The 71598-nt window shown below is 38.2% G+C and overlaps 6 protein-coding genes across 8 annotated transcripts; 2 read left to right on the top strand and 4 right to left on the bottom strand.

The window, feature by feature from the left end:
* Positions 1–578: 578 nt before the first annotated feature.
* LOC121808889 lies at positions 579–5671 on the bottom strand. The gene is made up of 3 exons (XM_042209451.1): positions 5588–5671; positions 825–944; positions 579–776 (listed from the first exon to the last, which is right to left on the bottom strand). The coding sequence occupies exons 1-3, from the start codon at positions 5669–5671 to the stop codon at positions 579–581; spliced, it is 402 nt and encodes a 133-aa protein (XP_042065385.1).
* Positions 5672–6847: 1176 nt separating this feature from the next.
* LOC121806939 (VQ motif-containing protein 4-like) lies at positions 6848–7852 on the top strand. The gene has a single exon (XM_042207116.1). It carries the CDS (start codon positions 7061–7063, stop codon positions 7658–7660), a length of 600 nt encoding a protein of 199 aa, XP_042063050.1. The 5' UTR covers positions 6848–7060; the 3' UTR covers positions 7661–7852.
* Positions 7853–11306: 3454 nt separating this feature from the next.
* Positions 11307–15819, bottom strand: LOC121806324 (probable bifunctional methylthioribulose-1-phosphate dehydratase/enolase-phosphatase E1 1). Its single transcript, XM_042206321.1, has 12 exons — positions 15453–15819; positions 15199–15335; positions 14482–14577; positions 14262–14381; positions 13871–13960; positions 13367–13549; positions 13146–13301; positions 12932–13078; positions 12337–12438; positions 12017–12126; positions 11824–11942; positions 11307–11655 (listed from the first exon to the last, which is right to left on the bottom strand). The coding sequence occupies exons 1-12, from the start codon at positions 15670–15672 to the stop codon at positions 11564–11566; spliced, it is 1572 nt and encodes a 523-aa protein (XP_042062255.1). The 5' UTR covers positions 15673–15819; the 3' UTR covers positions 11307–11563.
* Positions 15820–18039: 2220 nt separating this feature from the next.
* Positions 18040–23412, top strand: LOC121809768. 2 transcript variants are annotated; one of them, XM_042210564.1, is made up of 12 exons: positions 18040–18370; positions 18525–18589; positions 19152–19250; positions 19690–19819; positions 20091–20150; positions 20306–20365; positions 21610–21732; positions 22167–22238; positions 22325–22462; positions 22709–22864; positions 23016–23123; positions 23228–23412. In XM_042210564.1, the coding sequence occupies exons 1-12, from the start codon at positions 18146–18148 to the stop codon at positions 23261–23263; spliced, it is 1272 nt and encodes a 423-aa protein (XP_042066498.1). In that variant the 5' UTR covers positions 18040–18145; the 3' UTR covers positions 23264–23412. The 2 variants fall into 2 exon arrangements, with proteins under 2 accessions (XP_042066498.1, XP_042066499.1); XM_042210565.1 differs by lacking the exons at positions 18040–18370; positions 18525–18589 and adding an exon at positions 18718–18736.
* Positions 23413–26147: 2735 nt separating this feature from the next.
* LOC121807225 lies at positions 26148–27099 on the bottom strand. Its single transcript, XM_042207443.1, has 2 exons — positions 26717–27099; positions 26148–26549 (listed from the first exon to the last, which is right to left on the bottom strand). The coding sequence occupies exons 1-2, from the start codon at positions 27059–27061 to the stop codon at positions 26343–26345; spliced, it is 552 nt and encodes a 183-aa protein (XP_042063377.1). The 5' UTR covers positions 27062–27099; the 3' UTR covers positions 26148–26342.
* Positions 27100–39935: 12836 nt separating this feature from the next.
* On the bottom strand, positions 39936–48893 carry LOC121807292. 2 transcript variants are annotated; one of them, XM_042207508.1, is made up of 7 exons: positions 48645–48893; positions 47026–48489; positions 45910–46050; positions 44030–45785; positions 42596–42852; positions 41342–42156; positions 39936–41254 (listed from the first exon to the last, which is right to left on the bottom strand). In XM_042207508.1, exons 2-7 carry the CDS (start codon positions 48478–48480, stop codon positions 40123–40125), a joined length of 5556 nt encoding a protein of 1851 aa, XP_042063442.1. In that variant the 5' UTR covers positions 48481–48489; positions 48645–48893; the 3' UTR covers positions 39936–40122. The 2 variants fall into 2 exon arrangements, with proteins under 2 accessions (XP_042063442.1, XP_042063441.1); XM_042207507.1 differs by having other exon boundaries at positions 47026–48893.
* Between the last annotated feature and the right edge of the window lie 22705 nt (positions 48894–71598).

The raw sequence follows: 71598 nt of genomic DNA on the forward strand, positions 1-71598 counted from the left end.
GTTAACAAAACACATCACTATTAGCATGATTTTACTTCAATGTTGTTAACAAAACATATCACTATTAGCATGATTTTACTTCACTGTTGTTAACAAAACACATCACTATTAGAATGATTTTACTTCACTGTTGTTAACAAAACACATCACTATTAGAATGATTTTACTTCATTGTTGTTAACAAAACACATCACTATTAACATGATTTTACTTCATTGTTGTTAACAAATTACATCACTATTAGCATGATTTTACTTCACTTTTGTTAACAAAACATATCACTATTAGCATGATTTTACTTTACTTTTGTTAACAAAACACATCACTATTAGAATGATTTTACTTCAATGTTGTTAACAAAACACATCACTATTAGAACGATTTTACTTCACTGTTGTTAATAAAATACATCACTATTAGCATGATTTTACTTCCATGTTGTTAACAAAACACATCACTATTAGCATGATTTTACTTCACTGTTGTTAACAAAATACATCACCATTAGCATGATTTTACTTCATTGTTGTTAATAAAATACATCACTAGAACAAAATACATCACTAATATCCCTCAATTCACATAATCGTGCAGGAGTCGCTTGACGAGCTCTCGTAAATCGGGTAGCTGTTGTACCCGACGTAGTGCGGCGGGTACGACCAGACAACAGGCGTCGCATTCGCCGGCGTCACCACCGCGGCGGCGGGCTTATTAGTATCTTCTTTCTTATCCTCACCGACGCTCACGAGCTCCGCGTGGGCCACGCTCTTCCTCAGCTACCACGTGAGCTCAACCGCGTTGATGCTCTCTCCTACCACCACCACCTGATCCTTCTCCGCCCCCGACAACGCCGCCGATTCAACTCCCCATATCCCCACGCAGATTTTTAGGGCTTTGGAGCGGGATTTCTCGTCGCTCATCGACACACGCACCACAATCTTAACCTGCATCATCATCAAAATCAGAATTTAATTGGCTAGCGATTCAATTAAGCAGAAATTGGAGTGATTAGGAAAACGCAGCTTCGTTTCCTTAAAAATTATTTTTTTACTGAGTGAAGTCTGTTTATTTATTTGACAGATCAAGTCAGCTTCGAATTCTTCAACTTGGAGAGTATGAACGTGAAAGTAATCGTTATTTGATTCTGGGAATAAGAAAATTTCCACAATTGGAAGAGTTTCGCGTTACGCAGATGCCACCGCTTAGATTTTGAAAGCATTGGCATCTCTTGCTCCAGGTTAAAATGATTGTGATATCATTCAAAACTCAAAGCAAAGTTGAAGAACGTAATTTTGGATGCAATGACCATTATACCCCGCCTTGTTATTGTGGAGTAAATTTGTGATTGAGGAAACTAATTTCTCCTTAAATTCAAAAATCACATGTATTAATACTAGCCCTTGATTTTCTTGATCTTGTGGTTGTGATTTGTTCTCTAGTTATGTACTTAATGGACATTTGCCCTAGATCACTACTCTACAAAGTCATATATTTATATATATAAGGTGCCAAGCAAAAATATGCAATAATGGCAAAGAATTATTGTAAGATATAACTATAACAAAAAATTCATTTTCATATACCCTTCATTTTTTTAAAATAGCAACTATTTCTATTTTGGGTCATTCCTAAAAATAAAAACTTTAGAAGATTTCTATTTTAGGACATGTACCCCTTAATCCACTGACTCTAATTTCACTACTTTCTTTCTTCATGTCTCTTACTTTAGAGCATCCCCAATAAGAATAGTCCAGCCATAGCCCAACCACAAACTCCTCCTGCCACATCATCAGCACTAAAAATCCTCCTGCCACATCATCAAAACAAGCAAATAGCCCAGCAATAGCCTAGCCACATCATTCAAAATTATATAAAATAAATAATTAACAATCAAACAAAATACGGAATTAAATTTACGACACAGATACGGGAAAATTCAATTATATTATTAAAATTTAAAAAGTACATTAATTTAAAAAAATTACATTAATTTAAAAAAAGAAGGTACATTAAAAAAATTATAAAAAAAGAAGGTACATTAAAAAAATTACATAATTAAAAAAACTAACGTCGTGCAGTCATCCGAGCCCACAACTCTTCAATTAAATCCTTTTGTAGTCGAATATGAGCATTCACTTGGCGCAGGTCGGCATGTGCTTGGAGGCGGCCGACTTAATCGTGAGGTACCCCGCTTCGTACGTTGGGGGCGGCCACTCCGTGGCTTGGACCTGCTTTATTATCGTAGTTCACCCAACTAGTCAGTTGTACACCTTCATCTTCGACAATCATGTTGTGCATGATAATACATGCGTACATTATATCGGCAATGCAGTCGACATGCCACAAACGCGTTAGACCCTTAATTGCCGCCCATCGAGACTGGAGCACACCAAATGCGCGCTCCACGTCCTTACGCGCCGACTCCTGCCGTTCCGCAAAGTAGGCCTTCCTCTCATCGGATGCGTATCTGATCGTCTTCACAAAGACGGGCCACCTAGGGTATATCCCATCCGCCAAGTAGTAGCCCATATCATGTCGGTTGCCTTTAGCGACAAAACTGATGGCCGGACCGACGCCCTGACACTGCTCGTTGAAAAGGGGCGACGAGTTGAGAACGTTGAGGTAGTTGTTCGACCCAGCTACCCCAAAATATGCATGCCAAATCCACAGCCGATAATCAGCTACGGCCTCGAGGATCATCGTGGGATTCTTTCCCTTGTAGCCAGTAGTGTAGAACCCCTTCCAGGCAGCAGGATAGTTCTTCCATTCCCAATGCATACAATCTATGCTGCCTAACATACCCGGGAACCCATGCTTCTCCCCGTGCATCTACATCAACTCCTGGCAGTCTTCGGGGGTAGGGCTTCGAAGGTACTGATCACGGAATATTTCAATCACGCCCTGACAGAAATACTTCATACATTCAAGGGCAGTCGTCTCACCGATGTGGAGGTACTCGTCCCACATGTCTGCCGCGCCTCCGTAGGCCAACTGCCTGATTGCCGCAGTGCACTTTTGAATAGGTGTGTGGCCGGGTCTGCCAGCCGCATCGTGCCTGAAGCTGAAATACAAATATCGACGCTCCAAAACCTCAACAATACGCATAAACAGGGCCCTGCTCATCCTAAAACGCCGCCTGAAAAGGTTGGCGTTAAACCGCGGCTCCGGTGCGAAGTAGTCTTCATATAGCCGCTGATGTGCAGCTAAGTGATCCCGCTCAATCACTGCTCGGCGGTGGACAACGGGTCGAGGTCGAGGTACCGCCGGCTGCAAGGCCCTCTGTAACAACCGGTCTATCTCACGGGACGTATAGGCCTCCAACGCTTCGTTCATTCGCCGTTCGTACTCTCAGCATCCCCACCACTACCACCACTACTACCACCCGCGCTACTCATTTCGCGTTGTTGCTCTTGTACATAAATTAAGATAGAGAGAATACTCGTTAAAATAAGCGGTGCAAATGAAAATGACGTGCAAATCGCGTATATATAGTGTTTTGAAAATTTAAAAAAAATGCTCGCTGATCGCTCGCCGATCCGGAGCCTGCATTAGCGGCCAGCGGATCGGCGAGTGCATCGGCCAGTGCTCGAAAATCGGCGTGCGCTCGCCGATTTTTCCGCCGAAATTCGGCTAGCCGGTTACAATACTTCGACGAGCGGACCGGCTAGCCATTGTGGATGCTCTTACTCATTTTTCTTTTCATCTTTCTTACTTTATCAATCATTCTCACTTATTTTATCAAGTGTGCATTAAAATCCGTACCGTTTCAAATGTTTCTATTTTTTAATAGGGAGGAAGTAAAAATTTGAAAGAGAAATACTGTAGGATGTTCTATAAAGGAACCATGAAGTTGTTCAATTTCTAGAATACCCTATGTTATCAATTCACGGCCCTAAGTTTAAGTATATGCTATTGTGAAATTATAGTGTAAATATTTTAACAAAATTGTAATTTCAAAATTAAAATAATTTTTTATAAATTTTTTTTTGTGGAGGCAGCAAGAGGAGTAGTACTAGTAGTAATTTTTACTAGCAAGTGATATAAATAAATAAATAAAATAGAACATTGGTTGGAATTGGGAAAAGTCACGGACGGTGTCGCATTAGTATAGACATAATAAGAGCATCCATAATGGCGGATGTCCCGACAGTGCTCATAATGGCGGATGTCCCGGCAGATGTCGGATCGGCGTGCCGGACGTCTGCACGGGACGTCTGTCATTAGGCAACATGCATACGGATACGGACGTCTGCTGCGAACACCGGAGTTCCGCGGTTTTCCGGGACGTCCGCAATTGCGTTAACACGACTGACGTCCCGGCGGACGTTCCGATTTTTTATTATTTTTTGTGGATGTCCGTCGGGATGTCATTGGAGATGTCCGCCATTGTGTAGTGGGATGTCCTTATGACGTGACAGTGCAGTGGGATGTCCTTATGACGTGGCAGAAGGTGTTTTTGATAAGTCCATCGGGATGTCTGCCGGACATCCGTCCCATTGTGGATGCTCTAATGGGAAAAATAGGTGAAACGTAATCTATCATGTCCTCAATCCCAACCAATAATCATGGAATCTCTGGCTCTGAAGTCAATGCATATGTGTGTTTCTTTTCTTCCTTCACTAAATTCCCTCTTCCACTTTCTCCATGAATTCCCAATGCCCCACCTCCATTATACCTCTGTCTTTTTCAATATTAGTATCATGTGTTCAATTTACTTTTCAAGCCTCAATTATCACTCATATGCTCACCTATTCACATCCACATTCAAACTCTTAGCTGGTGTTATGGGCAACTCTCTGTTTTTTTCTCAACATATATCACTTACTATTTCCATTTTCATACTCTAGCTAAACAGGGATATAATTATATATTTTGTCCATCCACCATTAGGAGTCTCATTTCTTGGCGGCACGAGTTATAAGTAATATTAAGAAAAGTGGTGAAAAAAAGTTAGTGAAATATGAGGCTCATTCGTATATATTAGTTTTAAATGAAATGTGAGTTAAATGAGTTAGGTGAATGTGAGACCTTATTACCATTTATAGTAAAAGTTAAGCGAGACTCCTATTCGCGGATGGACTAAAATAGAAAAACGGGACTCCTATTCGCGGATGGAGGGAGTATTGTCCAAGGCTCTAAGCATCACAGTAGTACTATCTCGTCCCTAAAAAGTACGAATATTTGACTTTTAGGGTATTTTTGATGTCCAAATATAGTAAGTAGGAAGAGTGACTCTTAATTTAGGACGGGCCGAAATGGAAAATAGTGATTCTTAATCGGGGACGGAGGGAGTATTAACTTGGAATGTCTACAACAATTTGGAATTTTTGGTTATTGATGAGGTGGTTAAACGTAAGATTGATTCTAGACTTTAGGTGTACTCTTGCCGATTATAATTATGAGTCAAATTGTTGGTGATAACAAATGAAGTATGTCTTGACTTTGAAAATTGGAATGGGTAATAAACTATTCATCAAAAACGATACTCCATATATGTTTAGCGTTGAAGTTTGAATAATCAGTTTGAATAATACGTAATGCGTGAAGTGAAAGAATGGTTGCACAAAAGAGTGGGTTTTAAGAGTACCCATGCGGCGGACGACGAATAGGCGATGGGGGGCGAGGACGCGGCGGGTCTCCTTTGCGCCACGCCTATAGCCGCGGCTGCCATAGTGACCGGCGCTCGTCGCGCCGGCTTACATTTCACGATTTTTTTTTAGTTGGCGGAGTTTTTAGTTGTATTTTATTTTAATTATTCGTTGTATAGTTTTACCCATTTGCAATACAACGAATATTCGACCTCAATTACCCTCGTTTTCTAATTATTTACATTGCGATGATTTTAATTTTACCTGATTAAAACTAAAAATATTTTAAAATGAAAATTGATTATAAAATTTGGGGCTATTGGAAGTGTCCACCATAGTGGCGGAAATAAAATTTTGAGGCTATGAACAAAAACTGGGGCGGGGCTATTGGGGTGTCCGCCTTATTGTGGACACCCTAAAGCCAAAAGAAATTTGAGTTAGTTAAAAATCATACTTCTGCCGTCCATAAGATGTTGCCCACTTTCACCATTTCAGTCTGTCCAAATATTATCTATGGTCTTTCTTTCCCTTTTTTGGTTAATGTATTACTACCTCACACTCATATAATCATACTCTCTCCGTTCGCGAATAAGATTTCCATTTTTCCATTTTAATCTCGGTTCATTTTTACCATAAATAATAATAGGGTCTTACATTCCACTAACTCATTTCACTCATATTTCATTTAAAACTAATACTCCATCCGTTCCATAATAGTATAGTCATTTTGTCATTTTGGTACGTTCCATATTAGTGAAATCATTTTCATTTTTAGTAAAAGTCAACACATTTGTTCGCACTTAATTTTTTCTCAGTCTCACTTTATTCTCTTTATGTTTTCCTCTCTTTCTTTTCATTTAATACATTATACACATTTTTCTTAATCTTTGGGCCAGAAAAAAGTGTCTTCACTATTATGGAACGAAGAGAGTATATACATGTGAGATACATTTTTCACTAACTCTTTTCCACTCACTTTCTTAACACTTCTTAAAACACGTACCGCCAAGGAATTAGACTCCCAATAACGGATGAAATAAATATTATGGAATATAACAAAACTAATTTTATAAAAGTGAGACTCTCATTCTACTAACTTTTCCAAATCATTTATCTTCACATCTCTAAAAACTTATACCGATTCAAATATAGACAGCATTTGGGAACCGAGCAGAGTATATGAGCTCAGACTCATCATTCCCTTTCTTCCTTTATGAAGAAGACCGTTAGAATGGATGGAGGCTACCATTTTGTAGTTGGACTTATAGAGAGAGAGAGTGAAACAAGACACACTGAATAATAAATCCAGTCTACTCATAGAGAGAGAATACACACACAATTGAACAGCCATTCAAAACCAACACCAAAACCAAAAAACAAACCAAAACAGAAACCAAAACAGAAACCTTTCTTGTTTCTCACTTATTCACTCCTCCTCTCTCTCTCTCTCTCTCTCTCTCTCTCTCTAAACCATGGAAATCACCTCACCATCATCCCCAAGAGAGAAATCCTCCCCCACAAACAGCTCCAGCAGCACCACCAACACCTCCCTCCCCCTCCCCACCCCACCCCCCACCCCAAAACCCAGATCCCACGACCCCAACAACCCCTACCCAACCACCTTCGTCCAAGCCGACACCTCCACCTTCAAACAAGTCGTCCAAATGCTCACCGGCTCCACCAAACCCGATCCACCCTCCACCCCCCGCCCCGCCTCCGCCTCCGCCTCGGGCCTCGGCATCGGCATCCCTCCCATCAAGAAAAAGCAGGGCTTCAAGCTCTACGAACGCCGCAACAGCATCAAAAACGGCCTCATCATCAACACCTTTTCCCCCAATTCCAATTCCCCCAATTGTTCAATTTCGAATTCGAAATCGCCGGGGATTCTGTCGCCGAGCATCCTAGATTTTCCGGCGCTGATGCTGAGCCCGGTGACGCCGGCCATCAACGAGGAGGAGAGGGCGATCGCGGACAAGAAATTCTACTTCCATCCGTCGCCGCGGACCGCGCCGGAGCCGCCGCAGCTGCTGCCGCTGTTTCCGGTGACATCGCCGCGGGCGTCTACTTCGTGATCGGTCGTCTCTCCTCTTGTACAATTCATTTTTAATCTTCCGTCTTTAGCCATAAATGGATTAATTAACGAAAAAATTGGGGAGAAAGGGAAGGAATTTTTAACATTTTTTGTTTCGTTTTGTGTCTTGTTTGGCTTATTCAGCTTGTTCACAACATTTTTGTTCTAACAATCATATGTTTAGCGGTTGGAATTGTCATTTTTTTTCTCCTTTTTGCACATTTTTAAGGAGTTGTTATGAATGTAGTTAATTGAAAAAAAAGTTAGTGGAAGTACTAAACGAGAGAATGAGAGTTAATATTTAATTGGAGCGATGATTAAGTGTATTAGTTGGGAGGAAAAATTACTAAAAATAGAAATATATTATCTTAGTTGGGACAAAGTAAAAAAAAATTGTCGTTTTAGTTGTGACGGAGGGAGTAATAAAAAAGGAAGAAGGCGATAGTTAAACAACATCTTCATCATTTATTATTTTCTTTAAAGAAAAACAATGATGAAGTTTTAAATTTGTATTAGTAGGAGTTTCTTCTTAGTTTACGACTCTACTCCTACTAGTTTCATTATTGTTATAGTAATAATTATTAGTATAATTAGTCTCGTCAGAATAATTTACTAGTAATGAGAGCAATAGAGTTTTTCCAGATTTTTTAATTATTAAACCCTACATAATAAATAAAATATAGTATGTGCACTAGATGGAGGATTTGAATAAAAATGACTACTCTAGCAAAAGAATAATTCTTTATGGTATAGAATTTAAGAAACAAAGGTTAATGGGAGGATCCTCTCTAAAAAGAAAAAACAGAGGTTAATGGTCGCATCGGATCATATTCTCTGCATATATCCTGTACTTTCATAATTTCGTAATTTTGTAAATAAATGTTAAAAATACAATTTGATAATTTCTTGGCGAAAATAAATAATTTTGTCAAAATGGACAATAGAAAAAGTGGTTTACTTTTATCAAAAATAGAAAAAATAAAATGTACAATATTTTACGGACGGACCAAAATGGAAAAATTAGACAGTACGAGAGAGTATATTGTTAAAAAATTGAAATATAATTCCGATGGTTAATTACCTACCGTCATCAATAATTCCATTAATCACGTGTATAGATGGTATTGTCTAAAATGTCCCCGAGTTAAGAATATGTTACTCCTACTATTAATTAATTAAAAATTGATGAAGGTATGCAAGCTATTACTAGCGATAATGTTTTCAGTAAATTTTACTTCAAAAACATCTAAACGGGCTCCTATTCGCTGATTATGTTCGCGGAGAGGTTATATTAAAAAACGGGGCTCCTATTCGCTGATTAGGAAGTACTATTTGTGCCGGGCTTTTCAGACGAGTTCAATTTTAGGTAAAATTATTAATATGGAGTACGAATTATATACTCACGCTTTGCAGCTTTGACAAAAATATCATGATCTATGCATAATTATATTTAAAACATGAAAATTATCCAAAATCTAACAAAATGACCAAAAAAAATCAGTTTGCAGTCACATAATTTACATAAAGTTAGTGGCAGAGCCACATGTATAGTAGGAGTATATACATGTATAGAACGAGTATTAATTTTTTTTTCTTTAAATTAGTGAAGTGATTTAAATTTCCCCCTAAATATTGTTCTTTCTCAGTTCTATTAAATCCTCATAGTACAATTATTTCTCCCCAGAGTTTAATTCCGAGTAAAGTTTATAGACCTCTTCATAAATCATTACTGCTACTATAATTAAACTTTAGGCTATGAAACATTGTTTCTTTGGGCTAGCAAATTTATCACTTAGATTTATGAAATTTATGTTAGTGTTTGACGTATTGACTAATTAACTTTTCTCGACTTCAAACAACATTTTTGCTATGGTTTTGAATTTAATAAAACAGCCAACTAATTGTTTAGGCTATTAGACCCTCAAATTGTGTGGTGTGCTGGGATAGAGGTGTAGTAGTTGATGCTCGGACCAAAGGTCACGAGTTTGAACTACAGTAAAGCGCCTTTAAAATTTATGTTTATTTGCTAATAAAAAAAATATGATGGTCCCTTCACAAAATAGCGTGTGAATCAATTGTAGGGATTCCAATATCATATGAGTAGCCATTTATTTTTATATGTTTGTAACTATTCAAATTTCATAATCACACAATTTCATATATACCAAAATCGTCATATTTCTTTACTAGTATTTCATATAAATGAACTTTATTTTTCCAATTTTGTAAAGCTTTATGAGACACGGTGTTACTGTAACATAGGTTAAGATTTGGATTCAAACTCGCATTTTCTTTGGTAAACCACTTTTTATTATGGTACAACACGTTCAAACCAAAACGATAATAATATAAAATCAACGTATCAATAAGGCAATATGAAAAAAATGAGCAACACACATGTGGTCATTATCTGCCAATATTCATCCAATCGAGAGTGGTGATCATTTTTAATAAATTGATTAAACACTTAACTATAGTCTGAAATGAATAACTGTTAAGTTGGATTTTGCAATCACACAAAAAATTTATTATACTTATTGGACAGTGGATTCAAACCATAAATATAATGACATATTAGAAATACTTGGGGTTATGTTTTATTATTAATATCAATTATCAATCTAAGCCAGATATAATTCAACAAAATCGAATGTGGGAACATGTAAGATCATCTGTAACGAAACTACTGTTGTAATTTAAAATGATTAAATATACCAATTTACTGTATATTGTTTTTCTATGTGGCATAGGTAAAAAGCATTGCATGTGTGACCAGCTGTTGATGAAATACACAAAATGTCAAAAAAGGGACCAAATTGGATGAGTGGATCCTTTTTCCACATTATCTTTCCCAATTTCTCTATTTTTCAATCAATTAATAAAATGTTTAGACACAATTATTAAATTAGTTCAATATATTGGAAATTTCCCGAAGTGAGCATGAATAAAATCAAGGAAATCGGACTTATTTTCTATTTATTTATTTTAAAAATATCTCACACCGTAATCATATAAAGATAAATTTGCGATGATTGAATATCAAGCAAAAATTGGCATTATTATCTTGATTTGACTGATAAGCTGAAAATGCTAATAATCCTCTCTTTATGCATGAATAATTAAATATACGTATATGAGTGATTGGACTGATTATATAGGTTATAAAATAATAGTATGTCCCACTCAAAAAATCCATCGTTCCTTTTTAATTTGTCCAATAAAAAATGTCCACTTTCTATATTTGAAAATAAATCCTTCTTTCCTCTCTCCCCACTAAAATATTCAATACTCTTTTTCTCTTTGTCTATAACAACTCCTCTTAAAATCACGCGTCACTAAAAAATGTAGACATTTTGAGTGGGAAAGTAACAATTCTCTCTCTCTCTCTCTCAAAGAGTTCTGAATTCTCATGAAACACGGTATAAGCAATACCCCCTCCGTTCGCCGTTAAAAGTCTCATTTGAATTCGGCACGGATTTTTAGAAATACTCCATTATGAAAGAAAGTGATTGAAAAAAGATGCCGAAATGTGTGCCTCATTTTTATATATTAGTTTAATAAGTGGAATGTGTAGTCTAACACCATTTATATTAAAAGTTAATTAAAACTCCTAATGGCGGACGACCTAAAATAGTATACCGAAACTCTTAACTGCGGAAGGAGGAAGTATAAAATACACCGTTGCGTTTAAGATTTGGTTTGATGACACTATACAATCTGATACTGATGTTTAACAATACCACTACTTTAAAAACAAGCATAGAGTTAGGAGAAAGAGCAACATTAGATCCTTCCTTATATGGTTTTTATTTTCAGAAAGCACAATCACTAGAAACAGGAAAAGTCAGCAGAAGTTGGCCTCCAGCAAAAGAGTGTTGAATTTTACACATCGCAGCCTCTGCATTCAGACCTCCGAAAATGACTCCACTGTCCGAAAGCCATGACTCTCCGGAAGAGGCCCGTTTCCATCCCGAATGGAGATTATCACCTCCATACCTGCATTCACACGGCAACACCAGTCATAAAACCAGACGAAAAAAATGCTATATGGCACCACCTCAACTAGTCGGTAAATCTAAATTGTGATTAAGGAATCCAAATTGGAGATGTATACAAGGTTTTGACATTCAAGAAAATTTGTTTAGGGGAAGCTGGGAAAGTTACCTGCTGCTTTTGCAGCTGTAGCTTCTGCATAGACGTCAGTCAGGAACAAAATCTCTGATGGATTGTCGACTCCTAGAGTTTCGGTAATGTGCACGTAGGAACTAGTTTCTTTCTTGTTCCTTAGGTAGAACCAAGAGAAATGTCAGCCTAGGCAGAGGACGGGATGCAAGAATATGAAGCCGATATGCCTTACCCTATCGTGGTATCAAAAAACCCACACAAGTATTTCCTGAGATCCCCGTACTTGGTGTTGCCAAACAAGAGCTTCTGAGCCAGTCTGCTCCCACTCGAATATATATACACCTAAAGAAGAGCGAACGTGAGAAAGAGTAACCACAAATCCTGCCTATAAAAGTATCATCTCCACAATGGAGATTATGCGCCTATAAACATTGTCTACCACATAGGCTATCACAGGAATGTTTTTTCTGTTTGCGAGTTTAGCCAAACAAAAATTCCAACAAATTCATGGAGATGGATTCGCACAAGGTAATGCGGGATGAAAGTAATAACCTTTATTCCAAGAGAATGCCACTTCTCGAGAGCTTCAGGAACATCCTCGAATACAACTCCCTCTAACTCGTGATTCAGAAACCCAGTTCGCCATATATGACCCTGGATAAAAAGTAGGTATACAAAATTAAAGTGGATAATATGTCTGCGGAAATTTGCAATGTTCGAAGAAGTTTTCATTAAAAGAACTGACAAGATAGTTTATAGCAGTTAGAAAATGACAGCTTAGTTGTGTATTTAGTTAGCTTACGTGGCAGGAAGTTAAGAAATGAGCTGTGTAACATCCTTATAAGCATGAGTGAGAGCGAAGGGTTATCATGAATGAAACTATCCAGTTATAGTTCTAAATTTCTCCACCATTAAGCTTTAGCTCAGACTTCGACGAGACAATTTGTAATATTTATTACAGGTCAGTGACATTTTCATAATTCTTTTTTTGTTAAACAATTTTTCAGCAAGTATTTATAAACAAATAGTTCTATCCAATAACAGGACACGCTAATGGGACCAGCATTCGCTCATTGGACCACATTTCTAGTTGCCCGTTTTGTTTTCCTGTCTAATAATTCTGTATAGAAGAAGAAGTACTGCTTACTTGTAATTGTTTCAAGGCAGTAATTTTCCTGTCAGCTGTAATCATCGCCCTCACATTCGCAACTACAGCACCAGTTATCTCCTCTTTTCCTCCACCAACCCGAATGGGAACAGCACCAGCAACGCCATTCTTCAAGTCTTCATCTACCTGATTCCACAAACGCCGTAAGGCAATGGACAAGCAGAAACTACTAGTTGTCAAATGGTCAGCTTACTTGTGCGCAAAGTAGCTTAATATCATCTTGTGTTTCTGCAGTATCATACGTCAGCACCAAATGCTTTTCTATGTTTTCACGAGCATATGGAAAGAGGACATCTGCTACAAATGATATGGGAGTAGTAGTTCCTTCGATGTCCAGTACAATGCACTTCTGCAATGAAAATGCGTAATCAGCTGAATGTGTCGGTTCATGACAAAAATTCACTAAAAATATACCCTCAGTTGTCCACTGCCACCATTTGAAGAAAGGGTGCCCCTGTTTGCAGAGAGTTCAGCATTCCTGAGGCTCGACTGCCCTCCACCAGGATGATGAATGGGACCGTGAGACGGGGTTGACCAGTCCAAACCTAATTGATGCAGTTTAATAGCAGCATCAAATAGATAATGGTAGCATTCAGCCTGGAAATCAACATTTGTTGTGAGGTAAAACAATAATCTAACCAATTTCCAGCAGAAATCATAAACATAGTATAAGTAGTTCTATGATGATGACTCTCATATAAGATCAAGGCAAAATAGAGTACAGATTCAACTTTTGTTCTAAAGGAAAAAAAAACTTTAAACTGATACCTGAAAGAATTAAAATTCTTGAACAGAAGAAATAATTTTTCTACTTGGATAATTTATGATTACCATCTAATACGAAAATAAGAATAAACTCTAGGTACACTTTTCTTTGTTTTGTTATACTGATACAAGAATCATATCTAGCATACTCACCTGTGTTTTAGCACTGATCCATGAATCTCCCCAGACGTATATTCCATGGTTGCGAACTAGGACTGCTGTGGTCTTTGGGTATGCTTTTATCTGTAATATAAGGTAAACATATTTAAGTTAAGTTTTGACTATTACTACCAACTCCACAGAACAAGCTTTAGGTAATATTGTTCATTTGGTTTATTGGTTTCCGTAGAATCAGTACATAAATGAAATATCACAGCCATAACAGAGATATGCAGTAAAGATAAGCAGATCTTCTTGGTTTCCGTTCTTCAACAATAAAGATGAAAAAACACTCGTATTGGTCAAAAGACACTTATTAGCGTGTCCACACCTAGCGGGCATGCAGTAAGGTCGATATCAAGAAAAAAGAGAAAAGAAACCATACTGCTATTGCAAGAGATTCCGTAAGCTCTCTTTCATGAGCAGTATTTTCTATGATTGGAATTACAAGTTCATCATAGTAGCCATGCCCTTGAATTCCTTTGATCATTTCCATATGAGTTATCTGCAAATAGAAAGATAAAGAAGGACAGCATAAGCATATATAAGTATATCAGAAATTTCATCTTCGTTTTCATTTAGGATCGAACATCGAAGACTCATACATGAAATTCTTTTGCTGATGGATTGAGCATTGTTACAAGGCAAGATTCCATTCCATGGCTGTGGATGACAGAACCTGCATTACGCATTTCATATGTCTGCAAAATGCAACAATATTGCTTTTTCAAATTCATTGTTGATATCTTGTGATAAAACCTACGACTAAACTCAACCTTTATAGCATATTACCAGATCTCAAACCATACACGCATTTCCGCATATGTAAATTGTGCATATACATGATTTAACCGTTCACTTTCATGCTCGAACAATTCACAACGACTAATAGCCTAGTTAAAAAAGGCAAAAGGGAACATTCAAACTCAAATACATCATTAGTTTCAAAACATTTACCCCCATTTTTTCACATGATCACCAGCCCTAAATGGCTACACCTAAACAAAATCAAACATCCACTGATAATGATATCATATACTCACTCCGTCTCTGTAAAGTATGAACTATTTCCTTATTAGTCCGTTCATGAAAAGTATGAACTTTCTAATTTTGGAATAGTTAAACAACACATTATCCATACACATCATTTTATTTCCAACTTATATCATTACACTACACAACTAATGATGTGGAGCCCCCTCTCCACTAACACTATATACACTACCCTTTATTTACTTTAGAACTTTACCAATTATACATTAAAACTCGTGTCGAACCAAATGTTCATACTTTTCAGGGACGGAGGGAGTAATTCACATGACCTTCAAGAACAATGGACCACAATCAGAACATTTAGGAGGCTTATTCGGCCATGGCTTCGACAAGGGCTCAGACAACACAGTCCCATCTGTGGACAACACATACATGTCTTCCTCCATCATCCTCTCCTTCTGCACACCTACAAATCAAAACACCCAAATCAATTAAACAACCAAAGCAATCAAACACACAATCATCATTCCAACAATATCAATTAAGCATAAAGATCGAATCTTGGCACATAATAAGTATGCACCTGATGGTGACATGACGATGAGCTGTTGGGGTTTGGGAACAGCATCGTCGTGGACTTTGATTGTTATGCTGCCGCCGGTGCCGGAGACCCAGCCGAGGTGGTAGAAGTGGCGGCAGAGCTCAGCGATGAGGGCCTTGGTCTCTTTGACCTTGCTGCCCTCTAAATAGGCGTGCGATGTTGTTGTGGTGGCCGTTTTGGCAGCTCCGTTTATGGCATCCATGGTTCTATCTCAAGGCGTCTCGACAGTGTCCGCCGCCGGTTTTGCTTTCTGATTGTGTATTAAAGGTCGTATGTGACTAAGGTTGGACTCTTGATTAGAGTAACATTTTCTTTAAAATATCACTAAAGATTTGGAGAATATTTTACTTTGTAGGATTAGGCGAATTTCAGAATTATTGGACCTTATACTTCATCCAACTAAGCTCATTTGCGTCTTAGTATGTCCAAAAAAATTATTTCATTTTTAAAAATAAAAAGTCTTTCTCTCATACTTTAATCACTTTTTTATATACTTTACCTACATTTTTTCCCTATTTCTCTCCATACCTACTTTTTCTTATTCTCTATTACTTTACCAATTTCTCATTAAAACTCGTATCGTCCACAAATAAGACTATTTTTTGTTGATAGAGGGGTATTAGTATTACCTTTAACTCCATCTTTTAATTAAGTGACCGCATATGCAACCCTTCATCCCTTTGCCATCTCTTCCATTCACTATTCATGGGACCCGCGGTTTAATTTATATTCATTTTATATATTAATTTATTTTGTAAAACTTATTTAAATAGTAAAATTTTGATTTAATTAAAATATACAAGATTTATTAAAAATAAAATATTCACATACAAATTCAATAATAATTTTAAAATAATATTCGAATTAAATTCAAAATTCATAAGTCGTACTATTTAATTTATATTCATTTTATAATTTAATTAATTTATTATGAAACATAATTAAATAAAATTTTAATTTTGTTAAATTCACATTAAATCATAATTACAAATATTATTCAAATTAAATTCATTTTATCACAAAAATATAAATATACTATTAGAAAAAAAGGATCCAATAAAATGAGAAAAGTACTATTATAGTTAAAATTAAAAACAAAATGTTAAGATGTCCCCAAAATTTAAAACAAACAAAAGTCAAAATTAATAAAAGAATATGTGATACGAGACGTCCGCAATGCGTGGCGCTCTGTCTCGCCCACTTCCCCTCCATAGTGAGCCCCTTTGCGAGACGAGAGGTCTACAACGCTAACTCATCTCGGTGAGACATGTCTGTGCCCGCAACGAGTAGTGTTGCAGGTGCCCCAAACAACAAGGTGGATGCAAATTCTGTCCCTAACAACAAGGTGGATGCAACTTCTTTAGATGATCTCATTCTTGTTAGCAACATCCAAACCATCATAGTCTAGCGTCAACCTCACATATGCCTTCTTCCTACCATCGGGCCTGATGAGGGTGTTAACCTTCTTCATCTGAATGTCGTACATTTTCTTGATGACACTCTTGATCTTCATCTTGTCAGATGTCGACAATGAATACTAAGGTATTGTTATCGTCAATCTTTTTCATGGAAAATTACTCATTGAGTGGGTGCTTGAGAATCTAGTAGTGATCAAGCTTGCCGCGAGGGGCAGCTCTAATCCGAGGATACTTAGGGGTTCTTTTCTTCGTTAGTGTTTTGGATTGGTCGAAGTAATTTTCATGTACATCTTGTAGACCTTCCTCTTGAAGGTACTTGGGCCTTTGCATTAGAATTTTTCGAATCATCGGCTTTAGCTGAAGCGATGTCGAAATGAAGCAATCTCCGCTACTCGTGGAGGGGAGAGGAGTTCTAGGGTTTTTTTGGCGGGAGGGTTTGAGAAAGACATATATGTCTTGCCACCATGGAGCAATCAAGGAGTCCCCCACCCAAATGATACTTCCTCCGTTCCAAGATATTAGACTCATATACCACTTTGGGGTGTTTCAACATACTTAGCCATTTCTATTTATAGTAAAAATTTACTTTATTACTAACCTCACTTATACCACTAAACAACACCTCCTAAATTCTTGTGCCAAAAGAAATGAGTCTAATATGTTGGGGCGGAGGGAGTACTTCATTGAGAAGGAACACACAATCAAGGTACTCAATTGGAAATATCGCTAGAAAAATGCGGGGTTGCCGGTGATACGAAATTAGGTGGGAAAGAATCATAAGAGAAGGATAACATTTGAAAACATAAATAGTGGCCTACTTATTACTTGTGATGATAGGCAACAAATTGAATAGCTCACAAAGAACTTCACAATTAAAAAAAGAGATAAAGATTTGATTGTGAATAAACACCCATATCCATATATTTTTATTCTCCGTTTCATGTATTTTTTTGCTTTTGTAACATTAATTTTATGTTTTCACAAGTTGTTATTTTTGAATTACTATATTTTAAACAAATAATTTCATAGTCATATTTCTAAATAATTATACAATAAGATTAATCTTTAGATAGATCATTTTCTTCCACCAATATTAATTTTTAAATAAGTTTTAGCTATTCATACACATATTTTCTTACAAAACCCCAAATCCCAAAATACTCAAAAAATTTGATAATCTATTCTCTTTATCTATCAAGCACCACTCCATCCTCTTCATCTTCTTCTTCTTCCGCTCCTTCACTCTCTTATGCAAAAATGTCGCGCGGAACAGACAAGCTGATGCGGAGCATCCAGAGATTCATGGACTCGCAGTACAAGAACTTGTCGCGCCGCTACGGCCACCAATTCATGGACATCCTCGAATTCCCCGTCAAAGTCGTCCTCGCCCCCTTCACTCTCCCCTTCGACATCGCCGGCTCCGTCCCCCGCGGCTTCGGCATCCCCGAGTTCATCTCCAAGCTCTCTTACTCCGCCATTTTCGTATGCCTCTCCCCTCTTCCACTTCAATTCGAATCAACCTTATCTTAATTTTGGGTTATTTGCTTACTCAACATTTGTTCCTTTCTCTTTGGATTAAAGATAAGATTTTTAGCTTGTTACGTTTACTGCTCTGATGAATTCCAGTTGGTTTCAGGCAGTTGCTACTCTTGGGACTTATGATATTGCAATCGAATTGGGAAAGAAGGTTTTATGTCAGAGGTTGCCTTTTTAGCTCACTTGATAACTCCATTCCTTTTAATCTGGCTTGAGAAGGTTTCTACCATTTTACTATATCCCGACACATTTCTTAGTCGGCATGGGATTTTAGGAGGTGTTGGATAATGTGTTCAATTGGAGAGCAAGAAGGTAGATGTGAGTATTAAATGGAGAGAGAAATAATGTTGAATGTTTTAATTGGAAAGGGAAAAAGTGGCTGAATGTATTAATTTTAGTTGGGACGGAGGGAGTACTATAATTCTTTGATGTTACAAGTAGATGTATTTTTGTACATCTATCTATGCTTGTCTCACACTCACACTTCACAATCACCTCATCCAACATGTGTATCTGCTTTTGTTTTCAAATGTCACAAACTCACAGTTTCCATGTTAGTGAGATTAATGCTTGGTGTATTATGTGTTGTGTGTTTTCTATGGTGCTTTACTGTTCAACTTTAGGGAAAAACCACTAATACTAGTTCATATACTCCTTGTCAACTCGGTGTCTTATAGCTAGCTACACATGTTGATTAAAAACTAAACCCTCAATCTTTGAAATGCAGGAACTGTCGAACTTGCTGTGGTTGGCAGGCTATGCAGTGCACCATGTGCAGAGGCTCTGGAAGGGTGCAATACCAAGTAAAGAATTATACTTTGAGAAGGTAGCCCAACGCTTAAAAGCGTAATGAAGCTGAAAATGATGAAGTATACAGATTATAAGATTCTTTACCTGTTTAATGTTGGTCATGGCACTGGAAATTTTGTATTCGAACAGTCAGTTTCATCAAACATTTTCATATTTCAGTTTCTATGTATATCCATGTTTCCGTCTCTTTGCTTGTCATTTAATTATTTCATGATGAGTTCTTGTGCTCTGCCATATATAGTAATTAGTAAATAATAGGAGTAACTAGTAAGTAAAGTACAACTTGATGTTGAGCCATCACACAGATACAGAATTCAAAAGTTTTAATTGACTACTCGTCTTTGGTGATTCTCTCCATGTACTTGATTATTTGATGTTATTTATTATTTTTGTGAATTTTGCATCTCACTTTGTTAGCAGATACTTCAATACTGTGTTATTGATAACTTTTGCAGTGGTGAGAAGGCAACAGCTGAAAATATTGCTGATGCAGTCGCTGATAACCGAGCTGAGTTGGTTCACCTTCCTTCGAGTCTCAACCACTTACCCTTGCCATCTAAAGAATGTCCAGATTGTAATGGATCGGTATGACTTAAAATTATAGTAGTATATTGCAACTTTGCTCGTGAGTGTTTCCTTACTGTATCCTTTGAGACTGTAGGGAACTCTTTTAATTTTATATATGATCATATTTTTAATAGTATCATATCTTTGAACAGTTATATGATGATAAAATGATACATCTGGTTTTAGGTTCTTGCACCAATACACTTGCTTGGGCCTAAACTTTACAAGCTTTACAAGGGTTTTATCCTTGGTGTTTATCATTTTTTCGGTCCCAAATCTTTATTTGCAGGGGGTCATAAAATGTCCAGAATGCAAAGGCAAGTCACCAATAAGGATATCTGCAGATGATGTAAGATTTGCTGCCATTATGTTCTCATTTATGGAAAGATTTACTGATTTTGTGGTAGTTTAAATTTTAGTCGCCTGCACATGGTATTACTGATATATTTGTTGCTTTAGCTCATAGCTTTCTTTGTTATGTTATTCCACTTCCGACTTTTTCAGATAATGGAAACCCCATGGAAAGCTTATAGCATCATGCGTAAGATGGATTATCCTTACGAGGTCAGTGGAGTATTTAGTTTTCTTTTTCCACATTAGATGATTTCATTGCTTTTTTTTGTTGTTTCTGATGTTCTCACAGTCTAGAAACTTTGAGTTGTTGTGTTTTAAGAAAATGGAAGTTAGCCCTTGTGGTACATATGCCATGCAATGCATACAAAGCATTGTAAGGCAGATGTCTATCAAAATCTAACTTTACTACTCAAACCAAGCATATATTCCTATGGAAGGGTCCAAAAATCTAAAAGCCCAAAAGGCCAAAAGATATGATAATATAATACTCCATCCGTCCCACAATAGGAGTCCTATTTGGTTTCCGCCCGGGTTTTAAAATGTAAAGAAAAGTGGGTTGAATAAGTTAGTGGAATATGGGCATACTCCCTCCGTCCCATCACAAGTGATCAACTTTCCATTTTGAGTTGTCCCATCACAAGTGATCAATTTCCTTTTTTAGCTAAAAACAAAAGTTCAACCATCTCTTACTTTATTCTCTCTCTTACTTTGTTCACTCTTTCTTACTTTATTCTCTCTTTATCTGTCTTACTTTTTCCTCTCTCATACTTTACTCTCTCCACCTTAACTCAATATATATCATTTTCTTAATTCCCTTGTCCAAAAGAAATCCATCTCTTGTAATGGGACGGAGGGAGTATTAGTTTTATTATAAAATGTGAGTGGAATAAGTTGGTGTTATGTGGGGCCTACTTATCATTTATAGTAAAAGTGAAATATGACTCTTATTGTGGGACGGACGGAAATTGCAAAACAAGACTCTTATTGTGGGACGGAGGGAGTAAGAAAAAATAGAACTTAAAAAATAGCACTAATCACTAGCATCAGAAATCATGTAACTTATAAATTCATTATTTTCTTCCCACATTGTAATATTGTATTATGTTCATATGCTTATGACAGCGGAGCCATGTTCCTGGAAGAAAGAAGTTGGGATTTTGTGATTTTGCTTGATTTAATCTTTTACTTATGGTTCTTGCCACATAAGTTCTGGACAGTAGTGATGTAGATAGGTAAAAACTAAAACGCGAGATCTATAAATCAAATGTTTGATCCTTGGGATATCTTTGGATCCTCAACTAACCTCGCCACCCCGTCAACACCACACATAACCGTTCCTGTCCATGATATTGGATGCCGCACTGTAATTAAAGAAGTATTCTTAGTTGAACATGAAGCTTTGCTTAGAATCTACATGCTGCCAGCTGGCTTACCTGTTTTGTTTACTTGTGCAGCATATAATTCATAGTATGAAGGACCCAAGCATTGGTGCATTCTGGTTGATAACTTTGCCTCAGATTGTTGGAGGTTTTGAATATGATGAAGACGTCAAGCAGAAAATTTGGTGGGAATACAAGGTACCAGTTTTCTTTTTTGTTAAAACTTTGTTTAAATCAATTGAATATGCTCAAAAGGTTAGAAAGCATGTGAATAGTCTCGAGCTCCTCAAATTTCCCAAACAAAAATTTGTGGTTTTGTGTTCTTACCTATCAAACTCCATGAGAAAGACTACTCTTATGCATTGATAAAAAAATCATCATCTTACTTGGGGCTTAGACTTTAAGCAGCCTTGGTATGGACATATGCAGCCTGCCTTCTCCTGTTTCCTTGTGTATGTTACAAGTTGTTGCTTTTGCCTTGAAGATAAAACACAAACTGCTATCATACTGAGCTTCGACTTCAAATTGTCATGGTGATCTTTTTGGCTATGAGCTGTGGGATTTGGTCTTTCTGATTTGTTCTGTATATTTTTGTTTTGTATAGTTTTGTGATAATTTGTGTCATGGTTTAGGAATCTAGGCGGTATGACCAACTCCGAGATGAAGTAACCAAACGGAAGCCTGGGTGGGAATATTTGCAAGAGGTAGGATAATTTTCTACCTAGTCCACGACAACCTAGGAAAGTTGGTAGGCATTTTAGTCACCCTGCTAACTGTATCAACTTGGCAGGCATTAATCTCAATTGATCCCATCCGTGCCAAGGATGATCCCGTCATTGTGAGAAACATTCCATACTACAAGGCTAAGAAAGCTCTGGAGACAGAAGTGCTAAAGTTCAATCCACCCCCGAGACCTGACAACTGGGGGGTATGTATGTTTTTCTTGAGTTCTATGGTCACCATTGCACATAGAATCAGAACGTATAGTCACTATAGTGTAATTGTTGATGTCAATGTTTTTCTACTGTTACTCTTGAGAATGTTGCACAAATATTGTGTTTTTCTTAATGACTAAAGAGTAATTGGTGTTGTAATTTCTAGCAGAAGCATATGACACTCGCACGTTCATAGCCCTTTCCCCATCTCTCGCTCTCTCATGTAAGCATATTTGCAGGACTTGGACCTTCCACTAAATGCGTCTTCTTGGACTGATGAAGACCTGAAAGACCCGAAAAAGCTCTATGAGATGACCGTTCTTCTTAATGCACAGAGAGAAATTGCTGACAAGATATTGGATGCGCAGTGGGAAGCAAAGTGGCGTGAAGAGAAGGTATTTCGCTGATCCTATACCTCTTCATATCCATATTCGTTGAACATGACAGAACGGTTTGCTTCTTTTCATCCATGCTACTTGTTTTGGTTACTGATTGTAGAAGCCTATATCAGGCGCAACAATTTGGCTAACGAGACTCAATCTGCAGATAAACGAGATGCTGAAGGAGAGGATAGAACCATACTTGCAAAACATCAACAATAGTGTTCTTCCGAAGCCAATATTAGTGCAATCCCAGCAGAATCAAAACCAGAAGGTTTGGCAAACCTCCCTCCTTTGTTTATTGTAGCTCGTCATTCTTCCCTTCCCTCCGATCATGAGACCTGTAAACGAGCAGCTAATTTGCGTTGTTTGGTGCAGCAAAATCAGGATAGGCGATGGTGGCGGCTGTTTTGATTGGTGCTTCTCTCATTAATTAGCTTGCAAGAATGGATTTGAAATGAGTTGGCCAATTTGCTACTTCACCCCCACATTTTGTCCTAAACAATCTATATTTTGAGTTTATTTTTCAGATTTTGATGGCTAAATGGAAATAATTACCCCTATACTAATATTGTGAAAATCCTACTAAACATTATTTTTAGTTTTTAAAAAAATTATCTTTAAATGTAACATAGAAAAAACAGTTTCCTCCAAAAAAGATGGAAAAAGTACTTGAACAAAATATTGAAACAAATTAAATGACAAACAAATCCAGATAATTAAGCTCAAAGGGTAAGATGTCAATGGAAATATATGTTTCTGTGTACGTAATTTAAAGCCTTACAAACAGGAAAATTAACATGTGTAAATAAATACATAAATCCAACACTGGAAAAACAGATTTACCCAAAATACCATGCAAAGACTCAAATACGAAACATAAAACGAAATAAAACGCGAAAAATATCATTCAAACGGTACTTCTAGCGCAGCTAGTAACCCTAGTGCAACCGCGGTTGTAGGGGTTGGCGGCCTCGTGTTGGCGGCAATTGTAGTAGGATTGCCCTCTCTTATCGCATGGTACCTTGTTACGGGCAAGGGCGCCATAGCTAATGTATCCGGCCGAACCTAAGTGGCGCCTGATAGGATCATCCATCATCATTTCTTGGTCTAGGTGTTCCATCGAATCCGCCACCAGCCCCTGCCCCTGCCCCATACCGTAGTAGGAGCCCGAATGCGCCCCAGTGGCTAAGGCAGCCACCGCTGCCGCTACGAAAATTAGATGCACTTGCAAACTCATTATATTGCTAAAATAATTGGTCTCCTTTCTCTTGATGCTTTGCTCTAATGGTTGTATTTTTTTCTTTCTTTGTTGAGTCTGATTGAAGGGTGGGAGAAAGGCTTGGTTATATTAAGGCAAATTATGAGGAAAATTATTGTGGCTAACCGCAATTTTTTGGGGTTTGAAAATGGAGCGCTAGACATAACTTTAGGTCCCATTTGTTATGTTAGTTTTACATTTTATAATTTATTATAGTAGTTAGGAAAAACAGGAACTATGGAGGAAAATATTAGTGCTATTATTAGCATGGAATAAAACTTGAGATTTTAGGCCTTGGGGTTAATTCTATTAGTATTTAGAGCTCTTATTAGGTCCCAATAATACAGAGGAAACATAATTGTTGGTGTTACAATTGCAGTTCCCTACTTTTCTAACAATATTTCAAATAGGCCAATGAGTATCTTTATCAAAATATAAAGCTAGTTGAGCTCAATAAGAAAAATTAAGTTTGGATCAAAATCGACTTCAATTTAACACAAATTTGAATTCTTATTGAACAATGTTATGTGTGATTCGTCTAATTAAACTCAGCCATAGACATAATATGCAAGATCCAGATGAAAAGAGAGTGTTGATAGCAATTAAAAACCTCAAAGAGGAACAGTCACAAATTTATCATAGACATTAGAATGACAGAAGGTCATATATTAGTAGGTTTGTGTGTTACATGCCAATAATGTTAATTTTGATTTTTTGGAAGTTTATTTATATCTGCTTGATATGGAGCCTATAAGAAAATAATTGATGCTAATATATTTTCTATTATAATTTTAATTTATTTCTTTTATACTAATACATATTTTCTTTGAAATATGTTTTTAAGTATTATTCGAATTAGAGTTCTCTATTTTGCTTATAAATAAAAGTGTTGTCTCTTTATAAAAGCATTCTAAAAATTATATAGTGAAATCTCTAGTTTGACATCGCTCCCAGATGTAGATACACACCATATCGAACACGGTAAACATTTTTTTTGTGTTCGTCTAGTTTATATTTGTGATTAAGTGTGTTTATTTTCCAACAACTGATATCAAGAGCATAGAGTTAGGATACAAATATCACGATGAGGATCGATGAGGAGATTGTTGTGGAGAAGTTCAATGAATTTGATTTTGAATTTTGAAAGACGCCGATAGAGGATTACCTGTATGGTAAAGACCTGTATCGGCCCTTCAAATCCAAACCTGAAATGATGGAGCATGTCGAGTGGGAGCTGCTGGACAGACTAACTATGAGTGTGATCGGCTGTTGTTGCCCAAGGATGTGGTTTTCACATGACTACAACAATGTCAAAGAAGGAGATGATGAAGATCTGGGAGGAGATAGTATCAGGAACCATCAACGACGAACAAGGTACATCTAATAAGACGATTGTTTAATTTTAGAATGCAAGAGGGAAAACTGGTGCAACATCTCAACAAGTTCAATATGATTACCGTGGAATTGAACTAGGTTGATATAAAATTTGTTGATGAAATTCGTGCAATAATTTTTCTATCTTCCATGCTAGAAAGTTGGGCCAACATAGTGACAGCTATTGGCGTCGCAAAGGAAAAACTGATGTTTGGCAAAGTAAGGGATCTAATGATGATTGGTGAAGAAATTCATCGGAAAGAATCACGATCTTCTTCTTTAGGGTCAGTACGAAGTACAAAACATAGAGGCAAATAGAAGGAAATACAGAAACGTGGAATAGTTGGTATTGGCTTTTGGAGTATCATTCCATTCATGTAACAATGTTTAAATAATGAAAGACTACGTTTCTAGAGATTTTGGGAAGGTATATCGCAGAAAAGAAAACGTAATAGTAGTGACATCTAGTGGATCCGTGATAAAACTTAATGGAGTCGAACATATTCTAGTATCACAGTCAAACATACCCAAATGACATTTTCGGATTTTCCAACAATTTATTATATGTATTTCTTAATTTCTATACCCAAATGACATCTAGTATTAGTAATTGCATTTATCGGTTTAGTAAGAGTGTTGCATCTACAATAACAATGTCCACCATGGCCAACCAAATCATGACATGAATTTTATTGATAATTCAATTGAATTTCCAACAAATCTATATTACAAGAAAAAATTACAAAGAAAGAACGTTATTTGGTTTACAAAATTCGAAAAAGAATGATGTTGCGTTGGTGATGTTAAAAGCAATAGAGGACAAAATGATTGGAATTTAGGAATCCTATGGTGTTAAAATTAACACTCCTGGCGCACGTTAGAGGCCACCGCCCTTGCCCAAAACTTGATCTGCGCCTTCATCTCATCCGGCGCTCTCTTCCCGCCCCACCGCGGCACCGGCGGAGCTCTTCGATCAACCACATTAAACTCTTTCTCTATCAATCCCAAATCCTTAAAACCTTGCTGCACCTCTTCAATTTCCAAACAATTTAGACTCGGGCTTGCCTGCAAATTCAATCCAAGACATAAGCACTTTTAATTGATCACGAGTTTTAATGTACAATTAATAAAATAAAAAAATATTTAAAGTAGTTAATGAAAAATATATGTCAGAGTTTTCAAAATTAGAAAGCGTAATAACAAAAAGTGCTAATTAAGAGAGATGTTGATACCTTATTAGAAGGAATTTGTGAAGGAGGAGGAAAGCGAGTGTTGAGAGAAGCTTGTCTAATCAATTTTCCCATGGAAAATTCGACTTCTTCTTCTTCATTGTCCCGGCTCTCTAAGCTCGTTGGAAGGGAGGGGGCGCGGGCCAAGCCTCTCCTCTTCTTCGACGAGCTTTTTCTATTCGAACTCCTTCGTGATTCTAATTTCTTGATGGTTTCATAAGCCTCCTCGTACGATTTTCCCGACGACGACGAGCATGGATCCGACATGCTTCGAACCATTCTCGATTTTGATCTCGTCTCGAGAAGGTTGCCGAAGAACCAGCACTCCTCTAGATTGTTGGGATCCATTGCCAAAATGTAGCACAAAATTTATTTCTTGTGCTTCTTTGTGTGTACCAATATATATAGTGGCAAGAGGTGCCAAAAAGAAAAGAAAAAGAAAAGAGAAAGAGGAAAAAAGTGTGGTTAATTAATTAGTGTTTTGATTGAGAGAGCATGTGGATGTCAATGTCATGTTAAATTGGTGGACACAATACTATTACTATAAGGTGTGTTTCATGCTATCAGTTATGTGAAGTGTTTCAATCAATAGGTTTTTTTATGACAAAATAATTCAAAAGATTGCCCTGGTTTTTTTTGGGATAATCTTATTTTTGCTTTCTGAATTTTGGCATTTTTGGAGATGTCAATCGAGATTGGCATTTTTTCCTAATTGAGAAAGTAAAAATTGAATTTCCACCCCTTTTTTAGGGAAGTAAATTTTTTTATGAGCAATAACACTTTCTTGAAACATAATGTATCATTTGCCAGCTAATGTACATGTTATTTATTCCAAACTAGAGAGATATAGAATGCAAATTAGAGTCACTTAATCAATTGCTTAACACTATGGTTTTGTGGGTTTAAATTATTACTCCTACTACATTAATATTTCAAGAATATATAGTGGTTAGAGAGTAATACAAGTCATTGCTTAAAAATAGCAATAGTGTAAAAAGACTCGTAACAATAAACTCATCATCATCTAGCTTAATCATAACCACCAATCGGAAGCATTATTTATTTATTTCGATGAATTCTTATTCATTTACTCATCACTTCCACAAAATAAAAAATACGGTAAATAGTAACTTTTTAATTACTACTATTACTATAACATGTTCAAATTTAATACGGAGTATATAGAGAGCGAGTAGGAGTGGATCAATTTTTTTTATTAAAAAAAAACAACTACGAATTTAGTTTATAATAAATTGGAAAACTTATTCCATAATTTGTGTATTCTAATAAATTTATACAACGCATAAAAATAGTAAAGATTCGCAAACAACTAAGGATTATGGGGAAGATTAATTAAAAAATAATAGGCTAGTAAGAGCATCCGCAGCGGTGAGCAGGACGTTGTCCGTCCGTCCGTGCCAGTGGCACGGCACCGCTGTCCGCCGCTGCGTTCTTGTCGCTGGCGCGGCGCTGCTAGATGCATCGAATACGTTCGTGCCAGCGAGCAGCTGACGTGGCGCGTTCTGATTGGCCAACGACATTTCCGTTGAAAATTAATTTTTTTTAAATCGAAAATTATACCAAAAATTTAAAAAAATCCCAAATATCTAGCCGTTTTTACCGTTTTTCTAGATTTTTTTGATTTTTTTATTATCCCCAAAATCATCTATAAATACACACATTCATCATCCATTTTTCACATCAAATCATCTCTCATTCAGATTTTTTCATACAACTTATATCTACATCTTCCTCTCTCACTCAAACTTTCAAATGGATTTCACCCAACTCACTGCGGAAGCGGAGCGCGAAGAACAAGAATACTATGTACAACATCGTGCCGCCTATGAAGCATATGTCGCAGCGAATACCCCCACCCCTCCTCCTCAACCAACTAGATCAACTCGCTGATACATCCATCGTGACCGGGAGGGAGCCAACGAAAGGCTCGTTGCCGACTATTTTTCCGACCAGCCGCGGTTTCCGAAAGATTACTTTCGGCGCCATTTTCGCATGTCAAAACGCTTGTTTGTGCGTATTGTCAACACATTGTCCGCCCGTGTTGAATACTTTCAAACAAGTATAGACGCAGTCGGTCGGCAAAGTCTCTCGGCGTTGCAGAAGTGTACGTTTGCCATCCGACAACTTGCTACTGGGCAAACGGCTGACCTCTTCGACGAGTATTTGCATGTCGGTGAGTCCACTGGAATCCTTTGCCTTGAAATTTTTTGCGAGGGCGTTCGTTCAGCTTTCGGGGATGAATTCCTTCGGGCACCCACCACCTATGATTGCCAACGATTGCTTCGTCTTCACGAAACAGTCCATGGTTTTCCTGGTATGCTTGGCAGCATTGACTGCATGCATTGGAGGTGGAAGAATTGCTGGACTGCTTGGAGGGGGCAACACTTGAGCGGCCACAAAGGCGGCGGCCCAACACTTATCCTTGAAGCGGTCGCCGACTACTGCCTATGGATTTGGCATGCATATTTCGGTGTTGCCGGATCCAACAACGAGTTGAACGTGCTCTATTCTTCACCACTCTTCAATGATGTGTTGAATGGTGTAGCACCGGCGATCGAGTGCACCGTCAACGGAAATACATACCACATGTGTTACTATCTCGCCGATGGTATCTACCCAAGGTGGTCGACTTTCGTGAAGACGCTCAACAACCCGCAAGACCCGAGACGGGTTCTTTTTGCGCAGCGTCAAGAGTTCGCTCGTAAAGACATCGAAAGAGCTTTTGAGATTCTTCAAGCCCGATTCAACATTGTGAAGGCCCCCGTCTCGGCTGTGGTACGTGAAAAAGATCGCCGACATCATGTACACGTGTATTATCTTGCACAACATGATTATAACCGACGAAGGACCGAGGGCGGCTAGCTTTTACGACGAGGATGAAGCCGGAAGCTAAACTGCGAGGTCTCCCCCACGCCGAGGTGTTCATACGACGGTGGGTGAGAGGAACGAAACAAGGCACACAATGCGCGATACCCGAACCCACATTGAGCTACAAGAAGACCTAATCAAACACATTTGGGTGAAATTTGGCCACGAGTAGTTGGACTTTTTAATTTTATGAATTTAATTATGTAATTTTTAATTTTTAGGATTTAAATTATGTAATTTTTAATTTTTAAGACTTTAATTATGAAAATTTTAATTTTTAGGATTTTTATTATGTATTTTTTAATTTTTTTGTAATTTGTAATATTAGTCTGGTTATTTTTAATGCATTTTAATATTGTGGAAATGTTTTTATTTAAATTGAATAATAGAATGGTGGGACCCTTGAGCTTGTCCTTGCGGAAGAGCACGGATGTGAGTGTTGTGCCCTTGCCCAAGAGCAGGGAGCAAAAGTGGGTCCGGGCCCATATCCGTGATCGTTGGCAAGAGCACGGATGTGGATGCTCTAATAAATATGACAGCACAGCCCATGTGCTTGTTATTATATGTGTATATTTCAATTTTGTGACAGCTACAAGATACGATGTATATAAATGTATATTTGGATAATAGTTGGGACAAATCCAATCCAATCCCATGTTTGTCTGACTGTAATTTAATAAAACAATGTTTTTTAACATAGGAAAAAAAAATTTAACATTGAGATGAATAGTTTGTTTAGGTGGATTGCTAAATCCAGAAGTAAGAATTTTGGAATTTTGTGGAATTTAGGATCCATACGGCGTTACATGCGACTTTGTTTGGTATTTGAAAGTGATAAGAGCCACATCTTATTCTCAATTTTATCACTATATAATAGTATATAATATATGTATCACAATCACATGCCTCTATTTTATGTGATCCTACAATCTACATCAGAGTTAATTGGAGTGATATTTTTCAAATATTTTATAAATGTTGATTTAATTAGAGAAGGTCCAGATGTAAGTGTAATGGGTGATGATTTTGATGGTTCTGGTATAGATATTTAACCTAGTATAGTAGTACAGTATTGTGTCTGCTTAATTGGTTGATTAGTGGAGTTTATTTATTTTAGAGTAAAGGCCAAAATAGGTCCTGAACATATGGTCATTTTACGTTTTTGGTCATAAACATGATCTTTTGGATTTTTTGGTCCTGAACATATGAAAATTTGATCATTTTGGTTCTGGACTAACTGTTCCGTTAAAAACTAACGGTCAACGTAAAATGACCATATGTTCAAGACCAATTTTGGCCTTTACTCTTAAATCCTAACTGATTAGTTGAAGTAATGTATGTATTTTGGCATAAATGTAGAGTGGAATCATGATGTAAAAGCTTTATTTGGCATCAATGGATTTAGTAATGTTTGAATTTCTTGGCAGTAAGGTATGTATTTTGAATGCGGAGTGAAGTAATGTATGGATTTTTTAACGGAACAATTAGTCTAGGACCAAATTGATCAAATTTTCGTATGTTCAGGACCAAAAAATCCAAAATATAATGTTTAGGACAAAAAACGTAAAATGGCTATATGTGGAGGATCAATTTTGGCCTTTACTCTTTATTTTATAAATAAAAAGTACTGTTTGGCTTTTAATTAGCTGTCATACCGTCATTTGGTTTCATATAATCATCAAATCTGTGGCGTGTCAAAAGTTCCAAATGTTACTATTGTATACTTTATTTTATAGCATTTAAATCTGGATTACAGAATAATAAAATCTGGAATACGGTTGAAAATTAGATGATGGGAGTTGAGTTATTATTCGGGTGATTTGGATAACAATTCAATCTAATAAACTCAAATTCGAATCGAATTTATTAAGAAAATTCAAAATCCAAACATGAATGTGACATGCTATCTTCGAACTCAAATTTATTAACGTTACAAGATAATAGGGGTTGACACAAGCTTTACACGTCCGGAAAACAACTTGATAGGGATCCATACTTAATTTATATAATTAAAACCTGATATTACATTATTTGAAATAGATATTGAATGATTAAATCTAATTTTTAAACTTGATTTACATGAACTAAGAGAATAAAATTAATTTATACACATATATAGGAGAATATTAGGATGCCATCATATTTGAAGTGACAACATGTTTTAAAAATAAAAATAAAAAATGAAAAGCTCAATCACCAACCGCAATGAGCAACAAGTTTCAGTCCAACAAAAAAATGAACAATAAAAACACCAAACAAGATCAAACGCCAAGCCAAAAAACAAAGAAACAAAATAAACGACCACCAATACCCCAACCAACACAACTCCCCCCAACAAAGAAAGCAACAACGAGGCAAAAGCAACACCACTACCAAAAGCCTAGAACTATCCCAACCGTAAGCAAAAAGAGGCGAGATGAAGTTCACCTTTGTAACATTTGACAAGTGGTATTGATTCTTTGATAACTTCCAGTCCATCTTCTAGCTTTGACTAGCTCGTCACACATTTCTCCGGTAGGAAAGGAAAGTTCGGGCACCACCCTTTAATCCATGAGCCGAGTCACCACAAAATGAGTCTTTTTTCAACATCCCAATTTGGTTCAAAGTTTTGGAAAACCACTTTGTTTCTAATCTACCATATGGACCACGAAATCACATAGAAAAAGGATGTCCACATCTTCTTATCAAACTTGTAGAAAGGTGCATCCATCCAAGTGAGAAAGCACAAGATCGGGTCTTCGGGCAAGCTAAAGGCGATATTCCATTGGTTACAGCAAAAATACCACAGGCTGCTAGAGTACCTACACCCAAACATGATGTGATTGATAGTCTCTCGCTCCTCCTTGTAAAAAAACACACCGATCATCTGCAACTCTGGAACTCCGAATCTTATTCCATGCCCTTAGATTTATAAGATGAACGCCTAGGATTGAATTAATGAAATAGGGTTTGGATTGCAGCCTTACGCCTAGGATATTGCAGTATTTTAATCAATTACCAAAAATTTAAATCAGTAACGGATTTTGTAATATGTAAACTGCAAATGCTACTTGATAATACTACATTATTCATAGAGTAACACTGCAATCTGATATGGTAAAAAATTATTACGAATTATGTAGAAGCGTAATATTGCAATATTCATAGAGTGACACTGCAATATGGTAACATATTGAAAATAGAGAATATCGATTTTCCCCTTTAGCGTTTTTTTATATTCCAATTTAATTAAAATAGACTACCACATGACAGCTTGATAATCACACGATCTTCAGACCTAAGGGCCTAAAATAGTGGTATGGTGTTACAATAAAGATTAAGGAGGGTTGTCATATTAAGATAAATAGGGAGTACTAAACATTATACTCCCTCCAAAGTCAACTAAATTGGGTTACTTCTTTTGGACGTCGAGATTAAGAAATTGTGTTGAATGAGTTAAATGAAAATAAAATAAAATATGAGAGCGGTAAAAAGCAGGAGAGATACATACGAGAGAGTAAAGTATGAGTGATTAAATTTTATGTTTTTCTTGTTAAAAAATGAAATTACTCAACTTTGTTGAGACGCCCCAAAAAAGAATACGACTCAACTTAATTGGAACGGAGAAATATTATATTATCTTTTAGTGGATCACCCAAACTAACATAATCCAATTCAAATCCAACTCAATCCAAAAATAATCGGTTTGCTAATATGTCGTTTGTTCGTGTTCAGGTCAAATTTTTATATCATGTCAAAATTGACTATCCTAAATAGAAATTTAGGGTGTGCAGTACATCCTGATATAGGTAAGTTTTTGCTAAAAGAATAATTCAAATACTAATTACACAACCATAAATATTACGACTAGTAAAAATTACTAGAAAACAAAAGGTAAAAACTAGAGTAAAATTAAACACAAAACACGAATAAGAATTCCAATCAAACGACACTTGGGTGCATAAACATGTGCACTTTACAGTAGTCAGTGAATTATCCATATCCATTTCCATATCCATATCCATATCCATATCCATATATCCATATCATATCCATATCATATCCATTTTCATTTCTATTTTCTTTTTCTTGAAAGGGAATTCATTCTCTACATGATTTGAAGCTAAAAACAAATACTACTACTACTATTTACTAAACAACACTATTTTGAAAATCATTGTTAGAACTCTATTTCTCACAAACTTTTTTGCAATTGTCCGAGTTTAGTTAAGCATACGTGCAAGATATGTCTTGTGTAAGCACATGATTAACGTGTGTGAGAGAACTTGTATAATAAAGTAAAGTGAAATGAAACTTCTTACTCAATTTTTTAGATTGGTTTTTGTCAATTTATGAAATAGATTTGTTAGCTAGGTTCATCCGAACTCATCTATTATGACTATTTTCATTTTAGTTATGTTCATATAAAAAATTAAATGTCTATTCTTAAGTGGATCAATCGGTGGAGTTTAATTGTTTCATATTGTTTAAAAGGGTCCTTGGCATTATTCTAATCCCATACTAGACATCTTGAGAAGTTCATGATTGTTGTGAACTTGATGAATTAGTCTTTTTTGCCTTTTACTTCTAGTTTCATGTTTAAATATGTGTACATGGTTGTATGATCATATGTTAACTGTAGTTTAAAATAATAATAATGTGACGCCCCGGAATTTCGTTCCTTTCTTTCGAGATAAAACGAATTTATTAGCTTAATTAATTTTCGTCTAGAAGGCGTGTGGACGTAGAATTTCCGTTGTAATTTCCGACTTTAGAATAAACTAAGTATTGTTGTTGGGAGAAACAAAGTGCAAAGAAATTATTTCAAGGAAAAAAGTAAATGAGATAGAGAAATGTGGTTATACTTTGAGGAAAATCAAGAAGTATCATTGCAAGGAAATAAGGATGTTATAGTACATGCTTACATAAGAAGATTCCCTACAAACATTACACTCTAGTCTACTCTTAAAGAGGCTACACTACACTAGGAAAAAAAACACGAAGAAGAGAAACACTAGCTACATTTCTGCAGTACAAGGACCCAAATCAAGGCTGTAAGATTCAGCCAAACTGTTCTATTTCAACTTTCAACATCTGAGAATCAAAACAAAACTGCTACAAGTAGGGAGGGTCAACCACAAGCTCAAAATAGAAGGGTAGAGTTCCCCTTTATCGAGGCTCAAGGAGCCAGCCAAGAGAGGGAATCTATTTCCCTAGAATTTCAACAAATAGGTAACAACATTTGGATTAACACATAGTAGAGGTAGAGCTGGCAGCCCCGAAATAGGAGGCTTTGTCCCCAAGTTTCAGGCACAAGCTGCCAATAGTGAGAGCTATATAAGGAGCCACAACCCTCCTCTTCTCCCCCACTTTTCGATCACCATAAGCTTCACAATATATCATAGAAGAGAGCAGCAAGGGGGTGGAGCAAAGAGTGAGGGCGGGCAAGGATCAGTCCACAAACAAGAGGAAATCACCAAAGCTGAGGTAATTCCCTCATCACCACACTACCCTTGCATAATGTGTAGAATAGGCATAGTCCAAGAACTTAGTAAATTAAGTGCTTTTCAAAGATAAGTAGCAGGCTGAGTGTTCAATGAGTGTTCAAGAACATGGAATCATAGGATTTTGCCACCAGACCTTAGCATAATTTCTGCCCAGAATCACAACATAAAGCTTCTCCCACAAACCCAATAAATGGACACAGTAATCAAACTCTCACAAGATCAAAGCTTGAACATCACTGATAAGGCTCATCTGTTTTGGATCTAAATTCTGTGTTTTCTATGGTGCTAACGTGTAATTGTAAGTCCAGATGCTTAAATTATCTATCGGACCTAGGAACGTGTATCAATTACCAGGGCAGAGGAAAAAGGAGCAAAAAAGAGTGAAGAAAAGGAGCGAAATCCTCAGGGGCACAAACGTCAAATCGCAAAGACCGTTGCCCTAGGGATTGGAGTCACGCCTATAAATACGAGGAAAAATATTGAAGTCGCAAGCTCTCTTTTTAGTTAGAAAATTCCTTAGCCGTTTCGGCTCTCTCTTCATCTTCGCTCACTTAGCTCACGCATTTGGTTTCATAGGCGATTCGGGGTAGTGTAGCGTGGTGTGCTTGCTCAGTTGGAAGTGTAACCCCGTCCTGATAAGGGCGAAGAAACAATTTTAATTTTCTACACGTACTTATTCTCACCGACTTCCTTGCCGGAAGTTCGGCTACTGTTTTGAGGCTACATTTGCAGTTTGATGCTTAATCTAGTTTCTATTTTCTGTTTCCGCTCTGATTCTGATGCTTTACTGTTTATTTACTGATCTGGATGCTTTTCGCAACTGTTGATTGTTTGAAGTTGAGTCGGAGTTGAATCGGGAGTTGTAGGTTATGGATCTGAGTTTTGTTGGTGTTGAATCTGATGGATCTAGTGTAGATTTCTTTTTTTAATGTTTAAATCTGAGTACGTACTTTTGGATCTGCATGGAATTGTCTGTTATTGTTGATTTGTTTGACCTGGTAGATTAGATCTGGTGATATTTAACTTAATCGTTTTGTTTAACGTTCGATTTGAAGTATGCTATGTTTCTATGCTCTGTTTCATTTTAGTTCATGTTTGTTTGATGAAGAAGATGATGATAATTGGTAGTTAGAATCAAATCCGCCGTTTGTTTGTTAGTTGCAATTTTTTTTGTCGGTAGCTATTTAGGAAAATCTGTTCTGTTACTTTTTTTCTTATGCTTTGTTGTCTAGCTGTTTTAGGAAACTTATGTTGCTTGACCCAGGAAATTTGGTGAATGATTTAAAGTTAATTTTCAGTTTCAAATCATGATTGCAATTACATTTGAAGCACCTTCAGTTCCCTGGATCCCGTAGATAGAATAGATTAGTTTTAATGTCCAAAGTCTAGAAGTTAAAACTCAACTCTTGTTGCGTGGCAGCAGCCAAATCCTCCCAAGTTCTCTTAATGCATTCCAAACCTTTCCGTCCTCGTGGATTCGATCCCGACTTCCCTATACTAGCCAATAGTATAGAGGGGGTTGAGGTTTTGAAGCGGGATTGTTGTGACAACGACTGAATTCTGAGAGTTCATGATCTCCTAGACCTCGTGCTCTAGTGAATCCTCTGGATCTAAGAGTTTACTTTTACACTGAGCAACGATCATGCACCTTCAATCACCAATAGTCATGAATCGATTTTACATAGCTTTGCCAAATAAACCCACGAATTGAGCTAAGCAATAGAATGCAGAAAACTTAGCTTAGAGAGAGATTGTCCGGCGGTGGCGCGACGGGAGGTGGAGAGTTCCTCCGTGACGTCGATGGAAGGCGACGAGTAGCAGCGGAGTTTTGCCGCAGGCGATGCTGCAACTCGACGGAGAGCTGGACGGCGAGACGGGCAGCGATCTGCGAGCCGGCAGAGACCGAGAAAGAGGCTGCCTCGCACGATAACACCTCCAACCCCGGAATACAACCACGGCGGTGACCGTTTCCTCCGGAGACGGCGACGATTTGGCCGAGAGAGAGAGGAACAGGAATGGTTGAGGCGCCGCTGCTTCTCCGATTTCCAACTTAGGAATTTTGAAAATTTGGGGAAAATATATATAAAGTAAACTTAAGGAAGAATGAGAAGAAATCGGAGGTGAGAAGGGGAGGTGAAGCCGGCGATGCTCCGGCATCGCAGTAGAGTCCACCTTATTATTTAATTTGGGCTACTCTAATTTGTTGGACTCTAGTAAATTGAGTGAATTGAAATGGACTCAATGGAATTTGAGAAATAGTGGCCGATCTTTACATAGTGAGCCAAGATCTTTTTACTTGTTGGACCACTTTAATTACATAGACTTGTTTGGGCCGAAATGGTTTTAAGGAAATGGACTACTTTGTTAGTTAATTAAAGTTGGGACATTTTAATCAGTGGACCAATTTTGGTAAAGAAATAAGTTGAGAATTAAATTGTTGGACTATGTTGAGATGAGATTAATTTTAAGGGTTGAGTTTGAGCTCAATTAATTAATTCCCGAATAAGTTACTAAGTTTCCAAAGATGGAAAAAATGTTAAAGTAAGAAGCGAATGGGCTGACCGGCGTCACCCCGCGACGTCATGGGCGCCCTTAAGAAGAATTCAAAGAAAGGAAATAGAAGGGATCTTTCAAGAATCCATAGTTTATTTAAATAAGAGCACAAATAATTGTGTTAGAGAAAATAGAATTTTCCGGAATTAGTAAAGTGAATAATTAAACTCTGCAGAGCAGTGAGGCCCGAGGTAGGATTAAGAAAATATATCCCACCTAATATCCTAGTTGGAAAATATGAACATAAATAAATAAAATAAAATAAAAAACTAAAGAATTCCAAATCGTTAAAAGAAATTCATTGTTTGATTATTTGAAGTTCGAATATTATTTTATAGTACTTTTATAGACTTGATGGTATTGTGTTGTTGGATTCATATATTGTTATTTTGTGTTGATGATAATATGCATAGAAGTGAAAATATTGTGACATGAGGTTGATAATGTTGCACCGTTGGGTTGATGATATTGTGACATAGAGTTGATGTTGTTGCAATGTTAGATTGATGATATTGTGACATAGGGTTGACGATAATGGTTTGTTCTGGTGATGATATTGCGATGTTATTTGAGGATGTTGTGTTGTTTTGTTAATGATACTGCAATAACGTGTTGATAATATTGTGTTATTATGTCGATTATATTGTGATAGAGGGTTGATGATATTGTGATCTTATATTGATGATATTATGACATATGGGGTGATAATATTGTGTAGTTGTGTTGATGGTATATTGCATTGTTATGTCGACGATATTGTTACATATAACAAATGATATAGTGATGTTGTGGTGATGATATTATGTTGCTTTGTTAATGATATTGTGAAAAATATATTGTAAAATTTTTTCAAGTAAATATATACAATTAGGACAATCCTCGTAAAATTGAAGTTAATTTGATTATGTGATGTGGAGAAATAATTTAAATTGAGAGAGTCGTATACTTGAGATAATTTTAGGAGAGAAAAATTAGTTAGCTTTAATTTATTATAATATAATTAACTGCCTAACATTGTTTTTATCTGAACAAAACGCCCTCATAATAATATTGACATTCAAAACCATTAATTTTCAAATGAGATAAATTAGTAGTTGTGTTTTCAAGGGAATATTTTTAACATAATGCAACACTATATTTATAAATCATTTTTAACGATAATATCGATCGTTTAGATGTACTTAGCAAACTTTTATAACATAAAGAATTAAAATTATACCTATTTGTAGTGTAGGTTAAGTTGCGTGTCAAATTACGTCAATCATGCTATGATATTCCAAGTGTGAAATATTGAAATAAGAAGAGGCATAACAATCAACAAATGTATCTCAAGGAATAAAACTGAATCTCAACATAAGCATTATTCATATGACAACTCTCACCAATACCACAAGTTGATTGGCAAGGTTGGTGTATGTGTGTGGAAACATCCCATGTGCCCCCAATAATCAACTTTTTTTTTATTTATGTACCAACTCAATTTTAAATGCTCAAAAACAAAAATAGAAAAGAACTATACCATACCATACTTATAAAACAAAACATAAGAATGCATTATGAATTTAAGAATATGCTACAGCTACAAAAATAATAATTCAAAAGAAGGTACTATAAGCTAATAATGCATTATATTGTAATTGGCTCACAAATAACAATATACTAAATTTTAAAGAACAATTCTCTGATATATGCAAGGTGGACTAAAAATTAGAATTTATTAACAGTTGAACATTTATAGAATTCAACCAAGACTTCTTCCACTGGATATATTAGTAAAAGTTTTCTGCTATGTTCTTCTTAAGATTTTCGTCAATAATCAAAATTCAAGAACTCGGATCATATTACTTGATTTCATTAGTCAGATTTCGATCAAAGTGACTTCTTTCCATTTATGGAAATTTAGAAGTTTTATTATTTTAAAAAAATGTTTGTTGTATTTCTTGAATTTTATTTAAAAAAGAACTTTTTTTTTATCTTTTTATTGTAAATTTTATGTTTTATTATTAAAAAAATCATTTTATCGTATCGAGTTTTATTATAAAAAAAAACTTTTATTATAAGCCTCTTATTTGGATGCGATCTTTCTACTCCAAAGAAATGAGAATACATAACACACACATAAACTACATGAACCCAATATAAACAAATAATGTAACACATGTACAATCACAACTGTTGATTTGTGGTTGTGCAAATGTTACATTTATTTCTTCATCTCAAATTCATGGATTTTATGTGTTTGTGAATACAGAATTCTCAACGAAAGCTCCAGATAAAAATAGCAATGCCTTGGATAGGGAAAACGTAGCTTCATTTCAAGTAAATAAATCAATAATTTGAACTGTGTAAGCAATATAGTTCAGAACACAAAATTTGAGCGTTGCGTTTACAGACGAACGTCGTTTCCACCACAATTATATATCCCGCAAGTGTGTCAAAATTTGCAGAAGCAACAACTGATGAAGCTATAATATGAAGATGTTAATGTGAACCCTTGCTAGCTACCAACCACTCGATAAGAAAACAAAGGCATAATTTCTCATATTTACAGTGAAAAGAAACATCAGTACCTGTGTCTAAATTAGCCAGCACTCCATCCTTGAAAACAAATCTACAATCGATCCCTTTAGAAATCTTCTCCTCCTCCCTGCTCGTGCCATTGCACGTTGCGTGACTGTTATTACAATCCACCATCAAGAGTTTGTCTGACTTGTTGAGATCTGGTATGCCTTCAGCCTGCGATGTCCGGCACATAGATTGTTTTCTACATTCTTTGCCATTCAAGCCACAAGAGATTTCACCTTGGCTTAATATTTTGCTTAGCGATAAATGAAGATTTGCAGATAAAGAGGCAACAAAATCGTGAACATCCTCTACGGTTGATTGACTTCCTCTACTTTTCCACTCGACATTGATAACCCTCAGTAGTAAGTTACTTAGGGTGGCAAAGCACTCCAGACAGCACTGGTAAAAGCATATAGCAACCGAACCACTTCCAGAACTTCTAGGCACTGGTGAATGGTTATCGTTGATATTACTTTGACCTAAGTTTTCACTGGTATCTCTGGACAGAATGCAATTATCATTTGGGAGGCAATTCGGCTGGTTGCCAATTCCTGCAAGAGTAGAATGCTTATCGCCTAAAACGGAGGGACCAGCTTGAAATTCTGAACTAATCTCCATGAAACCATTGGAAGGTTTGATAGATGGAACGTGCTCTAGTTCTGCATGATCATCTCCAGCAATTTCTGTCTTAGAAGACTCTGAATTAACTCCATTCGGTGCTAAGACTTCTGCCTTAGAAGACTGTAAGTTAACTTCGGTTGGCTCTAAGATGTGTTCATGAGAGCAAGTATTATCTGTGGCAACTATAGGGGAAGGCTCTTGAGCAGTGACAGCGACTCCGTCACCTGCATCTGCACATTCATTGCCAAAATCAGTTGGACTACAATGTCCAGTGTCTGTGGGACTAACTTCCTGGGAGCCTTCCTCGAACACTTCTGAACTGTGTGCATTATTTGCTTTCAGATCACCTATCTTGCAGCCGTCACCTTCAGATGGTCCCACAAAAACTTTGGCATTTGCCTCCTGAATATGAGCATCAACCTCTAGACTGAAAGTAATTCTTATTTTAGTGAAGATAAAGAGTAAAATGAGACACTAGGGATAATTGCAAAAGCAGTAAACGAAAGGGGAATACCTATGTAATGCGTTTGCCCAACTGCAAACCATGTCCTCAAGATAAGCCACTTGTGATAGAAGACGAATGAACTGGGTTCTGTCTTTCCCAGCTTGAATTTTGTCATCAATTATTCGAACTAGAGCTTCCAAAACCTTTCGAACCTCAGAGAAAACTTCCCTTAGTGATTTGTATTCACCTCTATATGCTGATAACCCTACAGCAACTAGTCCTCGAACTAAACTAAACTCTTTGCTCCTAATATTACTAGAACTAGAAGCAGCAGCGACATCCTCCGTGAAGTTGACAGGACGAACAATACAGGTGTTGAAGGGCCAGCCTTTCCAGGGTCCAATGGCATTGGCAAAAGGACCTTCTTTCAACTTGGATGTATACCAGCAAAGTTCAGCAAAATGAGGATAATAGAGAATCTGATAGCCGAATGTTGATATTGCCAAATGCAAGCTTGATTTTCCTTTCAAAGTTTTATTTGTCAAACCACCTGGAAAGGAGGAACTCACATGGCATGGTTTGCTATGACGAACTTGACCAGTACCACCATCAGTTATCTTATGATAAGCTTCCACATCAACTGAATTCATGTGTATATGATTTTCACCATGATGTGATTGAATAAAATACTGTGCCAAATCCTTGGTCAACTCAGCGGCAAATAAGCTAATCACCTTATCATGGTCAAATTTCCCATCAAGCTGCACAGAGAACTGTGGCACCTTATGCCCCAATGGACTCGATTGGATGCAATTCAATATCTCATTCCCAAAGAAATGCCTTATTCTATCAGGAAGCAAAGAAAATGGTACTTCTGCTGTAGCCTGTTTAATGAGAAATAGCAATAAGCATTTCCAAAAGAATGTAGCATCTTCTATAAGAGATAGATAGAGGAAGGAAGTAAAAAAGATTCTTGCCAAAAATCCAACTTATAGTGTCATACTTTATTACATCGTGTCCAAATTGTCCAGTCCAGACTACCATGCCCTCAAAAAATATGTTTGTGCTTTTATAAGAGAAGAATGAAAGAAATAGAACTTTCTGTAAATGCTGATCAAGTTCAGGAAGGCCCAATAAGAGTAGTATGCATGTGTGTCTAGTGTCTACATATATATACAATCATTAGCTCTCTGGGACTAGATGCACAAACCCTTGATATTGTAAAAGGATCACACTGAACAGGCATTGGTAGTTTGATATTAAAATTAGATGAAAAGCAACTAGTCGCAACTTTAAAAATATAATCAGATGATGCCAACTTACGAGTATTATCAAGGAGCTATTTACGCGTATAGACTCCACTTGCTCGACGAAAGAGGTCCAAAGGTATGAGGCCTTCCTCGCAGCAGTTTGAGACTCGATACCCTCTGGATGAGCACTTGGGCAGAATTCATATTCCATGCCATTGCCAACCTCAGATGTTTCACGCTCATCTTCAGAAGCTTCATGACTTGTCTCAATACCCCACAAATCGATCATTGGCATATAAAGCATGCTAACATGTGCCCCGGTAGATCTCACTGCAACATGTAATATTCATCATCCAGTGCACAAAGAGAAACATAGTAAAAGATTAATTACAATAATGACGAATATATTAGTTTTATAGGCATTTAAGCAATTAGATAGAACTTTGAGGCTAAAGCTGCAGATAATAGTCTTCAGATGGATTGAACTACTAGCCAAAATTTGGCGACCAACCTCAGCAGAAAAACAAGTAATTATAGCATATTCTCATAAATCACTTAATTCCATCCCTCCCAAACATGTTGCTCCAAACCATTTTCCATATATCCAAATGCATACATATAGCTGATGTCAATGCTACAAACTGGCATACAAACAATATTTGTATTCAAAATTCCATTAGAATCATGTTAATGAAGCATAAGAAGAACTAAAGCAAATACAATCTACAAGCAAAACGAAATTAAATACTTATTAATTACTAAAACTAAAAAACAAGGCACCGTGCATCAAAAGACAATATAAGGCAACTGCTGTAGACTTTAACAGGGGACTCTATCTCTCAAGGAACTAAAATCAACCTATTGCATTCATCAAATGCTTACAGTGAGGCAGATGAAAATACGTTGACAGATGAAATGAAGAACTCTCTTATATGTTTGTATTCTTATAGAAATATATAGCCAGGCAGATTTATAGACGAACCAAGTTTGAGTCACCAACAATATTAAAAAGAACAAAAATGTTTGTATGTGTAGAAGAAAATAAGAAGGTTAGGATGAGTAATATTTAACAATAAATGATGAGGTTCTTCCCAGACATATTTTATTGTGGGCAATTTTTATGATAATATCACCAAAACTGATTTGAAATCTTGTGCAGAATTTACTAATTGACTATGACATCATCCTCAATGGTAGTAAGTCACTTCAATTACCACAACCACATTTGACCAGGCCCGGCATAACTTAATACACTCATTATAAGCCTTAATGTAAAATCTTGTACTTGAAACTTGTCTGAAACCAAGACAAACATGGCATACATATCAAGATGAATAAAGGTCATGGAAGGTAATTTCTCACTTCTATAGGTATGGCAGAGAAATGTAGGTGTCCCAAAGAATTTTGCAGTTCGGAAATTAAAATTAGCATATATCATAAACGCACTACTTTTTCTCCTGGAAGAGAAAATTAATATCACTTAATGAAAAGGGAGACGTTGACATACTCAGTATATGTGTTAGCCCATGAACCATGTCTCCACGTCCTTCATGTGAGATACTAGCCAAATCAAGTTTCCATACATCAACATTGCCAACAAAACAGTGGAGAAGACATGAAGCAAGATGCCTCTGACCAGAACTAGGATCCCCACAAATCAAAACTTGGAATCCTGATTTACTGGATGGTACACAAGATATATTTTGAGACAAAGCTGTGTGGGCACCCATACACAGAGATTTGGATGGGAACATTTCAGAACGTTCGTCAGTGTTTTCATCATCCCCATTAGAACTGTGTAAGTTGTTCTCTCCAACCAGGTTAGCAAGCAAAAGGTTCTTCTCAATCTCATTTCTAACATCCACATCCTGAAGCAAACCATCAACTTGCAACCACCAATTATGACTCTGCACGTGCCGCTCATCTAAGATTGAAACAATTACATTTTTAATCAATTTGCAAGCCTTTTTAAGGTGAGACGGCAACCAGACACGCTCATCCAGACACAGGCAAACCAGTAGCCTTGTCAGAGGCAGGAGAAGGCATGGAACAAGATGAGATTTAAGAGGTGAAGAAACCACATCATTAAGAGCAAATGCACTTTCTCTTCGAGAACATGGTGGCGATGCACATGAGAGAGCCTTTAACCAATCTTTTTCCTCCACAGTAAAAGTGGGAATAACAGGGCATCTTCTGTCAGAGCTATTAGTTCCAGCTGCAGCTAGAACATTTTGCAATGGGAAGCTCCTTCTTAGACCAAATATAGCTGCTTGAGTACAAAGAGCCTGCAGATCAGCACCAGCAAATCCTACAGTTTGCTTTGCCACCCACTTCAATAAGGATCCAGATATTGGTTTAGGCCACTTCTGTGTGTGCAATGAAAGAATTGCTTCTCTATCCTCAGAAGAAGGCAGCGGAAAATAAATCTCCCGGTCAAATCTCCCAGGCCTTCTTAAAGCTGGATCAACTGAATCAGGACGATTAGTTGCACCAATTACGATAACCGAACCTCGAGATTTCAGGCCATCCATCAAGGCAAGCAATGTGGACACAACTGAATTATGTGTTTGATCTTGCTGCTTAGTACGAGAAGGTGCTAAACCGTCTATCTCATCGAAGAAAATTATAGATGGTTGAGATTTCTCAGCTACTTGAAACAATAGTCGTAGCTGGCGCTCAGCATCACCAACATATTTTCCAAGACAGTCTGCACCTTTGCGTGCAAAGTATGCTATGCGCCTGTCACCCCGGGCACAGCAACCAACTAGTGCACGCACAACTAATGTCTTACCGGTTCCAGGATATCCATGCAACAGAACTCCCCTAGGAGGTGCAAGTCCTAGATTATTAAAAAATTCAGGGTACAAGAGAGGTAAAATAACAACCTCTTTCATGCATTGAATCACATCTTGCAACCCAGCAACAGATTCCCAACCTGCAAATTGTCTGTCTTGTTCAGAGTTTGCACCACCAATATATGTAGGTGCTATTCTCCATAAATCCCTTTGAAGCCTCTTGCTCTCACGCTTCAGGAATTCTTCATCCTCCCCACGGTTCTCTAACCATTTTTCTTCAGCTTCAATATCATTACGGTGTGAATCATTGGCAACCTTCCGCAATTCAAACTTCAGCTTTTTGGCCTTCAGTTTCTTCATTCGCTGAGCATTATGTGCTCCATATGGTTGAAATAGATGGCGATGATCAGTGCAGGCAATGAGAAATTTACGATGATCAAAGATGCAACTTTTGGCCCGTGCGCATGGCTGCAAAAGCACACAAATCAATCTAACAGTCGATACCAAAAAAACATGCAGAAAGAAAATTGATCAAGAAATGAATCCTGAAGTGGTGAAAGAGATGCTAGAACAAAATAGGCTAGCCACTCACTAGGTGGTAAGTTTTGGGACATCTATCAACACGACACCCTATGGTTGCTCCAGGTCTCCTACAGCGGCTGCATTTGAGTACCCTACCTCTGTAAAGTGCAGCTCTCACATTTTTCAAGCATCCAAGTCCAGCAAAATAAACCTGTAAAAAAAGTTATCAGACTAGCAGATTAAAACTTGCTTACAGGAATTAATAAAAAATAAGAACATGTCGTTAAATGTTTCAACATAATGAAATATAGCAGCAAAAACATGTGATGCATAAAAAGAAGCCCACAATATTATTGCACATATGATGAAGGAAATGAAAGAAGATATATTTTGAACTTGCAATGTCAGCGGCTTCAGCATTGGTAGTCGCAGAAGACAAATGATGTAGAGCCTGAAACTTTTTGCAGTTTAATTCACGGATCAAAGATTGTATTTAACCATATAATAAAAACAATAAAGGATGTGCCAAATTTGTCTTGCCTAGTGTCTAGGAAAGCATATTAGCCGTAAGTCAGGCAACCAATATGTTTTACAAAATGAAAACAAACATAGAAAAGCTTAAGAAGTCAGGCAACCAATATGACATAACAATCAAAGGCACGCACTCATTGAAATTTATTCAAGCCAATAAATTGCATATCCCCTGTGAAATGAAAGGCAAGACAATGCCTCGGGAATGTTCCTGGCAATGGCTATTGCCTACTGTCCAAGCGACATACTACAAATTAATGTGCAATTAGATCTCCAATGCATCCAGAACACAAGACACCAGGCATACTAACTGCAATTATAAACAAAAGATAAAAGAAAATCCAAAAAACCAATGATCAGATAAGCAAACAAAAAAAGATAAAAGATAAAAGATAAACCGAAAACCAAGCTTCTATCCAGCTCTCACACGTTCATTCATACTGGTAAGAAAAGGGGAAGCATTCTTTCGTTCCTAATCAACTTTGTGCATTTAAGAATTTTCCATGAGTAGTAAAACAGTATTAATACAAAATAATGACACCAAAATGCATGGCATAAACCAATAGTCTAAACATGCAGTCAATATTCCACTGCCTGTTAAGTGAGATATAAGTTATAACTGAAGTAAATATGTAACTCAGAATGTAAAACACACCTCCGGACTCCATACAGCACATTGCTGATGAACCCAAATTCCTGCTATACCAAACCTATCATTAATAGGACCTAGGAGTTTTCCAAGCCATCCAAATTGATCACCAAATCCATCGCAAACATCATAATTAGGTTCTTCTGATGCAGATGATCCACTGTAGACCTCGTTATCACTGCCAGCACCTTCAAGTAAGAGTATTTTTGGAGGCTTTCCATTCGTCCCACCCCCACATAAACCACAGCGCCTTCCTAGTTTTATTTTAGGTTTTCTGTTGGTAACAGCTGGAGGATTGTATCGGCCTTCTGATTTAATATCAATATCATTTTCAAGAGGCTTTTCAGGATTCTCATCATCCTTTGTTTGGTCAGCAGAGCCACAATCAAACTCGGTAGCATTTACTTGGCCAGGTACAATATCACATGCTAATTTTTCCATCTCCACTTGTTCAACCCTTGTCTCGACGTTCCCATTGCTGTTGCATTCTTCTATTGTCTTCTCTTCAATTACAGTCTCCTCTCCCTGGGCTAACTGTGAAGCCATATTGCAATCTATTTCAATTTCAGTAGTACACTCCAACCTACACTCCAAAGATAACCCTTCAGCCACTTCTGCCTCATTTATCACTTCTAAAATCTTGTCTCTGTTCTTTGGTTTCCCATCCTCCGACTCACTTGATGACCTTTCAGCCCCTTCAGCCTCATTTATCACTTCTAAAATCTTGTCTCTGTTCTTTGGTTTCCCATCCTCCGACTCACCTGATGACCCTTCAGCACCTTCTGCCTTATTTATCACTTCTAAAGTCTTGACTCTGTTCTTTGGCTTCCCATCCTCCGACTCACCTTCCAGATCATCATCCTGGTTGTCATTTTCCAAAACATTTGATGCTTTAATTCTGCCTGGCCTCTTTGATTTAACAACCGTTGATTTCTCACCTACCAAGGGCTCTTTCTTCATTAAAAACTGAGGTTCCTGTTCATCCCGTAACCGATCAAGATCCTGAAACAGCTTTCTTTTACCCTTCAATGACGAATGCCCCCTTCCTCTTCCAGGAGAACATCCACTCTCTTGCCTGGATCTCAACCTTGGCGTCCAACCATCCCTTTCCCCATCACTCGAACTTGAGCATGGCATTTCACATTGCGCCCTATCTACTCTCCTAACTCTCTCAACACTGCTACCCACACCATTATCAACCTTCCTCCGCTTTGTAGGCGGAAGAGGTGATGAATCAAGCAGCACAGGCGCTTTACGAACCCTAGTGCTCCTCCGGAGTTCATGTTCATTCTCTTCATTAATAAACTCACTTGACTCCACCTTATGGACCCCTCTGTGGCTCTTATTATAACCTTTTTCATAAATTGCATCTAATTTCTTGTGCTTCTTCTTCCCCTTATACTTATTCCTAATCTTCTGATCTTTCCTCTTCACAACTGAGTCAAACCGCGATAATCGCATAGCAAAAACCTCCAACACCAAATATATAACAAAAAATCAATACAAATCCGTCGCACACCTCACACGTTTAATTCAACAATTCCTTTCCCCTTTTCTTAAAAAACGAGCTTCAGATAATCTGAAAATAACAAAATCTAAGATAATGAGGCCGATGAGAGACTGACCTTGGATAACGGATCATGCACAATAAACACAACAATCAAAAGGAGCCCTGTATATACATCAGATTTCAGCCGATTTCAATCGCACACACCAAACTTTCTCCGATTGTGACTCCGATTTTCCACTTGTAAAGCAAAATCCACCAAATTAATTTCAATTTTCTTTTCCTCGGCTGCTAATTTGGTTTAGGGCTTTTTGTCTACTGTTTAAGAAGAGACTGCTTTGGGGCGGAGGTATTAAGAAATGAGATTTCGGAATTCACACTGGAAAAACAATATACAAGATACCTGAAAATTTAAAGCACTCGCGTCAGGAGCGCGTCTGTTGCACGAGTCAGTGAGGGGATAGGAGCCGGGCCCACAAGGTTTTTATTGGTAAAAGTGGCTGCTGTGTAGTTGACTAGTTGGGATGTTTGTTGCCACGCGCTGACTTCTGAGAATGGGGTATGTCGCGTAACCTGAATTTCTCAAATATTGTTGATTTTTGCCACCAAAGATTACCGCCAAAATGGAATATATGATTTTATTTGGGAGTTATTGGTACGAGTATCTATAATCTATAACTATATAAAGTGGCAATTGTGGAGATATTAACAGAAATGCCACTGAAAGCAGATTGGGTGGGAAAACAAGAGTCTATTAATTAGTAGTACAATATTCATCATCTCGAGAAATGGATTGACGGCAAATCTGCTGTCATAGAGCAAAAGTGGTCTCTCTCTTCGTGCTCTCCGTGTGTTTGCTCTTCCCAAAAAGAGTTCACTTACCAGAAAAGTTTGGTAGAATTATTTATGAAAATGAACACTTATTAAAACCAAACCTGTCTCCCTCACCCTAAAAAATAATCCGCCGCTGCAGTTCGTCTGCCTCGAGACCTCGCCTCCTCCGCTCTCCTTACTTTCTCCGTCCAGAGGCAGCACGCAGCGCCTGACCGCCTCCATTGATGGCACTCTGTCGCTGCCCCGCGGACTCTGATGCTGCACCGTCGTTGCGTGGGTCACTGCGGCTTGCTGTTGTCAGCGTCATCGTCCGGATCGTCGTGCGGCTGCTCGCCGACAGTCCCACCCAACAAAGCTAAGCATTTTATTTTAAAATCTTGCTTAAAGTTTGACTTTTGAAAATTCAAACATTTGGTTATTGATTTGAAACTTTAGTTTGGAAGATTTAGATGGTATTGTTAGTTGTGTGGGGTTTCCCATGAGTTACATATTTTAACATGCTCATGCTCATAATTTGAAAATAGAGAACTTTTACCTCAATTGAAAAAAAAGTGGAGAACTTTTTTGACTGTGGTTATCTTGATTTGTGCTAAAATTATATGAGCTTGATTGTAAGAGATTGGAGATATAAGGAGATAAATTTGGAATGTAATCTACCTTGAACATGATTCAGACTGATATAGGAAGTGTCGTGCTCCTTCCTCTGCACTCTCTCCTTTTCTTACTGTAGACATTTTTTTTAATTGTGAAATGTGAAATTTGGGATAAAATCTATACATATATAAAAGGGGAGTTTTGGGGTATTTATGGAAATGTCATTTTAGTTGAAATACTATTACAATTTTGTTGATGCATTTCAACATTGTTTTGGATTCTGTCGATGTATGAATATTAAATACAAAACATGAATTCTCATTATTATTGTGCATTATTAAAAACTGAACCCAAACATTTACAAGCGACTCTTAATATTCATTACTGAAACACGTTTACAAATAACAAATAATAAACCCAGCCCTTTCATTTCATTTTCTCCATTAAAAGTGGTAGTCAACCCTAAACATTCCTAAATGATTTTAGTATAAAAGTGAAAAGTTTTTTAGCCCTTACAGAAAAGTTCTTAACAAGTAGTAATTCACTTGCTAGAGAATCCTTCCGAATTCTCTTTTTCTTAGAGCTCTGTTACGGGGAGCACAATAAGAAAGACAACTCCTCAATATTTATAAAAATATAAAATATCATATGGAAACAAAAACACATTAAAAAAGTTTAGAAACGGTTGATTAGTCCCTCCAAGAAGTGAAAAAGTTTTTTTTTTTGTCATAATTGAGGAAGTGAATGGTTTTAAAGGAGGGAAAGTGAAAAGGTTTTTGGAAAACAATTTATAATGAAAGTTTCATTGATCGACTCAGTACATGCGAGGTGATCAGGTGGATGCTCAAAATGGAGAGTTCACGATGTCGAATTTGATAGATTGTGAGGTGAGTGGATTGGTTGTTTGAGGGCATCGTTTGTGGATAATGTGGTGAATTGTAAGGTTTATGTTGGGGAGGAAGTGACAGGTTCGTTTTTGTATCGAGGGAGCGGAAGGGTGTGTGTTCGTGCTAGCCTCACATCAGATTAGGATATAACGCTTCTATCTTCGGGTGAGGAGCAGACCTATAATTGATGACAACAATGGCGTTTGGTTTGTGCATTTGTTTGCTTCCAGAAACCCTTCCATGTTTGTTGTAAGAGTTGAATTTCAAAATTACAATTTATTACTATTACTATTACTATTACTATTACTAGAAGTACACTTTGAAGTAAACATCTTTCTCTATGTATGAGTTCTACACTTTTAAAGAATATGTTTTTCCTAAAGTAGTTCAACATCTCATTGTCCCAACATGATCTGTTTTACTGTTTAGGAGTCGAAAGCTTGAAGTGGAAGATTTTTTTCGTATGCTACTTTTCCCAAGGTGATTAAGGAAATGTTTGTGCTCCGATTTTTGTATTTTATTAACAGTCACGTGTGTTTCTATTTGTAGGACGACCTTTGATGTAGCCACCAAAGGTTGAGTTACAGAGGAATAGAGGAGTATCTGGCAAAGGCAAATTGGTTTTGAGGACCGGAAATTGGGCAAAGGTTGATGATTTTCAATGATGAGAGCATTGTGAACATTTCCCCAAATGCTGAAAATGTCGATCCAATACATAAATTTTGAGGAAAAAAAGTAGTAGTATTATTTATTTATCTCGATTTCTCTTTCTTTTGGAGGATACACATTTTTGGTAGATAGTTTTCTCTCAAATTTATGAGATTATTTATCTGTGTTTTTCGTTATGTTATAATTAATATATCTTTAGAGTAAAATATGTAAGTATGTTATTAATATATCTTCAATGCAGTACACCCTCAATTTTATAATAGTGGAGTCATTTTTCTATTTTGTGACGTTCCATCATAGTATAGTCATTTTCCTATTTAGCAAAAAATTTATATTTTCCCCATCTTACTTTATTTTCTCTACTTTTCTCTTTTTTATACTTTATTAAAGTACTTCCTCCGTCCCCTAATAATTGTCCATTTTGATTTCAGCACGAATTTTAAGAAATTTAAAGAAAAGAGAGTTGAAAATTTTAGTATATAAAATGGGAGTTTTGGGGGTATTTATGGAATCTTAGTTGAAAAAATATATACAATTAAAGATAAAATGTAAAATGTGTGATTAAAGGGCCTCTAAAGATATGATTATGTGTTGGAATGTATGATTAGTAGAGCTCTAATAACTAATAACGTATTTCTTTAATAAGTGGAAGACAACCATTGAAATCAAATTTAATTCAATAAAACCTAACAATATGGGTAGTGGTTTAACTTCTACACAAATTTGGTTCAAATTTAAAAAATCTTCCATTGAGAACGGTTAAATTTTTTTATGCCATTTATTACTACTTCAATTTATAATAAATTATAATTGGGATCACTAAGAGTCAATAGAGAAGAATGTAAAAGGGATTACCGCATTAGAATGGCAAAGGCTACTAAATTTTCTATAAATACCAATTCTGTTAATTAAAATTGCCATGGACTCATGACCGTGGTGGAAAAAAATGTCTAGCTTTGCATTTCATTTTTTAACCTTCGTATATGTATTCCATTCCTTCTATTACATTCATGCACATGAGAAATATAATTATTTGATTAGATAGAATACAAGTATAGCTTCAACAAAACACTACTTCGGATATAATAAACAATACCAATTTTGTTAATTAAAATTGCCATGGACTCATGACCGTGGTGGAAAAAAAATTTCTAGCTTTGCATTTCATTTTTTAACCTTCGTATATGTATTCCATTCCTTCTATTACATTCATGCACATGAGAAATACAATTATTTGATTAGATAGAATACAAGTATAGCTTCAACAAAACACTACTTCGGATATAATAAATAATACCATTGGATGAATAGATGCTTGGATGAATGCAAGCAAGATTTTTTTTATTTACCGTTCACATAACCCTATTGTAAAACACTTTCTTGATATGAGCATATAAACAGATTTACAGCCAAGATTTATGTAAAAAAACCTCTACTATCAGTAAGGATTATCAAGTAGGCCGACCCAGTGTAAGATATTGAATACAGATCCAAAACCCACAAAATAGAATAAGTGATCAACAAAGTAAAATTGAACTGGGACGGAGGGAGAATTTTATTGATATTTGGCTCATTTGTTGGTCATGATGAGTATATTTTAAAGTTAAGGGTTTAGGATTTAGGTTTCAAGGTTTGAGTTTTTAGTATATAGGGTCACTATATTGCAATGAAATGAAGCTCGACTAGAAAGTGTCTCACCAGTGCAATCTTAAATTATAGCTTTTGATAAACAATATCTTTAATCTCATTAGGAGAAGTGGTAATTATACATTCTTTAGGTTTTTTTGTTTTGTGTGATGTAAATTTGCTTTATTTTTTAGTCTCACGGTCTGAGTCAGTTTTCCATTTTACAAAAATAATGTACAGTATATAATAAAACGTGAGTGGAATAAGTTAGTGGAATGTGAGAGCTATTTACCATTTTTGGTAAAAGTAAAAATGGACAATTAATGAGGGACGGATGGAGTATTTTTGAACACTTAATAAGATATTTTTATGATGAAAGAATTGTGCATCGTATAAAAATAAATAAAATAATAATAGTATATGTTGGAATTTTTAATAATTTGCATAAGCAACTAAAATGAGGGAAATTATTAAAAGTTATATAATTGTAAATGTATGATGGATGTTTGTGGTAATAATCTAACTGTAATATAATTTAAATGAATATGAAATTATCAATTTGATAACCACAGTATACAATTGTAGTGAATAGATAATTAAATTAAACTATAGTTTATATTTTCTCTCTTTTATTAATAACCTATTATTATATTGATAAACTCAATTTTATATCTTTATGCGAATGTTGTTTTATACTAATATTTTATTTTTATTATAATTCAACTTTTCCAAAATTGATATATATTCTTTAATTTATTTTCAAGTTTATTAACACAAACAATGTTAGTGTGTTGTAATATTTGTGAAATTTACTTATTTTCTCATTATTTTGTATAAGGCAAAATTATTGTTACATACAGTACATACCTATTTATTGCATATCTTGAGTCGCAAAATTATTATTGCATACATATCTATTTATACACATCTCGAGTGGGATGAAGGGAGTATTAAGAAGTCCCTTATGTTGTCATATTTGGTGTTTGATTATTTCTTCTTATTATTCATTTATGAAAAATGTTTGGATCGGGCATCGCATGTGGGTGGATACTAGTTCTTTATAGATTGCGAGAATCTGCTGAGTATAGACCGTTGTGTAGTGTAGAATGGGTTAATTTTGGTATAATTGATATTGATGGGGTATTAATTTGGTTTAAATTGGTTTAACTGTCAATAAATGTTTTATTTGCTGATATTAATCGTGAATTGATTGTAGGTAACAGTTGGAAAAAAATTGAGCTGATTGGTCATGATAAATCGTGAAGAACTCGCCGGCGACAACAGAGGAAGCAACCCGCCTGTTGTGGTGGGGCTGGCAGTGCTGTGGAGCCTATGTTTTCTGTACGGGACAAGAGGGCAGATAAGGAGCTCCCACAAGTGGGCTAAGTCGGAGGCCATTCTGAGGGAGTTGCGAAACTTCCACCACCAAGCTCCGCCAGGTTGCTGATGCTATGACGGTGGAGATGCACGCTGGTCTAGATTCGGAGGGCGGTAGTTAGCTAAGATGCTCATAAGTTACGCTGACAATCTTCCCACAGGGTGTGCTTTTATATATGATTGTGCACAAATGTGTTTTGTGTTTCCTGATTGTATTTGATATGCTTCTGTATTTATACTATTTGATTTGATTTTAGCAATCATCTTGCTCAAATCTGGTGCATTTGGCCCTTATTCGAAATCTCAACTGCCATTAGCTAATAATTCTTGATTTCAGACACAATAAACTGGTTTTTATTTCAGATTGGAGGTATGAGGAGTAGGGCGATGGTAACATTGATTTGTATGGTGGGGTTTGTACAACTTTTGGGTTTTCCAACTACATAGTAAAACTTATTTGTTGATAACTTTTACTTTTAGTCACTGACATTATGATTTCTGATTTTGTTATCTTGACATATGTTTATGCAGGAGCTATGATTATTTTTTATTTTTAGGATGTCCATAATATCTCACTTTGATTGTGTTGTATACGATAACACTATTAATAAAAGTCAAGGTTAATCACTTGCTCATGTTAGGTTATATGAGAAAAATCTGTGTTGTCATGGACAATTAATATTTTTCTTAATGTTGCGTATAAGGAAGTTTTTCAAAACATATGAACTTCATTTACTTTTGTATGATTTTTAGTTTTTATGCTTCTTCTCTGGAAAAGCATTATAGAATCAACACATTTTTTAAAATTGACAAAATTGGCTTACGGAGGAAGTTTTGAAGTATTACTCCCTCTTTTTCTAACTAAGTTGAGTTAAAACTTTTGGGCACATAGATTAAGAAATTGTGTTGAAAAATAGGAGAGAAAAATAAAGTAGAAATAATAAAGAGAGAGTAAAGTAGGTGAGAGAATAGAGTAAGAGTGATTGGATGTTTTGTCTTTTGTCAAAAGAGGAAATGACTCAACTTAGTTGGGACATGTCAAAAAGGAATACGACTCAACTTAGTTGGGACGGAGGGAATAATTAATATACATAATGTGATTTTTTTTCTTATGACAAAGTTTTTTTTTTTAAAAATTAACTCCTATATAAGAGAGGAAATTACAAATAAATTCATATACTATACATAGGAGGAAATTACAACTGATCTCAAGAGGGCTCGAACTTGGCACCTTATGCAATAATGTCTAAGCTCCTTGCCTCTAGGACAAAGGCTCTGGACTATGACAAAGTTGAAATGCCATGTATTGTGATTTCTGTGAACTAGGAGTACTTGCTTCTGTACCAAAGGCTACACCTACACTAGGTAAACTTGTAAGCGGCTCGGGGCGATGACGCAGAGGCGGATGGTTGCAGTGGTCGACAACTTTGGAGGAATCTGAGGGAAAACGGACCGCAAAAACAAAGAAAGGTGACATACAGAGATTTTTTTTTGGCAGGAATTGACTAGATACAAATAATTCAAGATTTAAGATTCCAAACTTCACTTTAATGGGTGATTTAAAGGGAGGAATTTCTCGGCAGACCAAAAAGAAACCTAGAGGTGATTATTACATTATGTTATCTCTCTTTTTTCCATCTATGTGTGTATATATGTAGGTGTGCATAAAAGGGGTTTTGCGATGAAAGGTGGCAACAACGATGGCGTTGCCAGTGGTGGATGGCAGCTTCGGACAACGGAGACCATGGCGAAGAGAAAACATGAGAGACGGAAATGAGGTTGATTGGTTACGCCACATTCAAGCATGTTGATTCGCAATCGGTGGCTCATAGCGATTGAATGCTGGACGTTGTGAAAAAGTGTGACTATTCTGTTCAAAAAATATACAAAACTGTTCTAACCAACATTTCTATGTTACTTTAATTTTCAATTTATTTAATTTTACATTTGTAATGGTCTAAAATAGTGTTATTAGTAGTACAATTTTTTATATTTAAAGTCCACAAAATAATACTCATTTTCATTATTTTTTATTTATGTTAATTTATTGAGAATGTGTAATCAGTGAAAATTATTTGGCCCGTGCATAGCACAGGTGATAACACTAGTTTTCCTAAAGTGAAAGAAATTAGGTAGCTACATTTAAATAGGCTATCAAAAGAATATTTTTTTTGGTAAATAACGATACTTTTCTAGTTTGCTATCAGTTTTTAAATACTTCTGTAAATTACCAAATTATTTTGGTAATTAATTTTAATGTTGGTATGAGAAATCAAAACTGAACTAAAATTTAAGAATTTAAGGGCATATATAGTGGTTGTCCCAGGGTGCGTTACATTGCTAACCTTTTAAGTTGCTAACTCTATTAACTCATCAATGCAGTATATTAAAAATATCAACACGATGACATGTTTTTTTCCATGAAACTACCTTTTGGGAGTAAGTATCCGCCGCTTGTACACATGAAATAAAACATTCTATCTAAGGGAAAGACGCGAGCAGCTCTCGCGTGTCTAAAAGAAAGACGCATATCCCTCATGCGTGTTTAATTGATACATGCATTAGGCGAACGCGTGTTTGCCTTAGATACAGAAACCCTCGCGTCTGCTTCTGCCCTCATTCCCACCACGACTCACTCTCACTCCCACCGCGACTGCCCTTACTCCCAACTTCTCCAGCCGGTGAAAATCGACGTGAATCCGACATCTAGCTGCTCTCATCCCTAATCCCTATTTTAAATGTTGTTCGGTAATTTTTTACCCTTAATTTCGATTATTATTGCTATTTGTGTAAAATTTTGTTGATATAAGCATATATGGTTGATGAGTTTGTAGGCTTGCAGGTGTCGTGTTAAGCAAGGATGTATTCTACTGATCAGGATAGAAGTCCCAGCCAACCTGAACCTGGCATCAAAGAAATTCCTCAACCCACTTCTACTGATTAGTATAGTGGAGGTAAGGGTCGAATCCCACAGAGATGGATGCGCTTTGGGTAATTGTGGTGATAGTCTGGAGGGGGGTTGGTTAGCTACCACGCTTGGGTTGAGATTCTACCTAGACAGGAATTAAAGGTGGTACTTTACTGACTGGGTGGTGTGAAAGTGAACGACATGTGGCTATGTTCGTGATAGTGGAGGACAAGGTGTTTCAGGGACATGTGGAAAGTAGATAGTTACTATAAAAGGCTAAACGGAATATCAGAGAATAAGTGGTGGTTGGGTGGCTGCACTGTCAGATCTGTAGGGTACCACCAGAAAAGCAAAGGACAAAAACAAAAAGTAACTAAAAAGCAAAAGTGGTCCCAAACTTGGATGTGGATGTTGTCTTCTTCAACTTGTATGAACACAAATCAAACAAACTCAGATTCCATAGATGAGATTACAGATCAACAACTTCACAATTCAAATCCACAATTTAACACACTAAAATTCGAAGATTAAACGGGTGAAATCAAGAACTACATATACTGAACGACATGCAAGGTGGAAGAATAACGTAAACTCAGATTTCACACTTAATCACTTCAGAAACTAAATCTAAACAGCTACTTAACTAACAATCACAGATCGAGCAACTCCAAATGAAATCATGCTTTCAACACTTAGAAATTACCGCAACAACTAGATCTGAGCTACCTAGGCAGAATGAAGCAGATTCAAACCGAAAGAGATGCATAAAAAATAACTTAATTGCATAAAACGTTTGGATCTAAATGAAACACTTCAAAAGATCACGAGTACTGTAAATGCAACAGATCCAACGAAAAGATAACAAGTAAGATTAACTAGGAAAGTGAGTAAAGATTGTTTGGCCACTCCGGGCGATGAAACTACTATGACTACGGAATGAACTGGCTGGAACGATGGAAGACGAATCTTCGGTAGACTGATGGAACGTCAGGTGACCATGGCTGTGGCGAGGAATGAGAAGGTCTTGGATTATGCTGAAGGAACTGATCTACCGAGATAGAATACTCTAACTAAGTGTGAATGTTGATGATCGATCCTTCTTGTTCTCTCCAAGTGGCTTCCTTTTATAGAGAGGTATGCCCTTGCTTTTTAGGGTAGGCTCTCTTCGTGAAATGACTCTTTTGCCCTTGTTTATGGTTGATCCTTCCCAGCAATCCTTATTCTCCATCTCAAGCCTTTTTGGCATGCATCATGGTCAGTATTGCACCCTTCTGGCGCTCTTTTCACCTGAGTTATCCGAACCCTCTCGTACTGACTGGGACCTTTTCCTGCACACTTTAGCAACTGTTTTGCAGATATAATCCAATTACGCACATTATACTGACCAGTAACCACGGCTTATAATGCGACTTATCAAGGGTTCATAACTATTGGTAATTGAATTATGGTAATTTATTGTTGAACTTTGTTAACAAATTTGCTCTTATCTACAAAAAATATTGTATTTTGTTGAATTTGGTATTGAACTTTGTTGAATATTGAATTTTGTTGAATTTTATTGTACTTACTTTGCAGGATTGATGGTGTTTGTGAGTTTATATTGGAATGGGAAAATTATTCAGCTCCTAGGTTTGGGTGTTATTTATGACCCCCCTCGTGCAAAATCATTTATCATTTATTATAATAAATGAAAGGATACCTTATTATCAGCTAGTTTCAATTATATGTGAAAAAATGAGAATTGATATGAATGCACATGCGATTGATTTAACATGGAGGCATCTTGTAGCTTTTAGTGGAGTGATCAATTATATAGCTACGCCAGTGGATGAGAATTTGTTGGTGTATATGTTTGCTGAAAATTCTCGCCAAATTGAACTGTTTATTGAATATACTTCTTTTCTGCACTGCAATTTGAACAACCTACCATTCATCATGATGTTGGGACATCTAGGAGGGAAGAACATCATAGTTTTGATGTCGTGACATCTAGGAGGGATGATGAACATCATATCTTTGAATTCAACACATGTGGGAGAGATGTTGTTGAACAACTAGATGTACCAAATGTGACATTTGATGGTTCTCATGGTTCTGATGGTTTTGATAGTTCTCATAGTTCTGATGGTTCTAATAATCCTCCCTCTAGACTACTCTCCGGAGGTGTCAGATAATACAGGTAGTTCTCAACCAAGTGATCCTGATTATAGTGAAGAATCATGTGAAGATTCTACAGATGATGAGACACTTGATATGATGGTTGAGAAATGTGTACAACCATCTCTTCGCGGGGAGCAACATGTTCCAGGCTATGTGCCTGAAGGGTTACCATTTTTTCGATCATTACCATGTGAAGGCCAAGGTTACGTTTCAGAGGACCATGGATTAGGTGAAGATGTGTGGTATTGAGATGAGGATAATCCGAGACATATAGATGTAGAAACAAAATTTGATAGCAAATTGCAATTGAAAACTGCTATAACATTGTGGCATGTGGGAACATGTCGGATGTATACGGTTGTGGATAGTAAAACAAAAAGAAGCATGTAGTTTGTAGGGACCCATTTGGTCCGAAAATTATGGCAAGAGACACGACCAATGATACCCATGTAATTGGGAGGTTAAAGCAACGTTTAAGAAACGCGATGGTAGTTGGTCCATCTACTCATGGGCAGATCGTCATTGTTGTATGGAAGATCACAATTCAAGGGAAAATGCTAATCTTACATCATCCATGATTGCTCTCTATATTCGGAATCAAATTAAAAGAAGCTCCAACCCAGAATGTGCCCAAGAAAGATTCCAGAAAGGCTGCCGGGGAACCGGTTGAAGAGGAGAATGGAAAAAAATCATTCCCTTACCGTTTCGTGACCAAGAGGAAGAGGGAAAACCTAGTGGATTACATGTCAATTTTTGGGAAGCTGGATGTCACCATACCATTCCTCCAAGCCATGAAGCTATCCCCACTTGGAAAATTTATCAAGGAATTTATAGCCGGGACGACCCAGAAGGATGGAAAGATCATGGTGGAAGGAATAGCGTCAGCGATTGTGCAGGAAAAGCTACCGCCCAAGAGAGCAGATCCAGGTATGTTCACTTTGCCTATAACTATAGGAGATGTAAAAATCGAGCATGCAATGTGTGATCTGGGAGCTTCTATAAATGTTATGGCATTGTCAGTTTATAATCGGCTGAAGGGAGTAACGTTATCGAGCACTAGGGTATTAATCCTACTGGCTGATAGGTCATGCATAAATCCTGAAGGTGTGGTAGAAAATGTGTGGGTGAGAATGCATGATTTTACTTATCCTGCTGACTTTTATGTGATCAAGATGAGTGAGTCTGAAGCTAGGGAGTCTAGTGGTATTTTGCTAGGGAGACCATTTTTTAGAACAACTAAGACAATCGTGGACATGGCTGAAGGGACAATTTGCATTGATTTTCATGGGGAGAAATTCACATTTGATATCAATGAGGCTATGAAAAAGCCTATCGATTCTGAAAATCTATGCTGTGTTGATGTAATTGACCCCCTAGTCCAAGATTTTCTTGAGACCGAATTATTGCAGGAAAAACTCCAAGCGTTGGATGTGTATGAGCATGCTGATGTAGAAGCGGCTGCATGGTGAGATCTGATCAGTGGCTAAGGGTTAACTGACGAAGAGATAGAGGGAGCAATTAAGGATTTCTCTCAGAAATCGGAATTTATTGGAGCCGCAGGGGCTCAGCTACCAGCCAGTACAGATGAACTTTCAGATGAAGAGTTAGAGAATGATGGGATGCTGCAAGGAGCATTCTACCAGCTGACACACTTCCTCCACAAGTTGAATTGAAGAAACTGCCAGCAACACTGAAGTATGCTTTCTTAGGGGAGGAAAACTCGTACCCGGTGATCATTAGCAGCAGCCTTACAAAAGAACAAGAGGGAAGGCTACTGACCGTTCTAGGCAAGAACAAAAAAGCAATTGGATGGAGCCTTACAGATCTGGTAGGGATAAGTCCCGATGTCTGTATGCATCATATCAGGCTAGAAGAATGAGCGAAAGCACATCGAGATTCGCAGAGGAAGGTGAACCCCAACATGCGGGAGGAAATATTGAAAGAAATCTTGAAGTTGCTGTCATTGGGAATTATCTATTCGGTACTCGATATCGAGTGGGTCAGCCCCGTCCACATGGTCCCAAAGAAGTCGGGGATTCAAGTGGTTCAGAATGAGAGAAATGAGCTGATACCAGCAAGGCTAGTCACTGGTTGGCGGATGTGCATTGACTACCGCAAACTGAACGCCGCAACCAGGAAAGACCACTTCCCCCTACCGTTCATCGACCAGATGTTGGAGCGACTGGCTGGGAAGAAGTACTTTTGTTTTTTAGATGGGTACATCGGGTATTTTCAAATCTATGTGGACCCTGAAGACCAGGACAAAACCACCTTTACCTGCCCATTTGGAACTTACGCGTACAGACGCATGCCATTCGGTCTTTGCAACGTTCCAGGAACATTTCAACGATGCATGATGAGAATATTTTCCGATCTGATCGAGAAGTGCATAGAGATATTCATGGATGACTTTACAGTCTACGGGGACTCTTTCGACTCATGCCTTCATCACTTGGACATAGTTTTGGGGAGGTGTCAAGGAAAGAGCCTGGTTTTGAATTTTAAGAAGTGCCATTTCATGGTCACAGAAGGGATCGTCCTAGGACACGTGGTGTCAGAGAGAGGTATACAGGTGGATCAAGCCAAAGTGGACGTCATTTCCAAAGTACCATTCCCTACTGACCAGAAGGGAATAAGGGTTTTCTGGGGCATGCAGGATTTTATCGACGATTTATTAAGGACTTCACCAAAATAGCCCAACCCCTTACCATACTTCTTCAAAAATGAGGTGGAATTCAATTTTGATGAACAGTGCAAGGATGCTTTCAACCTCCTCAAAGAAAAGCTGGTATCTGCACCAATTATTCGGGCTCCTGACTGGGATCATCTTTTCAAAGTGATGTGTGATGCCAGCGATTACGCGGTGGGAGCTGTTCTGGGTCAGAAGATCGAAGGGAAAAGGTATGTGATCTTCAATGCATCTAAAACATTGAATCAAGCTCAAAAGAATTACGACACCACTGAGAAGGAGATGCTAGCCGTGGTGTACTCAATTCAAAAAGTTTTGGCAGTAGCTGTTGGGATCCAAGGTCATCGTCTATACTGACCATACGGCCATTAAGTACCTGATTACCAAGAAAGAGTTAAAACCCCGCTTAATCCGATGGGTACTCCTGTTACAAGAGTTCGATTGGGAGGTGGAAGACAAGAAAGAGGTCGAGAATAAAGTCACGGATCATTTGAGCAGGATAGTGCAAGATGGGAGCAACGAGGAGGTACACGACTGATTTCCGGAGGAACAGTTATGTGAAGTGATTTTTGCCGTTAGAAAAATTGATTGGGAGGAAGTGATGAAGCTTACTGGCCAGGATGTGACAGAAAAAGGTAAAGAAAAAGTAGGGCAAGAGCCATGGTATGCGGACTTAGCCAACTACCTACTTTCGGGAGAGCTTCCAGAAGTGCCAAACATCACCAAAGCTCAAAGAATGAAGATCAAGAGTGAAGCAAAATACTACTTTTGGGACGACCCATATCTTTGGAGGGTAGGAGCAGATCAAGTGCTAAGAAGATGCATTCCTGACTGGGAGCAAAGGGACGTACTAATACATTGCCACTCCTTGGCCCGTGGAGGACACTTCGGTCCCAAGAAAACGGCGAGGAAGATCTTGGATAGCGGATTTTATTGGCCAACCTTCAACAAAGATGCCTATGAATTACATAGAGGTTGTGAGCGTTGTCAACTGACCGGTGGGATCTCTGCACGAGATGAAATGCCACAAGTCCTGGTCATTGTTTGTGAACTGTTCGACATATGGGGAATGGACTTCATGGGTCCTTTTCCCTCGTCTTATGGGAACTTGTATATCTTAGTCGCAGTTGACTACGTCTCTAAGTGGGTAGAAGCCAAGGCCACAAGCACGTGTGAGGCGAAGGAGGTGGCCAAGTTTCTCAAGAGCAATATTTTCAGTCGATTCGGAGTACCAAGGGCCATCATATCCGATCAGGGAACTCACTTCTGTAACCGCACAATCGAAGTCATGATGACGAAGTACGGCATGCACCACAGATTATCTAGCCCCTACCACCCGCAAGCGAACGACCAAGCAGAGATCTCTAACAGAGAGATAAAGAAGATTGTAGAAAAAACCGTCAATCCTTCTAGGAAGGACTGGAGTGTGAGGTTAGAGGATGATCTGTGGGCATATCGGACAGCCTACAAAACTCCCATAGGATGTCCCCGTACCGAATCGTTTTTGGAAAGATGTGTCACTTACCAGTTGGGATCGAGCACCGAGCATACTGGGCAGTACAGAAAGTTAATATGGATGCTAGGACCTGTGAAGAGGAAAGGAAGCTGCAGCTACAGGAGTTAGAAGAACTTAGATTGGAATCGTTTGATTACGCCATGTGGTATAAGGAGAGAACTAAATTATGGCACGATAGAAATCAAAGGACCAAAGACCTCCGTGTTTGCCAGAAACTACTACTCTTCCAGTCGAGATTGAAGCTAATGCCTGGGAAGCTCAAGTCGAAGTGGACAGGACCCTATGTCATAACCGCACTCCGTTCTAATTAGGCAGTGGAGATTTCAGGGAGTATTCCTAACTCTGAACCTTTTATCGTAAATGGACATAGACTGAAGGTGTTTAGTGGATGAGAATGAAGTTAGAAGAACTAAATTATAAGAACTTAGATTGGAATCGTTTGATTCCGCCATGTGGTATAAGGAGAGAACTAAATTATGGCACGACAGAAATCTAAGGACCAAAGACCTCCGTGTTGGCCAGAAAGTACTACTCTTCCAGTCGAGATTGAAGCTAATGCCTGGGAAGCTCAAGTCGAAGTGGACAGGACCCTAGGTCATAACCGCACTCCGTTCTAATGGAGCAGTGGAGATTTCAGGGAGTATTCCTAACTCTGAACCTTTTATCGTAAATGGACATAGACTGAAGGAGTTTAGGGAGAACAGTGATGTGGGTGTAGTGGATGAGATCCCACTGCAACCACATACTAAGGTTGCATACTGACCGGTAGGATGGGAATTTTGAGTTCCACTGGGCTAGTTTCCTTTTATCGAAGTTTGCTCATACTGGCCAAATAGAATTCCAAATTTCCTAAGGAAAATATAAATATAGTAAATACGTGATAGTTAATTAAATCTCTGCGGCCATTAAGTACCTGATTACCAAGAAAGAGTCAAAAACCCACTTAATCCGATGGGTACTCCTGTTACAAGAGTTCGATTGGGAGGTGGAAGACAAGAAAGGAGTCGAGAATAAAGTTGCGGATCATTTGAGCAGGATAGTACAAGATGGGAGCAGCGAGTAGGTACACGACTGATTTCCGGAGGAACAGTTATGTGAAGTGATTTTTGCCGTTAGAAAAATTGATTGGGAGGAAGTGATGAAGCTTACTGGCCAGGATATGACAGAAAAATGTAAAGAAAAAGTAGGGCAGGAGCCATGGTATGCGGACTTAGCCAACTATCTAGTTTCGGGAGAGCTTCCAGAAGTGCCAAACATCACCAAAGCTCAAAGAATGAAGATCAAGAGTGAAGCAAAATACTACTTTTGGGACGACCCATATCTTTGGAGGGTAGGAGCAGATCAAGAGATAAGAAGATGCATTCCTGACTGGGAGCAAAGGGACGTACTAATACATTGCCACTCCTTGGCCTGTGGAGGACACTTCGGTCCCAAGAAAACGGCGATGAAGATCTTGGATAGCGGATTTTATTGGCCAACCTTCAACAAAGATGCCTATGAATTCTGTAGAGATTGTGAGCGTTGTCAACTGACCGGTGGGATCTCTGCACGAGATGAAATGCCACAAGTCCTGGTCATTGTTTGTGAGCTGTTCGACATATGGGGGATGGACTTCATGGGTCCTTTTCCCTCGTCTTATGGGAACTTGTATATCTTAGTCGCAGTTGACTACGTCTCTAAGTGGGTAGAAGCCAAGGCCACAAGCACGTGTGAGGCGAAGGAGGTGGCCATGTTTCTCAAGAGCAATATTTTCAGTCGATTCGGAGTACCAAGGTCCATCATATCCGATCAGGGAACTCACTTCTGTAACCGCACAATCGAAGTCTTGATGAAGAAGTACAGTGTGCACCACAGATTATCTAGCCCTTACCACCCGCAAGCGAAGGTCAAGCAGAGATCTCTAACCGGGAGATAAAGAAGATTCTAGAAAAAACCGTCAATCCTTCTAGGAAGGACTGGAGTGTGAGGTTAGAGGATGCTCTGTGGGCGTATCGGACAGCCTACAAAACTCCCATAGGAATGTCCCCGTACCGAATCGTTTTAGGAAAGATGTGTCACTTACTAGTGGGGATCGAGCACCGAGCATACTGGGCAGTACAGAAAGTTAATATGGATGCTAGGACCTGTGAAGAGGAAAGGAAGCTGCAGCTACAGGAGTTAGAAGAACTTAGATTGAAATCGTTTGATTACGCCATGTGGTATAAGGAGAGAACTAAATTATGGCACGATAGAAATCAAAGGACCAAAGACCTCCGTGTTGGCCAGAAAGTACTACTCTTCCAGTCGAGATTGAAGCTAATGCCTGGGAAGCTCAAGTCGAAGTGGACAGGACCCTATGTCATAACCGCACTCCGTTCTAATGGAGCAGTGGAGATTTCAGGGAGTATTCCTAACTCTGAACCTCTTATCGTAAACGGACATAGACTGAAGGTGTTTAGGGAGTATAGTGATGTGGGTGTAGTGGATGAGATCCCACTGCAACCACATACTAAGGTTGCATACTGACCGGTAGGATGGGAATTTGGAGTTCCACTGGGCAAGTTTCCTTTTATCGAAGTTTGCACATACTGGCAAGTAGAGTTCCAAATTTCCTAAGGGAAATGTAAATATTGTAAATACGTGATAGTTAATTAAATTTCTGTGGCCATTAAGTACCTGATTACCAAGAAAGAATCAAAACTCCGCTTAATCCGATGGGTACACCTGTTACAAGAGTTCGATTGGGAGGTGGAAGAAAAGAAAGGGGTCGACAATAAAGTTGCGGATCATTTGAGAAGGATAGTGCAAGATGGGAGCAGCGAGGAGGTACACGACCGATTTCCGAAGGAACACTTATGTGAAGTGATTTTTGTCGTTAGTAAAATTGATTGGGAGGAAGTGATGAAGCTTACTGGCCAGGATGTGATAGAAAAAGGTAAAGAAAAAGTAGGGCATGAGCCATCGTATGCGGACTTAGCCAACTACCTAGTTTCGGGAGAGCTTCCAGAAATGCCAAACATCACCAAAGCTCAAAGAATGAAGATCAAGAGTGAAGCAAAATACTACTTTTGGGACGACCCATATCTTTGGAGGGTAGGAGCAGATCAAGTGATAAGAAGATGCATTCCTGACTGGGAGCAAAGGGACGTACTAATACATTGCCACTCCTTGGCCTGTGGAGGACACTTCGGTCCCAAGAAAACGGCGAGGAAGATCTTAGATAGTGGATTTATTGGCCAACCTTCAACAAAGATGCCTATGAATTCTGTAGAGGTTGTTAGCGTTGTCAACTAACCGGTGGGATCTCTGCACGAGATGAAATGCCACAAGTCCTGGTCATTGTTTGTGAGCTGTTCGACATATGGGGGATGGACTTCATGTGTCCTTTTTCCTCGTCTTATGGGAACTTGTATATCTTAGTCACAGTTGACTACGTCTCTAAGTGGGTAGAAGCCAAGGCCACAAGCACATGTGAGGAGAAGGAGGTGGCCAAGTTTCTCAAGAGCAATATTTTCAGTCGATTCGGAGTACCAAGGGCCATCATATCCGATCAGGGAACTCACTTCTGTAACCGCACAATCAAAGCCTTGATGAAGAAGTACGACGTGCACCACAAATTATCTAGCCCCTACCACCCGTAAGCGAACGGTCAAGCAGAGATCTCTAACCGAGAGATAAAGAAGATTGTAGAAAAAACCGGTAATCCTTCTAGGAAGGACTGGAGTATGAGGTTAGAGGATGCTCTGTGGGCGTATCAGACAACCTACAAAACTCCCATAGGAATGTCCCCGTACCGAATCATTTTTGTAAAGATGTGTCACTTACCAGTGGGGATCGAGCACCGAGCATACTGGGTAGTACAGAAAGTTAATATGGATGCTAGGACCTGTGAAGAGGAAAGGAAATTGCAGCTACAGGAGTTAGAAGAACTTAGATTAGAATCGTTTGATTACGCCATGTGGTATAAGGAGAGAACTAAATTATGGCACGATAGAAATCAAAGGACCAAAGACCTCCGTGTTGGCCAGAAAGTACTACTCTTCCAGTCGAGATTGAAGCTAATGCCTGGGAAGCTCAAGTCGAAGTGGACAGGACCCTATGTCATAACCGCACTCCGTTCTAATGGAGCAGTGGAGATTTCAGGGAGTATTCCTAACTCTGAACCTCTTATCGTAAACGGACATAGACTGAAGGTGTTTATGGAGAATAGTGATGTGGGTGTAGTGGATGAGATCCCACTGCAACCACATACTAAGGTTGCATACTGACCGGTAGGATGGGAATTTGGAGTTCCACTGGGCTAGTTTCCTTTTATCGAAGTTTGCACATACTGGCCAAGTAGAATTCCAAATTTCCTAAGGGAAATGTAAATATTGTAAATACGTGGTAGTTAATTAAATCTCTGTATGCAATTAAAAATTAAAATCTAAAATATATTTTTCGGTCCTTAAATTTAATTTGGAGTACGTACTGACCACCAGAATGCCATTTTGGTGAAACTCTCAATTTTATTTATGTGTCCTTTTTTACTTTGTTACTAATCTGGGAAAATGTAGGGGGAAATCATTGAGGGACGAAATTTGAATTGGGGTTGTTGCAGCTTTGCAGGCGGACAGCGATTGGGAGGGCGCGTGTGCAGAGAAGGACAAGCGACGTCCAATCAGGAGGCAGCGCGCTCAACCGTCTCCCACACGAATCGATGCCAACCTGGAAACTGCTCATAGCCGGTTACAAACCATCAACTACCCATTCTACTCTCATATCCAAATTGTCTCTCCCCTTTAATCTAACAAACCCTCACCTGCAATTTCTCTCTTCCGAAAATTCTCAACATTCACCAGAAACCAACACCCACATTACCACCAGAAACCACCAATCCAAGCCATGGGGAAGAAGAAATGGGCAAAGAAACAAACCGTTGAGAAACCCCCTTCAATCCGTCGGGAAGAAAACCCAGAATTGCAACCACCAACGGAAGAACGGCCGCCGAACCCGCAACCACATGAGCCGATTCCTCAAGTTCCATCGATGGTTTGTTTGGACGTAATGACGGAGTTCCTCAGATAGCAGGACCCGAATCGAGATTGGGCGGCCGAGTTGGCCGGTTTTAGCCGAATCGGGGGCAAATGGAGCATGACCGGAGAAGCCCCGGCAGTACCTACATCAGAACCAATTGTGCAACCCACAACACAACCACCCACTTCCGTTCTGACTTCCTCAACAACTCCACCAGAATGGGAATCTCACTCGACGACCGCACCATCAGAACCTTCGAAACCCTCCCCGGCTCGCCAAGAAACTGAATCAATGGATATTGACCCCATCTCCGCCTATTACGACTCTGACCCAGGGGAAGGTGAGGAGAAAAGGAGCAAGGAGCCGACGAGCCAAGAGGGAGGAGATGAACCAGAGAGAAAGCCGACAGCGGAGCCCATCCCTCAAGAAAGGACGAGGGAAGAGATAGATCTGAATGAAACGGCCAGAAAGCAATGCCTTATGACGGATGAGGAGTTTGAGGCGCTGTTGAAGGAGGTAACCCGTGAGGAAGAAGATGCATCGGAGACAGTAAGAGAAGGTGGAGAAGCTAGTACAAGGAACGACCCAGAAGGCCTAGCCCATCAGCCAGAAGAAGAGGTGGAAGAGAGGCAAACCGGAGAACGAGTACCACAGTCAGTGACTCCCCAGCCAGACGCAGGGGAGAGTGATGCTCACATTGATCAGGAGGAGACCGTGGTACGAACAGAGGAGCCAGAACCAGTGGCACCTCCAGTGTTGAAACCGAAAGCAGTCAAAAGGAAATTGGTGTTGATGGACGATCCCAAGGTAGTGCGACCAAAGCCCAAGAGAGTATCGCAGAGATGCCTAGGAAAATGGACATCCACCAAGACAAAGGCGAACACAGCAGTAGATCCAGTTGAAGTTTTAAGTGACGAAGAAAGGGTGACTCCCACAAAACCTAGGGAGGAATCTTTTCCAGCTACTAACTTGGAAGATGCATCGACGACAGCTGAAGTGGTCTCCACAACGCCGAGTGACCAGAGAGATGAGACTGAGCAGATGGCTGAGGGTCTGGACCTCGCATCTGAGTCAGTAGGTCACGTCGAGCCAAGAGATAATAGTACACATATCCGCGTGGAGACCCGCCCTACTGCCCAGGACAAGCCTTCAACACAAGTAGAGAAGGAACCGAAAGAGGATGAAGACAGAGATGAGGACAGATACCAAGAAGAAGAAAAAGGAAGGGGAAAGCCCCTGTTAAGAGGAAGCCAAGCAGCAAGAAGCAACGCACAGGCAACATAGGCATCGTCATCATGGACCCAGATCAGAGAACCCCACCGCATCGTCAGGAGACAAACGACAGCGACTATACTGCTAGTGAGAGTCAGAATCCGACAATGACATCTCTCTAGAGGATGAAGAGTACGGAACACAACAGCTTCCATACAACCATCAGGAGCTAATACATCATCCGGTAGACAGATTGAAGTACCGACGTGGGAAGGTGAAGCTCACTGACGAGCTGATTGCGGACATGAAGCACTTTAGCACGAAGGACGACAGCAACAAGCAATTCAAGGGCGGGAAGGTACTTTATTTTCCTTCCCTTGATGAATTAAATGCCCGTGAGCCTTTCTTGTTGCATTTGCGTGCTTTGGGTTTTGATTGGCTGTTAGAAAACAAGGATCCGAGTGTACCTATAAGGTTGGCAAAGGAGTTTTTCACTACATTCAGATTTAAGGTCACCACAGACTTGGATGAAGAGTCTATCACCTTTAGGGTATTCGGTAGGGAGGTGAGCAAGAGTTTGATTGAGTGGACAGTTCGTTTGGGGATGTGTAGTTTAGAGAAGGCCATAGGGCCGGAGTGGAGAAGCAAGGAACGGGGGATTCCCCGTAGGCACGTAGACTTTGAGCCCCATGAGGCATAGGAAGAATTAACTCACCCGGACGCTGGGCAGTTTTCTTCCACTATCTCTCGCTCCATCCACTTCAACAACCCGATCTTACGCCTGGTACAACTCTACTTGGACTTCAACTTGCTGGGGCAGTCGAATTCAGCCGTCCGAACATCGATGACAGAACTATACCTCCTTTGGTGCGCCAAGCGTGGGAGGAAAATACATCTGGGTTTCTGGACAGCTTATCAACGTCATCTCATTGCCACCCATCCCGCGAGAAACCTCTCCCTCTGCCATATCTTGGGAGCATTCGTAAGGAACAACATCACTATCTCGGAGGCCGAAGGCTTATCTCCCCTAATCATGGTGGACCCTCCTGGCCCGTTTGATACGCCCTTTTTTCATCCGCACGAACACTGTCTATATCAGGGAAGGTACCCCGCGTTTCTATGCGATGGGTGAGGAGGCTATCCCGGCTGGAACAGTTGCAGCAAGCCAGGGAACACAAGCTCAAGCGCAGAGACAAGAGATATTGGAGAGAGCAGTGCCAGAGCTAGCGGAGGAGAATAGGCAGGCCAGAGCGGAGTTGACTCGCCTGACAGATGTGATGGAAAGTATTCTAAAGGAGTTAGCGACACGAAAGATAGTTCGAAGAGCTGGACCGAGTGGCCACAGAGGCCAGACTGATGAACCAAGAATAGCTGAGACAGAAGTGGAAGCGACAGAGGAAAAAGGTACCGAGGAAACGACAAAATCTGAGGAAAGTGAATCTTAATCCGAGAGATAGGAGTCCAAAGAACCACCTGCACCAACCCCTGCCCCACGGAGGAGCAGGAGAAATATATGACCACCCCACTGACCAGTATGTTTTCTTTTCTTTTTAATTTTAGTTTTTTATTTGTTATTTTGTTTTTAGGTAGAGTAATTTTGTGTAG

This window comes from Salvia splendens, chromosome 6, assembly GCF_004379255.2.
Source record: "Salvia splendens isolate huo1 chromosome 6, SspV2, whole genome shotgun sequence".
Lineage (NCBI taxonomy): Eukaryota > Viridiplantae > Streptophyta > Magnoliopsida > Lamiales > Lamiaceae > Salvia > Salvia splendens.

Coding starts and splice junctions, on each gene's coding strand:
- LOC121808889 (XM_042209451.1), bottom strand. CDS start 5,671: ATGGCAGCCGCGGCTATAGGCGTGGCGCAAAGGAGACCCGCCGCGTCC. Junction 945..5,587: donor ATTCGTCGTCCGCCGCATGG/GTACTCTTAAAA, acceptor ATGATGATGCAG/GTTAAGATTGTGGTGCGTGT. Junction 777..824: donor CGGGGGCGGAGAAGGATCAG/GTGGTGGTGGTA, acceptor CTCACGTGGTAG/CTGAGGAAGAGCGTGGCCCA.
- LOC121806939 (XM_042207116.1), top strand. CDS start 7,061: ATGGAAATCACCTCACCATCATCCCCAAGAGAGAAATCCTCCCCCACA.
- LOC121806324 (XM_042206321.1), bottom strand. CDS start 15,672: ATGGATGCCATAAACGGAGCTGCCAAAACGGCCACCACAACAACATCG. Junction 13,961..14,261: donor CGGAATCTCTTGCAATAGCA/GTATGGTTTCTT, acceptor CTTATATTACAG/ATAAAAGCATACCCAAAGAC. Junction 12,439..12,931: donor CTGCCTTGAAACAATTACAA/GTAAGCAGTACT, acceptor CTTTTTATCCAG/GGTCATATATGGCGAACTGG.
- LOC121809768 (XM_042210564.1), top strand. CDS start 18,146: ATGTCGCGCGGAACAGACAAGCTGATGCGGAGCATCCAGAGATTCATG. Junction 21,733..22,166: donor AAATTTGGTGGGAATACAAG/GTACCAGTTTTC, acceptor GTCATGGTTTAG/GAATCTAGGCGGTATGACCA. Junction 22,865..23,015: donor CAAAGTGGCGTGAAGAGAAG/GTATTTCGCTGA, acceptor CTCAATCTGCAG/ATAAACGAGATGCTGAAGGA.
- LOC121807225 (XM_042207443.1), bottom strand. CDS start 27,061: ATGGATCCCAACAATCTAGAGGAGTGCTGGTTCTTCGGCAACCTTCTC. Junction 26,550..26,716: donor CACAAATTCCTTCTAATAAG/GTATCAACATCT, acceptor TTGAATTTGCAG/GCAAGCCCGAGTCTAAATTG.
- LOC121807292 (XM_042207508.1), bottom strand. CDS start 48,480: ATGCGATTATCGCGGTTTGACTCAGTTGTGAAGAGGAAAGATCAGAAG. Junction 46,051..47,025: donor GTGCTGTATGGAGTCCGGAG/GTGTGTTTTACA, acceptor CTTTTTTTACAG/GTTTATTTTGCTGGACTTGG. Junction 45,786..45,909: donor GTCCCAAAACTTACCACCTA/GTGAGTGGCTAG, acceptor GTGCTTTTGCAG/CCATGCGCACGGGCCAAAAG.